The sequence below is a fragment of the Oncorhynchus masou genome, chromosome 1 (assembly GCF_036934945.1).
Source record: "Oncorhynchus masou masou isolate Uvic2021 chromosome 1, UVic_Omas_1.1, whole genome shotgun sequence".
In the NCBI taxonomy this organism is placed as follows: Eukaryota; Metazoa; Chordata; class Actinopteri; order Salmoniformes; family Salmonidae; genus Oncorhynchus; species Oncorhynchus masou.
In genome coordinates this window covers 77,248,230-77,320,318 of record NC_088212.1, presented here as the reverse complement: position 1 = coordinate 77,320,318, position 72,089 = coordinate 77,248,230, and the positions used below count along the sequence as shown (strand labels likewise).

At 44.3% G+C, this 72,089-nt stretch overlaps 1 long non-coding RNA gene across 2 annotated transcripts; it reads right to left on the bottom strand.

The window, feature by feature from the left end:
* Nucleotides 1-39,196: 39,196 nt before the first annotated feature.
* On the bottom strand, nucleotides 39,197-45,450 carry LOC135551046 (uncharacterized). 2 transcript variants are annotated; one of them, XR_010457174.1, is made up of 5 exons: nucleotides 45,335-45,450; nucleotides 44,542-44,685; nucleotides 44,015-44,054; nucleotides 42,023-42,211; nucleotides 39,197-40,546 (listed from the first exon to the last, which is right to left on the bottom strand). It is a non-coding gene; the product is annotated as an uncharacterized LOC135551046 (long non-coding RNA). The 2 variants fall into 2 exon arrangements; XR_010457173.1 differs by lacking the exon at nucleotides 39,197-40,546 and having other exon boundaries at nucleotides 40,553-42,211.
* Nucleotides 45,451-72,089: the final 26,639 nt, after the last annotated feature.

The window sequence follows — 72,089 nt, the reverse complement described above, 5'->3', positions numbered from 1 at the left end:
CTTCTCTATTTTATTTTTTATACATTTGCAAATGTCTAAAAACCTGTTTTCACTTTGACATTATTGGGTATTGTGTGTAGATTGATGAGGAATCAATTTTATTTTATACATTTTTGAATAAGGCGGTAACGTAACAAAATGTGGAAAAAGTCAAGAGGCCTGAATACTTTCCTAATGAACTGTATACTGTACCTACAGCTGACCTATTTCAAATCAAATTAATCTTTATTTGCCAAATGCGCCGAATACAACAAGTGCAGACTACCGTGAAATGCTTACTTACAAGCCCGTAACCAACAGTACAGTTTAGCAAAGGGTCTGAATACTTATGTAAATAAGGTATTTCAGTTTTTTTTTTTTTTACATTTGCAACATTTTCTAAAAAACTGTTTTTGCTTTGTCATTATGGGTTATTCTGTGTAGATTATTGAATCTTTATTTATTTTTAATCCATTTCAGAATACGGCTTTAACGAAACAAAATGTGGAAAAAGTCACAGGGTCTGAAAACTTTCCGAAGGTGCTGTATAACTGTGTAATATCCTGCCTACTGTTCTGTAGGTCACAGTAGCCACAGTGAGACTCCCGTTCACTCCTTCACACTGTGCCACTGCTGGCTGAAATTAAAAGCAAATATTAATAATCACACTGACCGGCGTTGCAGAGGAATGCTGAATATGGGAGGCCCGGGGAGATGTCGGTTATACATTCCACATTTAATGACACATATTCCTGACTTAGTGGATGTTTTTTCACTTTTCTTCAATGACAGATATTGTTGACACACATGAGTCAATATTGATTGATCTTTTGTTTTTATTTTTTATGGTATTGGCTTACTTCTACCTTGATGGATGTGTTTATATTGTTTAAGGAAAGTGAGCCAATGTCAATGGAAAATGATACAGTCTGATTTGACACTGACAGGCACACAATATAAGAATGCACCAACCATTCACTCACTCCAAAGTGCTGTGTTTAAAGAGCCATTCCATTCATGCAGAATGTAGGGCTACTTTGTGAGGAAGACACACTGGTCAAAAATAGTTGGACACACTGGTCAAAGCTCCATTTTCTCAACAACAATATTTTCATCAAACTGATGTGATTTTTTTTCTACAAAGACAGATGATTCAGGTCAAATGATATTGTGCAGTAGCTCAAAGCTATAATCCAACCCTGGAATCCAACCATGTTAGTATTGAAGTGTCTTTATGAGAGCCTGAGTTGAGGAGGATCCTGTGTAATTTCAGCCCGATGGATGGCCTTCACTTCAGTGCATTCACATTAGGAGAGCAATTACAGAGTGTGGAGATGAAAGTGTCTTAGTAAATATGAAGAAGCCGGAGTGGTGTGGCATTAATAGAGTTAACCCAGGAGCAGTGTGGGAGCACAGAAGACACAGCCATATTAACCAATCTGTCCCTGTCCACAGCAGCACCACTGTTAACCCTATCAGGAGGTCACTACTAACCACACTCACCCCTTGATGGTGTGTGCGTGCGTGTGTGTATGCGTGTGTGTGTGCGTGTGTGTGCGTGTGTGTGCGTGTGTGTGTGTGTGTGTGTGTGTGTGGTGTGAGAGAGAGAAAGAGAGAATTGTATAAGACTATAGAGCATATAAACTCTTTCACCAATGATCCCTGTGTTGTTTAGCACTGTTTGATGACAAGATCAAATCTCGTGGTGTTTCCAATCTTAATACGTATTTATCATAATTTCACTTATTCATAACAATGCCATCATATTTACATGTTTCAAAGTGTTGTGATTGACCTGGATGATCCTTGGGCCTGAGTGTATGTTACTGTTGTTAGCTTGGCCCTTCTCTTGTGAATCTGCCATCACAGCACCACTCATTAAAGACAAAACTAAACCCTGTATATTCCACTTGGCAAACTTCCTATTTTTTCTGTTTGGTGGTGGTGTGATAGGGGAAGGTGGTGGTTGTAGGGCCTTATGGTCTTTAATGGGATTCTTCATTTTTTGCATGGTTGTTCAGCACACCTCTTGACAGCAGCCTTTGAAATATGATACTATTGGCTTTGTGGAGATTTGTTGAGCTTTGCCATCCAGATTTAAAAGCATATTGGTGTTTATGCACAGCGAGCTATAATGATCCATCATACCATGTGGATGGGGGGTGTTCTCTGCTACACATAAATAAGTTGGCAATTAGACCATCTGCTTCGATTCTTCCCCTTCGTCTCCCTGGAGACCCCCATCTGCCTTTACATTATCAATTACAGTTCAGCCCAACCGTGCCCCCTTCTCTTTCTTTTTCTCTCTTTCACTCGTTCTCTCTTTCTCTTTCTCTCCTGTTCTTTCTCTCAAGTCGCTCCCTCTTTCTCTCTCTCTTCCTCCATATCTCTCTTCTTTCTTTCTTTCTTTCTTTCTTTCTTTCTTTCTTTCTCTCGCTCTCGCTCTCGCTCTCGCTCTCGCTCTCTCTCTGTGTGTGTGACTGGCAACATCACAACTCCAGCAACACCCTGCAACCTCCAGGAAACACTACACCCCCCTCAAAAACACAACACCCATCCCCTCCGCCTTTCACTAAATGTGGGACATGCTCATCTGAAAGCAGATGTCCTGTTTCCTTCTCTACTCCTCCCTTCTCAATTCTGTCTCTCTTTACAAAGCCCTGCAGTCACTGTCCTGTTATTGGGTGAAAATGATCTATTCTATACTGCACATTGTAGTATCCCTCGATTGTGTAGGGCTTACTATAATGTTTTGTAGTATACTGTAGAATGCTATATTACACGTTGTAGTATCCCTCGATCGTGTAGGGCTTACTATAATGTTTTGTAGTATACTGTAGAATGCTATATTACACGTTGTAGTATGCCTCGACCGTGTAGGGCTTACTATAATGTTTTGTAGTATACAGTAGAATGCTATATTACACATTGTAGTATCCCTCGACCGTGTAGGGCTTACTATAATGTTTTGATTTGAACGTGCTGTCCTTGGGGATCTCATGCCGGGGATTTCCTCTGAGGTTCTCCCTCAATTGTGTAGCGCTTCTTTCTGGCCCATTGCATTTCTCAGAACTGTTGACCAACTCAATAGGTGGCCTGTCATGAACCTGTGTCTTATGTTCTGGTTGAGGTGTTCCCTTCATTGAACAGGAACTGGCATAGTCTGGTAGTCATTTTAGCTAACCCTAGTCAGCAGGTGTTACTACAATATATTACAGTTATGTCCACAAAACACTACAATAAATACTGCAGTATACTACAGTCATCATGTCCACAAAACACTACAATAAATACTGCAGTATACTACAGTCATCATGTCCACAAAACACTACAATAAATACTGCAGTATACTACAGTCATCATGTCCGCAAAACACCGCAATAAATATTCCAGTATACTACAGTCATCCTGTCCACAAAACACTACAATAAATACAGCAGTATACTACAGTCATCATGTTCACAAAACACTACAATAAATACTGCAGTATACTACAGTCATCACATCCACAAAACACTACAATAAATACTGCAGGATACTCATGTGGGTTCTGACACCTCCCATACCCTGATAAGCAGTATGCCCCAGAAGCATCACAGTCAGGATGTGAGGAGGATGAGGAGGAGACACTTGGGTGGGTGACTGAGACCGAGAGGATCAAACCTTTGTTCTGCTGTTTCCAGGAAAGCAGAAGCAGTAGCGGTTCTCACAGTGTGACAGGTATGTGTGAGAAGACGGGCCCTCTGTCAAGACAACGGAGAGGTTCATTAATATGGAGACAGGTTCTCTTTTGATGAGTTCATAATCAGTTCAGCAGCAGCCTGGAAGTAGCGCACTTTACAAGACTGTTGAAAGATCTTTGACATCTGAGGAGAGCCAGCCAAGCCAATAATCCCACTTTCAGAATGCAGGCCTTTCCTACTAGATCAATCCCAGACCGAAACATCAAATAGAAATGGCTGCTTTCTCTCTTTGTTAACCCTCAACCCTCCTTTCCCCCTCCAAGAGAATGGAGAAGTTCAGTAATATGAGGACAGGTCCCTTCCTCCCAAAAATCACTTACTAGATGGTATTAGACAAGCTAGCAAAAGCGTCATTACCACTGGGACTGAGGGGGGGGGAAGGAGGGAAGGGTGGGACAGATTCCTGTGAAATGTGGCATATTTTCCCCCAATTGAAGGCTCCAGTTAAGAGCAGAGCATTATTGATAAGACTGGTGCTCCTGGTCCAGCGTTGTGCCTAAGGGCCCAGAGGGAAGCAATCCACAGAAGTGGGGCTTTCATGTTCATCTGTGTACCAGAACAAAGTGAGGATTAAGTCGCCCGCTTTCATCCACCGAGCGGGAGAGAGGGAGGGATGGAGGGAGGGAGTGTTTTAAAGCACCTCTGCGAAGGCCCTGCCATGGCGCACCACATCGCACTGATATAACCGCCATCTCTGAAGATGCCACAGCACTGTCACCCCAGGAGCCCTTCTCTGGAGCTCTGCCCTGCCTGACAGTAACCATAGTGGCACTAGCGCTTAGCGCTTACCCTAAGAGAGTGTGGAAACGTTCCCACCACAGGCACTGCTATGGTAAGACGGCACACTGCATTGATCATGTTTAATCATGTCATTCATTTTGATTTACTGCACATTCATTTATAGGACCAGCTATCCATCTCAGGATTTTTCTAAATCGGAGCAGGAATTGAGAATCACCATTGTCCATGTTTTCAACAACTGCAGTAGTTTCTTTTTGGGTGGGTGATCATTGAAGCTGTTCTCTATCCAATTTTCTCTTTACTCAGACCATATTTCTATTCTGACCACTGACTTGCACAGTCAGTTTGCATTGACGTCTGTCATTTCCGGAGGCAAGAATCAGTCCTGAGTCAAATCGCAGATATGTAGGAAATCATGTTTCATCTGTCTCTAAGGTTTATAAGTAGATTACCTTTTGTAATTCGTTTTGTTACACCAGTCAATAAGCGTCCGATGCAAATGTGGTTCATTTGTATTTGAATTGATGTCCTGTCCCCATTAACTTATGCCTCTAATGCATTCTGGTACATTAGTAAATAGACCTGCTGGATTAATCATTAGTTCATTGGGATCATTTGCTTTCCTTGTGCTTAATCGAATCTCTGACATTGGTAATAAGGACAAACTTCACCTGCCTCCCTTCCCCCCTGGACACTCAAAAACAAGTAAGAGTAATTCAGAGACTTGTGGTGCTCTTCCCTCGATGCTCTGTTCAGCGAGCACCTCTTCCATATTGTCCATATCAAGGAGTCCTGTCTGACAACCACCCAAACAAATATGAGACTTTCCTTGTTGATCTTTGGTTCTCTGTGTGGTTTTGAAAGTAGATCATTTGACATTCTGTTTGTTACCTTCCTTCAATCCACACTTCACTCCCCCTTGTCTTCCTCTCTCACGATGAGAGTGATAATTAACGGCTTTTATGTCTCGAGAATAAAACCCCTAAAAAGGCTCCTTGCGCATTATTTATTTAGGTGTAATTAATTGAAGTGGACCTGGATAGAATTCAACAAGGCGAGAGGCTAAGGTTTCCATTCCTCCTTTAAGAGAAGCTCTCCCATCCTTGTAAACTAAAGGCTAGTCTGTGTGACCCTCTGTCCTCTATCGGTTAAAGACAACTAGTTCTGAATGGAGGAGCATTGCGTAATAATGGAGAGCAGTAGATAACATGTCCTGTATTTATACACAGTTATGCTGGTCTATTCTCTCCTGGTCATTAGGCCATGGGGTTTGTGTTGGGTTGCATAATGAGTGTATTCTGTGGCTTTACTGAGAAATGTCAGAGCTGTGAAATTGAAATGGATAGCTGTAATGGAAGACTGACAGCTCATCATCGGCTGGTGGTTACTGCACGTGGCTCTGCAACAGAGATATATGTCATCACCCCTGATTCAGTGGTTCAAGAGATGATACATGGGTCATTGTCCCTGGTAGATGTCTAGTTTATGTTTGGAATATAATGAGGACAGCAAGAAAGTGGAGGGCCTTGCTTTTAGATGTTGGTGGGGTCATTACAGTCTGGGATTTTGAATACCTCGAAGACAAAACAATCAAAGCTAATGCCTTTTAAACTCTGCTGTAATGCTAGGCATAGCTATTTATTTTTCATGTGAGATATGGCTATTTTATGCATTGCATTCATGCCTAGTAGATGTTTTGGGTTTGGAGAGAATGAGCCATGAATAAGCAGTAGCCAGGGCTGGGTGTCTTTGTGTGTGTGTGTGTGTGAGGGACATGACTGGGAATACTAATACTTCCCACGCACCTACTGAATGTACATGGCCCCTGCACTCTAAAGACCCTGTCAGTATCTCCCCTCCCTCTTCTAGTGTACTTTAGTATAGGCTATTTAGGCAACACAACCACCACTACCGTTACCAGCAGCTCACGGTCTCACTCAAACCAAAGACCAACACTGCCGTAGAGAGGTGTAACACGTTTACCACTTTAACATGTGTATTTGTAGCTACCTCTAAGGCAGCAATGGCCTGTAACAACCTTGTGGTTGACTTGTATACATGTATACATTCAATAGGTGACGCATACTCATCCAGGATTGGTGCTTTACCAGGGAAGCAGACACCTGGAAAGCTTTTGATATCTGGACACTACACCTCACTGTCTTTAACATTTGAAATATACACACTACATTACATACAAATAAGGATGGCTCTGAAGAACATGGCTGACGTTTTACATTCTCCCAACCAATTGTGAAATTTTGTTATTTTTGGGGGGTTTTGTGTAACTTATTTTTTAACTTATTGTGTAAATATTGTTGCTGGTACCACCTCTTATGACCGAAAATAACTTCTGGACATCAGAAAAGCTTTTTTCTTTAGCGAGTCCGACGAGAAGGATATCCTGCTTTCACTGGAACAGGCCCAGATCCACGCCTTTTGCGTGAAGAAAAGACGCCGGAAAAGGAGACGCAGATCGGGGATCCTTCTTAGAAACCGGAGGCGAGCGAGTAAGCTCCCAATGCCTTCCATTCTCGTTGCTAACGTGCAATTGATAGAAAATCTAATTGATGACCTACTATTAAGATTATCCTACCAACGGGACATTAAAAACTGTAACATCTTATGTTTCAGCGAGATGTGGCTGAACGAAGAAACGGACAATATAGAGCTGGCGGGTTTTTTCCATGCACCGGCAGAACAGAGACGCTACCTCTGGTAAGACGAGGGATGGGGGTGTGTGTCTTTTTGTTTTTTTGTCAATAACAGCTGGTGTGCAATGTCTAATATTAAGGAAGTCTCAAGGTATTGCTCGCCTGATGTAGAGTACCTTATGATAAGCTGTCGACCACACTATCTACCAAGAGAGTTCTCATCTGTATTATTCGTAGCCATCTATTTACCACCACAAAGTGAAGCTGGCACTAAGACCGCTCTCAACCAACTCTATAAGGCCATAAGCAAAGAAGAAAATGCTCACCCAGAAGCGGCGCTCCTAGTGGCCGGGGACTTTAATGTAGGCAAACTTAAATCAGTTTTACCACATTTTTACCAGCATGTCACATGTGCAACCAGGCGGAAAAAAGTCCTAGACCACCTTTACTCCACACACGGAGATACATACAAAGCTCTCCCCCGCCCTCCATTTGGCAAATATGACAATTCTATCCTCCTGATTCCTGCTTACAAGTAAAAACTAAAGCAGGAAGTACCAGTGAATCGCTCAATACGGAAGTGGTCAGATGACGCAGATGGTACACTACAGGACTGTACAGGGATTCATTCAATGGGAATACACCACCTCAGTCATCGGCTTCATCAATAAGTGCATCGATGACGTCGTCCCCACAGTGACTGTACGTACATATCCCAACCAGAAGCCATGGAGGCTAGAGCTGCCGCTTTCAAGGAGCAGGAGACTAATCCGGACCCTTATTTGAAATCCTGCTATGCCCTCAGATGAACCATCAAATAAGTAAAGTGTCAATACAGGATTAAGATTGAATCCTACTTCACAAGCTCTGACGCTCATCGGATGTGGCAGGGCTTGAAAACTATTACGGACTACAAAGGGAAACCCAGACGTGAGCTGCCCAGTGACGCGCGCCTGCCAGACGAACTAAATTCCTTTTATGCTCGCTTCGAGGCAAGCAACACTGAAGATTGCATGAGAGCACCAGCTGTTCTGGATGACTGTGTGATAACGCTCTTGGTAGCCGGTGTGAACAAAACCTTTAAACAGGTCAACATTCACAAAGCCGCTGGGCCAGACGGATTACCAGTACGTGTACTCAAAGCATGCGTGGACCAACTATCAAGTGTCTTCACTGACATTTTCAACCTCTCCCTGACCGAGTCTGTAATACCTACATGTTTCAAGCAGACCACCATTGTCCCTGTGCCCAAGGAACCGAAGGTAACCTGCCTAAATGATTACCGCCCTGTGGCACTCACGTCGATAGCCATGAAGAGCTTTGCAAGGCTGGTCATGGCTCACATCAACAGCATCCTGACGGATACCCTAGACGCACTCCGTTTCGCATACCACCCCAACAGATCCACAGATGACGCAATCTCAATCGCACTCCACACCGCCCTTTCTCACCTGGACAAAAGGAACACCTATGTGAGAATGCTATTATTCGACTACAGCTCAGCGTTCACACTATAGTGCTCACGAAGCTCATCACTAAGCTAAGGACTCTGGGACTAAACACCTCTCTCTTGGATTTCCTGACGGGCTGCCCTCAGGTGGTAAGAGTAGGCAACAACATGTCTGCCATGCTGATCCTTAACACTGGGGCCCCTCAAGGATGTGTACTTAGTCCCCTCCTGTATTCCCTGTTCACCCACAACTGCGTGGCAAAACACGACTCCAACACCATCGACAAAGACTTTCCCCCTCAGGAGATTGAAAAGATTTTACATGGGCCCCCAGGGCCTCTAAAGGTTCTACAGCAGCACCATCGAGATGATCCTGACCAGTTGCATCACCGCCTGGTATGGCAACTGCTCGGCATCTGACTGTAAGGCGCTGCAGAGGGTAGTTCAGTGCTGCTACTCGCTGTTTAGTTATTACTTATGCATAGTCACTTCGCCCCCACCTACATGTACAGATTGACTTAACTAGCCTGTACCCCTGCACACTGACTCAGTACCGGTGCCACCTGTATATAGCCTTGTTATTGTTATTGTGTTACTTTTTATTTGTATATATTTTCTTCTTCTTGAACTGCACTGTTGGTTAAGGGCTTGTAAGTAAGCATTTCACGGTAGTCTACACTTGTTGTATTCGGCGCATGTGGCAAATAAAGATTAATTTGATTTGAAATAGGTCAGCTGTAGGTACAGTATACAGTTCATTAGGAAAGTATTCAGGCCTCTTGACCTTTTCCACATTTTGTTACGTTACCGCCTTATTCAAAAATGTATAAAATAAAATTGATTCCTCATCAATCTGCACACAATACCCAATAATGTCAAAGTGAAAACAGGTTTTTAGACATTTTTGCAAATGTATAAAAAATAAAATATAGAAAGACCTTATTTACATAAGCATTAAGACCTTTTGCTATGAGACTCGTAATTGAGCTCAGGTGCATCCTGTTTCCATTGATAATCCTTGAAATGTTTCTACAACTTGATTGGAGGCCACTTGTGCTAAATTCAATTGATTGGACATGATTTGGAAAGGTACACACCTGTCTATATAAGGTCCCACAGTTGACAGTGCATGTCAAAATAAAAACCAAGCCATGAGGTCGAAGGAATTGTCTGTAGAGCTCCGAGACAGGATTGTGTCAAGGCACAGATCTGGGGAAGGGTATGAAAAAATGTCTGCAGCATTGAAGGTCCCCAAGAACACAGTGGCCTCCATCATTCTTAAATGGAAGAAGTATGGAACCACGAAGACTCTTCCTAGAGCTGGGCGCCCGGCCAAACTGAGAAATCGAGGGAGAAGGGCCTTGTTCAGGGAGGTTTATTTTTTTATTTTTTTTATTTCACCTTTATTTAACCAGGTAGGCTAGTTGAGAACAAGTTCTCATTTGCAACTGCGACCTGGCCAAGATAAAGCTTAGCAGTGTGAACAGACAACACAGAGTTACACATGGAGTAAACAATTAAAAGTCAATAACACAGTACAAAAAAAGGGAGTCTATATACATTGTGTGCAAAAGGCATGAGGAGGTAGGTGAATAATTACAATTTTGCAGATTAGCACTGGAGTGATAAATGATCAGATGGTCATGTACAGGTAGAGATACTGGTGTGCAAAAGAGCAGAAAAGTAAATAAATAAAAACAGTGTGGGGATGAGGTAGGTGAAAATGGGTGGGCTATTTACCAATAGACTATGTACAGCTGCAGCGATCGGTAAGCTGCTCAGATAGCACATGTTTGAAGTTGGTGAGGGAGATAAAAGTCTCCAACTTCAGGGATTTTTGCAATTCGTTCCAGTCACAGGCAGCAGAGTACTGGAACGAAAGGCGGCCAAATGAGGTGTCGGCTTTAGGGATGATCAGTGAGATACACCTGCTGGAGCACGTGCTACGGATGGGTGTTGCCATCGTGACCAGTGAACTGAGATAAGGCGGAGCTTTACCTAGCATGGACTTGTAGATAACCTGGAGCCAGTGGGTCTGGCGACGAATATGTAGCGAGAGCCAGCCGACTAGAGCATACAAGTCGCAGTGGTGGGTGGTATAAGATGCTTTAGTGACAAAACGGATGGCACTGTGATAAACTGCATCCAGTTTGCTGAGTGTTGGAGGCAATTTTGTAGATGACATCGCCGAAGTCGAGGATCGGTAGGATAGTCAGTTTTACTAGGGTAAGTTTGGCGGCGTGAGTGAAGGAGGCTTTGTTGCGGAATAGAAAGCCGACTCTTGATTTGATTTTTGATTGGAGATGTTTGATATGAGTCTGGAAGGAGAGTTTACAGTCTAGCCAGACACCTAGGTACTTATAGGTGTCCACAAATTCAAGGTCGGAACCATCCAGGGTGGTGATGCTCGTCGGGCATGCGGGTGCAGGCAGCGATCGGTTGAAAAGCATGCATTTGGTTTTACTAGCGTTTAAGAGCAGTTAGAGGCCACGGAAGGAGTGTTGTATGGCATTGAAGCTCCTTTGGAGGTTAGATAGCACAGTGTCCAAGGACGGGCCGGAAGTATATAGAATGGTGTCGTCTGCGTAGAGGTGGATCAGGGAATCGCCCGCAGCAAGAGCAACATCATTGATATATACAGAGAAAAGAGTCGGCCCGAGAATTGAACCCTGTGGCACCCCCATAGAGACTGCCAGAGGACCGGACAGCATGCCCTCCGATTTGACACACTGAACTCTGTCTGCAAAGTAATTGGTGAACCAGGCAAGGCAGTCATCCGAAAAACCGAGGCTACTGAGTCTGCCGATAAGAATATGGTGATTGACAGAGTCGAAAGCCTTGGCAAGGTTGATGAAGACAGCTGCACAGTACTGTCTTTTATCGATGGCGGTTATGATATTGTTTAGTACCTTGAGTGTGGCTGAGGTGCACCCGTGACCAGCTCGGAAACCAGATTGCACAGCGGAGAAGGTACGGTGGGATTCGAGATGGCCAGTGACCTGTTTGTTGACTTGGTTTTCGAAGACCTTAGATAGGCAGGGCAGGATGGATATAGGTCTGTAACAGTTTGGGTCCAGGGTGTCTCCCCCTTTGAAGAGGGGGATGACTGCGGCAGCTTTCCAATCCTTGGGGATCTCAGACGATATGAAAGAGAGGTTGAACAGGCTGGTAATAGGGGTTGCGACAATGGAGGCGGATAGTTTCAGAAATAGAGGGTCCAGATTGTAAAACCCAGCTGATTTGTACGGGTCCAGGTTTTGCAGCTCTTTCAGAACATCTGCTATCTGGATTTGGGTAAAGGAGAACCTGGAAGGGCTTGGGCGAGAAGCTGCGGTGGGGGCGGAGCTGTTGGCTGAGGTTGGAGTAGCCAGGCGGAAGGCATGGCCAGCCGTTGAGAAATGCTTGTTGAAGTTTTTGATAATCATGGATTTATCGGTGGTGACCGTGTTACCTAGCCTCAGTGCAGTGGGCAGCTGGGAGGAGATGCTCTTGTTCTCCATGGACTTCACAGTGTCCCAGAACTTTTTGGAGTTGGAGCTACAGGATGCAAACTTCTGCCTGAAGAAGCTGGCCTTAGCTTTCCTGACTGACTGCGTGTATTGGTTCCTGACTTCCCTGAACAGTTGCATATCGTGGGGACTATTCGATGCTATTGCAGTCCGCCACAGGATGTTTTTGTGCTGGTCGAGGGCAGTCAGGTCTGGAGTGAACCAAGGGCTGTATCTGTTCTTGGTTCTGCATTTTTTGAACGGAGCATGCTTATCTAAAATGGTGAGGAAGTTACTTTTAAAGAATGACCAGGCATCCTCAACTGACGGGATGAGGTCAATGTCCTTCCAGGATACCCGGGCCAGGTCGATTAGGAAGGCCTGCTCACAGAAGTGTTTTAGGGAGCGTTTGACAGTGATGAGGGGTGGTCGTTTGACTGCGGCTCCGTAGCGGATACAGGCAATGAGGCAGTGATCGCTGAGATCCTGGTTGAAGACAGAGGAGGTGTATCTGGAGGGCCAGTTGGTCAGGATGACGTCTATGAGGGTGCCCTTGTTTACAGAGTTTGGGTTGTACCTGGTGGGTTCCTTGATGATTTGTGTGAGATTGAGGGCATCTAGCTTAGATTGTAGGACTGCCGGGGTGTTAAGCATATCCCAGTTTAGGTCACCTAAAAGAACCAACTCTGAAGCTAGATGGGGGGCGATCAATTCACAAATGGTGTCCAGGGCACAGCTGGGAGCTGAGGGGGGTCGGTAGCAGGCGGCAACAGTGAGAGACTTATTTCTGGAGAGAGTAATTTTCAAAATTTGTAGTTCGAACTGTTTGGGTATGGACCTGGAAAGTATGACATTACTTTACATTTACATTTACATTTAAGTCATTTAGCAGACGCTCTTATCCAGAGCGACTTACAAATTGGTGAATTCACCTTCTGACATCAGTGGAACAGCCACTTTACAATAGTGCATCTAAATCATTTAAGGGGGGGTGAGAAGGATTGCTTTATCCTATCCTAGGTATTCCTTGAAGAGGTGGGGTTTCAGGTGTCTCCGGAAGGTGGTGATTGACTCCGCTGTCCTGGCGTCGTGAGGGAGTTTGTTCCACCATTGGGGGGCCAGAGCAGCGAACAGTTTTGACTGGGCTGAGCGGGAACTGTACTTCCTCAGTGGTAGGGAGGCGAGCAGGCCAGAGGTGGATGAACGCAGTGCCCTTGTTTGGGTGTAGGGCCTGATCAGAGCCTGGAGGTACTGCGGTGCCGTTCCCCTCACAGCTCCGTAGGCAAGCACCATGGTCTTGTAGCGGATGCGAGCTTCAACTGGAAGCCAGTGGAGAGAGCGGAGGAGCGGGGTGACGTGAGAGAACTTGGGAAGGTTGAACACCAGACGGGCTGCGGCGTTCTGGATGAGTTGTAGGGGTTTAATGGCACAGGCAGGGAGCCCAGCCAACAGCGAGTTGCAGTAATCCAGACGGGAGATGACAAGTGCCTGGATTAGGACCTGCGCCGCTTCCTGTGTGAGGCAGGGGCGTACTCTGCGGATGTTGTAGAGCATGAACCTACAGGAACGGGCCACCGCCTTGATGTTAGTTGAGAACGACAGGGTGTTGTCCAGGATCACGCCAAGGTTCTTAGCGCTCTGGGAGGAGGAAACAATGGAGTTGTCAACCGTGATGGCGAGATCATGGAACGGGCAGTCCTTCCCCGGGAGGAAGAGCAGCTCCGTCTTGCCGAGGTTCAGCTTGAGGTGGTGATCCGTCATCCACACTGATATGTCTGCCAGACATGCAGAGATGCGATTCGCCACCTGGTCATCAGAAGGGGGAAAGGAGAAGATTAATTGTGTGTCGTCTGCATAGCAATGATAGGAGAGACCATGTGAGGTTATGACAGAGCCAAGTGACTTGGTGTATAGCGAGAATAGGAGAGGGCCTAGAACAGAGCCCTGGGGGACACCAGTGGTGAGAGCGTGTGGCGAGGAGACAGATTCTCGCCACGCCACCTGGTAGGAGCGACCTGTCAGGTAGGACGCAATCCAAGCGTGGGCCGCACGGGAGATGCCCAACTCGGAGAGGGTGGAGAGGAGGATCTGATGGTTCACAGTGTCGAAGGCAGCCGATAGGTCTAGAAGGATGAGAGCAGAGGAGAGAGAGTTAGCTTTAGCAGTGCGGAGCGCCTCCGTGATACAGAGAAGAGCAGTCTCAGTTGAATGACTAGTCTTGAAACCTGACTGATTTGGATCAAGAAGGTCATTCTGAGAGAGATAGCGGGAGAGCTGGCCAAGGACGGCACGTTCAAGAGTTTTGGAGAGAAAAGAAAGAAGGGATACTGGTCTGTAGTTGTTGACATCGGAGGGATCGAGTGTAGGTTTTTTCAGAAGGGGTGCAACTCTTGCTCTCTTGAAGACGGAAGGGACGTAGCCAGCGGTCAGGGATGAGTTGATGAGCGAGGTGAGGTAAGGGAGAAGGTCTCCGGAAATGGTCTGGAGAAGAGAGGAGGGGATAGGGTCAAGCGGGCAGGTTGTTGGGCGGCCGGCCGTCACAAGAAGCGAGATTTCATCTGGAGAGAGAGGGGAGAAAGAGGTCAGAGCACAGGGTAGGGCAGTGTGAGCAGAACCAGCGGTGTCGTTTGACTTAGCAAACGAGGATCGGATGTCGTCGACCTTCTTTTCAAAATGGTTGACGAAGTCATCTGCAGAGAGGGAGGAGGGGGGAGGAGGATTCAGAAGGGAGGAGAAGGTGGCAAAGAGCTTCCTAGGGTTAGAGGCAGATGCTTGGAATTTAGAGTGGAAGAAAGTGGCTTTAGCAGCAGAGACAGAGGAGGAAAATGTAGAGAGGAGGGAGTGAAAGGATGCCAGGTCCGCAGGGAGGCGAGTTTTCCTCCATTTCCGCTCGGCTGCCCGGAGCACTGTTCTGTGAGCTCGCAATGAGTCGTCGAGCCACGGAGCGGGAGGGGAGGACCGAGCCGGCCTGGAGGATAGGGGACAATAGAGAGTCAAAGGATGCAGAAAGGGAAGAGAGGAGGGTTGAGTAGGCAGAATCAGGAGATAGGTTGGAGAAGGTATGAGCAGAGGGAAGAGATGATAGGATGGAAGAGGAGAGAGTAGCGGGGGAGAGAGAGCGAAGGTTGGGACGGCGCGATACCATCCGAGTAGGGGCAGTGTGGGAAGCGTTGGATGAGAGCGAGAGGGAAAAGGATACAAGGTAGTGGTCGGAGACTTGGAGGGGAGTTGCAATGAGGTTAGTGGAAGAACAGCATCTAGTAAAGATGAGGTCGAGCGTATTGCCTGCCTTGTGAGTAGGGGGGGAAGGTGAGAGGGTGAGGTCAAAAGAGGAGAGGAGTGGAAAGAAGGAGGCAGAGAGGAATGAGTCAAAGGTAGACGTGGGGAGGTTAAAGTCGCCCAGGACTGTGAGAGGTGAGCCGTCCTCAGGAAAGGAGCTTATCAAGGCATCAAACTCATTGATGAACTCTCCGAGGGAACCTGGAGGGCGATAAATGATAAGGATGTTAAGCTTGAAAGGGCTGGTAACTGTGACAGCATGGAATTCAAAGGAGGCGATAGACAGATGGGTAAGGGGAGAAAGGGAGAATGACCACTTGGGAGAGATGAGGATCCCGGTGCCACCACCCCGCTGACCAGAAGCTCTCGGGGTGTGCGAGAACACGTGGGCGGACGAAGAGAGAGCAGTAGGAGTAGCAGTGTTGTCTGTGGTGATCCATGTTTCCGTCAGTGCCAAGAAGTCGAGGGACTGGAGGGAGGCATAGGCTGAGATGAACTCTGCCTTGTTGGCCGCAGATCGGCAGTTCCAGAGGCTACCGGAGACATGGAACTCCACGTGGGTCGTGCGCGCTGGGACCACCAGATTAGGGTGGCCGCGGCCACGCGGTGTGGAGCGTTTGTATGGTCTGTGCAGAGAGGAGAGAACAGGGATAGATAGACACATAGTTGACAGGCTACAGAAGAGGCTACGCTAATGCAAAGGAGATTGGAATGACAAGTAGACTACACTTATCGAATGTTCAGAACGTTAAGCTTACGTAGCAAGAATCTTATTGACTAAAATGATTGAAATGATACAGTACTGCTGGAGTAGGCTAGCTGGCAGTGGCTACGTTGTTGACACTACACTAATCAAGTCGTTCCGTCGAGTGTAATAGTTTCTACAGTGCTGCTATTCGGGGGCTAGCTGGCTAGCTAGCAGTGTTGATTACGTAACGTTACGTTAAAAGAACGACAATAGCTGGCTAGCTAACCTAGAAAATCGCTCCAGACTACACAATTGTCTTAGATACAAAGGCGGCTATGTAGCTAGCTAGCTACGATCAAACAAATCAAACCGTTGTACTGTAATGAAGTGAAATGAAAATGTGATACTACCTGTGGAGCGAGGCGGAATGTTGACCGGGTTGTTGAAGTTCAATTCGGAAGACGTTGGCTAGCTGTTGGCTAGCTAGCAGTGACTCCTACGTTAAGGACGACAAATAGCTGGCTAGCTAACCTCGGTAAATTAAGATAATCACTCTAAGTCTACACACTCTAAACTACACAATTACCTTGGATACGAAGACAGCAAAGACAACTATGTAGCTAGCTAACACTACACTAATCGAGTCGTTGAGTGTAATAGTTTCTACAGTGCTAGTGGACGTTAGCTAGCTGCTGTGCTAGTGGACGTTAGCTAGCTGCTGGGCAGAAAGCAGTGTAGACTACGTTAGGACGACGAAATACGATAATTACGCAATTATCTTTGATACAAAGACGGCTATGTAGCTAGCTAAGAAGAAATTGCTAAGATTAGACAAATCAAATCGTTGTACTATAATGAAATGTAATGAAAAGTTATACTACCTGCGGACCGAAGTGTAGATGCGACCGCTCGCTCCAACCCTCCAACCCCAACCCGGAGATAGCCTTTGCAGGCTATCTCTGCAGTAGACTGCAACTCCTCCCCCTTTGGCAGTTCTATCTTGACGGAAGATGTTATAGTTGGGTATGGAAATCTCAGAATTTTTGGTGGCCTTCCTGAGCCAGGACTCAGACACGGCAAGGACATCAGGGTTAGCAGAGTGTGCTAAAGCAGTGAGTAAAACAAACTTAGGGAGGAGGCTTCTGATGTTGACATGCATGAAACCAAGGCTTTTTCGATCACAGAAGTCAACAAATGAGGGTGCCTGGGGACATGCAGGGCCTGGGTTTACCTCCACATAACCCGCGGAACAGAGAAGGAGTAGTATGAGGGTGCGGCTAAAGGCTATCAAAACTGGTCGCCTAGAGCATTGGGGACAGAGAATAAGAGGAGCAGGTTTCTGGGCATGGTAGAATATATTCAGGGCATAATGCGCAGACAGGGGTATGGTGGGGTGCGGGTACAGCGGAGGTAAGCCCAGGCCCTGGGTGATGATGAGAGAGGTTGTATCTCTGGACATGCTAGTTGTAATGGGTGAGGTCACCGCATGTGTGGGAGGTGGGACAAAGGAGGTATCAGGGGTATGAAGAGTGGAACTAGGCGCTCCATTGTGAACTAAAACAATGATAACTAACCTGAACAACAGTATACAAGGCATATTGACATTTGAGAGAGACATACAGCGAGGCATACAGCAATCACAGGTGTTGAATTGGGAAAGCTAGCTAAAACAGTAGGTAAGACAACACCAGCTAATCAGCTAGCACAACAACAGCAGGTAAAATGGCATTGACTAGGCAACGGGGCCGACAGATAAAACATAAACAAGCAGAATGAGGTACCGTGATTAATGGACAGTCCAGCATGCATCAGCTATGTAGCCAAGTGATCAGTGTCCAGGGGGCAGGGAAGCTGGATTAGTGAGTGTTATCCAGGTTAAAAAAAACTAACAACAGGTGACCAAGAACCCAATGGTCCCTCTGACAGAGCTCCACAGTACCTCTGTGAAGATGGGAGAACCTTCCAGAAAGACAACCATCTCTACAGCACTCCACCAATCCAGGCTCTATGATAGAGTGGCCAGACAGAAGCCACTCCCCAGTAAAAGGCACATGACAGCCCGCTTGGAGTTTGCCAAAAGGCACCTATAGATTCTCAGATTCTCAGATTCTCAGATTCTCAGACAATTCTGTTGTCGGATGAAACCCAGATTGAACTATTTGGCCTGATTGCCAAGCGTCACATCTGGAGGAAATCTGGCACCATCCCTACGGTGAAGCATTGTGGTGGCAGTATCATGCTGTGGTGGTGTTTTTCAGAGGCAGGGACTGGGAGATTAGGAGTCAGCATCAAGGGAAAGATGAACAGAGCAAAGTACAGAGAGACCCTTGATAAAAACCTGCTCCAGAGCACTCCGCTCCAGTCTGAGCACACAACCAAGACAATGCAGGAGTGGCTTCGGAACAAGTCTTTGAATGTTCTTGAGTGGTCCAGCCAGAGCCCGGAATTGAACCTGGTCGAACATCTCTGGAGAGACCTGAAAATAGCTGTGCAGCGACGCTCCCCATCCAACCTGACAGAGCTTGAGAGGATCTGCAGATCCGAATGGGAGAAACTCCCCAAATACAGGTGTGCCAAGCTTGTAGCGTCATACCCAAGAAGACTCAAGGCTGTAATCGCTGCCAAAGGTGCTTCAACAAAGTACTGAGTAAAGGGTGTGAATACTTATGAAAATGTGATATTTCAAAGGGTTTGAATACTTTCCCAATGCACCGTACATTCATCTAAAACCCTGGTGCATCTGAAATGTACTCTATTCCCTGTGTAGTGCACTTCTTTTGACCCATAGTCCTCTAGTCAAAAGTAGTTCACTATATCTAAGGATAGGGTGCCACTTGGGTAAGAGCCCTGTGGCTGTCTCCCTGGCCTGCTAGCTGTTCTGTTGTGTTCCGCTGGGCAGATGACTCAGTCATCAGCCAGGCCGTGAAATGTAGTGGTTTTACTAGTAGGCAGCCATTATGTCCTGTGTGGTATATTTTAAACAGCACTACTCAAACAATGGCTCCCATTGTACATGTACTGTAGCCCTAACCCGTAACCCACCCTCTCTGTGAGCTCCTTTTGTTTTCAAAGCAGCCAACCGTCACCGTTAAATCCATCTATCTCCTTAATGGATATTTTTTTGGATAACTTAGTTCGGAACCAACACTGGCAATGGTGTGTGTGCGTGTGTGTGTGTGTGTGTGTGTGTGTGTCTGCACAAGTGTGTGTCTGCACAAGTGTGTGTCTGCACAAGTGTGTGTCTGCACAAGTGTGTGTGTGCGCTAGTATCTGTGCGAATGTGTGTATACACGTGTGGATATAGCAGGAGGAGCCAGGCAGGACACACGGGCCCTTATAAAGCAAGATTAATAACCCACCGCAAATGATGTCATAGTTAAGTGTTTTCCTTTGTATTTACACATCCGCCTGGGCTGTCAGACCGCTGCCTGGTCGTCTCTCTGCTGAGAAATGAAAATGGCGCATCCTGACACTAATGCATCACTAGAAATATTTGAGATGAATAAAGAAGTCCTGGCATGCTATTCCCTTCCTCTCCTGTCCTGCCTGCAACAGAGAGGCATCACAAACACTCCATTTGACATTGACATAAAGGCAAACGCGTCTCTAGTCTCTCGTCTCTTCTCTAGTCTCTCGTCTCTGCTGAATGCAAATAATGTTACTTTCAATCTTTTTTTCCTATTCGTCCTTTGATGGAATAGCAGGGAGGGGAAGGAGGAAGGGTGGAAGTCTCCTTAGTCAATGCAAACTAATGAGACATATTAATGACATTAGACCTTAATTCAATGTCTGCATAATTCATAATAATTGATTGCTGCTGCTTTAAAGGAGTACCTTTTTCAGGAGAAAAATGATCCCATTAGTACAGGTTTAATACAAATCTAAGCTGTCAAAACACCCAGCTCTGACTCCATCCCCACTATGTTAATTGTCATAAGCATTTCAGATTGATTAGTCTTACATTTGGAAGTGAGCTTTCGTTCATAATTTCCCTTGTCTTAAGTAGACATGTCACAGAGAGGATTTTTTCAAGGCAGCAGAATTGGAATACCTTCCCTTGAAATAACTTTTTATACGCCACATAGCTGAGGGGGGATTCTAAACATAATACATTTTCAAGATCAATAGTTAATTTTGAATAAACCCAGATTTGTATATATATATATATATATATATATTTATTTATTTATTTTACATATTGGGGACATATGGAAGGATATGACTGTTGTGTAACAACATAGTAACTAATGTGCTGTGGAAATCAGCTTTACTTATGTTCTTCCATTTTGTATGACTTTTCTAGATGACTAAAATCTATTTTATCCTCGGTAATCAGAAGTGTTGACGTAAAAACACACATCACAAATGTTGAATAAAGAGTTATACAGGTAACTGCCAAAATAAAGGAAACACCAACATAAAGTTTTCAATAGGGCGTTGGGCCACCACAAGCCAGAACGGCTTCAATGTGCATTGGCATAGATTCCACTTAGTGTGTGTAGTTCTATTGGAGGGACGAGACACCATTCTTCCACGAGAAATTCCATAATTTGGTGTTTTGTTGATTGGGGTCGAAGACGCTGTCTCAGGTGCCACTCCAGAATCTCCCATAAATTTTAAATTGGGTTGAGATCTGGTGACTGACACACACACACACACACACACCTTTTAAACCCCCATGCTCCTTTGAGACCCCTCTTTCAAAGTCACTAAGATCTCTTCTTCTAGTCATAGTAGCCAAAACAATGAGCACCTGGGCATTTTGGGATATTTTTTTTTAAATTATCTCAGGAACCACACCTGTGTGGAAGCACCTGCTTTCAATATACTTTGTATCCTTCATTTACTTAAGTGTTTATTTTTGTCAGTTGCCTGTATGTTCTCCTCATCAGTCTGTATGGTTGTGAAATGACTGGTCGGTCATGACCTTTGGCCCATCATTTTATGTGTAGAAATCATGGTCGTTAGAAATGGAGTCTATTGAGGCCATATAAGTAAGTTCAATGGAGTGTATTATATGTAAAACGCCATATGGTCCGGGCAGATCCTCAAGGATAAAATCAGTAATTTGATTCATTTCGAACATGTATTATACTCTTCCTACCGCCTCTGCTTCGGCCTCTCCATGTTATAGACATACTGTATGTTTATGTAACCTAGTATCCTTATACCTTTCAACTGTGATTAGTCCTGTATCATCTTTACAATCCTCATTACATTAGAAGTATTGTTTTCACAAGTAAATATTTCAGTCATGTAATCCATTTGAAAAGCAATGATGTGTGTACAGTATATGGCTAGCTTCACGGGTTCTTAAGAGCTCTGCATAGCAGCACTGCATGGTATCCTAACCAAGCAGGGGATTTTGATAAATAACAATTGAATTTTGTTCCAGCTGTGACATGTTGATTGATCAAAAACCTCATGGCTAAGGCCTCCCTTCTCTCCCATCTTATTTATCCTTTGTCAAATGGTTTCAAAATCAATACCAGCCTTGTACACAACCATTTCTGCTGCAGGCACTCAGAGGAAGAAATAGGAAGGAAAACACACCTGCTCTCTGGGTGATTGTTACTCATTTTTCCTGTCAAAGCTGTTTGAACACAGAATAATTATTCGGTGGTATGGTTGCAGGGCACGGCAGATTATTCTACAATCCATTTAGATAACTTGGGAGAGGGGTCGGAAAATGAATCGCCCCAAACCAGACAAGTTGATCTGGCAAGGTGATACATCTGAGACCTGGGAGAATAACTCAGTTTAAAGATGCTACATGGACCGCCACATAGACTGGATTGCAGTATTGAAGCCAAGGGACCAAGCCTCTCCTTACTGTGCGGATAGGTCAAGGCCTATGTCTTCAGCGAGTTATGAGAGGCCACGCTCTTTAGGCCTGGTGCTGACAATGGCTGCAAAAACCCATCTTTTAAAATGATTTAATTGTTTACCCAAGCTTAATATCATATTTTGCTACATTAGTTGTCATTGTTTTTAATGTTTTGCGTTGTCTTTATTGTGCAAAATGGTATCAACTTTCTCTTATAAGTTAGAAATCCAATATTTACTTTGTAATCAACCCTGCCCCCTTCCAGTGATCATGGTGGTGACATCATAGTAATGAACACCAGAGCCTTATATTGAGAGGTCCTACATTATGGTGACATGTAGTAATTTGTTTTGCAGAGAAGATGTGCTTCTGCATGTCATTGTGTACAGCTTCATCCCACTCCCAGTGTCATGGTGCCGTCTGCCACAGCTGTCTGTCTGTGAGGGGAGCTTTCTCTCGTCTATTCAGCCTGGACCCTCAGGGCAACCCAGCCCTCTGCCTCTGGGGACAACATAATGATGTGGTGAAATATAGGCCAGGATCAGAGACAACATGACAAATTGAATGGAAAGATGTGTCTTGTGCGTCTGAAATGTAGGCAAAGACTGTAGTTGATGATGGTCCTAGTTGGTTTATGGCTGTTGTTGAGTGTTTGGTGATTTGGTCTTGTAATTGCTCTCTATATAGCATTCAAATACATTGTAATCTATGCATTGGTCCATTCATAGTCATTGGTACGTTGATATAAATACTTTATCAAACTTGTTGTATTTCCTTAATTCTACAGATATGGATGTCTTCTCTCAGGTCCTACTGCTATAATCGTCCCACAGTTCTCATTTTATGTCCTTTACCAGTTGTTTAGTTGACTGTCAACGCTGTAAGGCTCCTGCGCAAAAAGGGGGGAACACACTTCTGAATAAGTGTCCCAATGCCAGGCTCGATAAATAACTTCTACAGTGTTTATAAAAAGAAACAGGCTTTTATGAGCCATTCGTGAGGTACTTGAAACGAGCTCGGAGAATGACTAGTCTAAAATGTTAATGAGTTTATTGAAATTAAAGTTTAAACCACTTGGAGATATTACTGTTAACCTGTCTGGCGGTTGGCTCCACAGCTGTAACCCAAGCACACAGTCTACATCCCAAATGGCACCCTGTCTACTACAGAGTGCACAGCTCGTGACCTTCCTGTGGGCCGTGGTCACAATTAATGCACTGAATAGGGAAAGGGGTGCCATTTGGGATGCATCCACATTGTAAGTTAGCTTGTCAGCTTCCATAGCCTGTGACGGAGGGCTAAAGAGTGTTTATCAGACTGGATGGCTGTGCCCCCAAGACAACCCTTTGCTGAAACACTATACACATCATAACACTGTCTGTCTAGCACATGATTTGTTGCAAGGTCAGCGGTTAATGGATACTCACTCATTTTTCTATAGATTTTCAGGGGTTGTTAAGGGACATTTGGATGGGTGCATATCATCAACATTTCTCTCAATATTTGGAGAAAGTTTATTATTGACTGTACAGTATGCAATATGATTTATACATGTGTAGTAGTGCATTGTGTCAGTCAGTACCTGGAATACTGTATTAACTGGAGAGCAGGGATAAAGCAGATGGTACAATCATAGCTTCCAGTCTTGAGGAGTGCCCTTTGGGCTGACATCTCTGCTGGCTGCTGGCTGCAGTGTGGTCATTAAAGAATGAGGGATGGAGGGATGAGAGATGGAGGGGTGAGGAATGGAGGGAGGAGGAGGAGGGAGGATTTGATCCCTGTTGCTTGGACAGCTGGGGGACATTACATTTTACGCTGAAATGACCATCCTCTTCAGCCATTAGTGAGGGACGCTCCAGGAAGCACCTCCCTGGCCTCAGCCTGTATGTACACTTCACAATTAGCCTGAATTGGATGGAAGTCAGTCAGAGCCAATGAAAAACATTCTCGTTGTTCTGTTCTCCCCTCAGTCAGCACAGCTCAGCTTAGCTTGGTTAATTATTATTGTTTTGGAAATCCACTCCAGTACGGATGTCATAGCAGAAGAGTTTGTTTGAGGGAAGTAGCAGTGTTGTTGTGGGTGTTTGTACAGCTGCCTTGGCTGATTGGCATGGAGGCGGATGAGGGTGGGAGTAGGCAGAGGCAAGTGAGGGGGTAGCAGGAAGTGTCAAGCGTTCCTGTGCCGACTGGCGGCCACACCCAAAGACACCCAGAAGTTTGCACCAGAATGTCAAATCTGCAGCTTACTGTGAAAAAAGGGGTTGTAAATGTTTATTTGAATACTGTACACCATAACGAATATATTTGGCAGCTTAACAAGTCAGACAGCAAAAAACAACATAGTAATATGACACTAAATTCTTACTTAGTTTTGCAGTGAAGCACAATGAACTTAAGTCAAATGTTTTGATTTGTATTTGCCGTAAATCAAAGTCAACAACATTAAATAATTGAGAGGGAAATGTTAATTACCTACTTGAATATCGTGATTATATTGGGTGACTATATTGGCTGTAGACATCTTCATTATTTCCTTAGAGAGGATAGCTAAGAGCACTTTGTCAAACTAGGTGATGCACACCTCTTACTGGGTGACATCACAATCAATCATGTGAATTTTGGATCTCTCAATCTGCAGCTCCTCAGCTCTCCATCATACTTCCCCTAGCTCTGTCAGACAGCCACTGTAACACGCCGCAGAGCCATAATGGACTTCCTCCATTAATGAAAAAATAACATATCACACAATACAAATGAGTGGTGAGAGAAAAGTGAGAGGAGTTCAGAAATGCTGAGAGATAATTAGACTGTCCGGTGGCGGTGTTGCGTATGCTAGATTGATGGATGCTCTATAATTACCTTGGTGTTATTATTTCAGGGCCAGACAAAAAGAGAACCTGGTTCCTCTTGCTTTGAGCGCCGCAAATTCATTAATCTCATTAATGTGTGGAATTAATATCATTTTATCAGACATTCCAGAGCTGCTGGTTGTGTGTGTGGCTGGACACATCAATCTAATATAAGACACAGCCTGAGCTCGCTGATCTGCCTCCCAGTCAGGGGAAAGTGTGTGTGTGTGTGTGCGTGCATGTGTGCAGGTGTGTATGTGAGTATTTGCATGTGTATTTTTTGTGCTCTATTTTGTATTATTAGGACACCTATGTTATTTTGCGTCTCCTCTCCTAGAGCAGAATTGACTGGTGTTTCAGTGCCTTGGCTGGATCACCTGTAATATACCGTTATGCACAGTGCGATGAGTGGGAAATTAGTGCCTAATTCACCTGTCTGCTATTTCACCTGTCTACCACTTAGGATAATTGAACCCTGGCAATTGGAAGATTTTGAAACGGTATTCTGCCATACTAATATAGAAAGTAATTTGCCAGGCTGTTTAGCCTCTAACCCTCTGACTCTCCAGCTATTAGGTGCCTTATGGTAATAAGTTGTAATTTGCCCAATTCCAAACACATTATTATGAAAAATATGTCTAAAAGCTTTTGTGAAATCTTTAACTATAAATAGCATTCCCACTATCAGATGTTAAATGTGGCCTTGCTGGTGGTGCTCTCATGTTGAATTGATATAGATTCTTACCAACATTTTGTGAAGAACAATATTACATTTTAAGAATATTGCAGAATGCAGTATACACATCTCACCACAGAGACACTACTACACTACCCTTCCCAGTCTCCATGCAGGTTCAGATTTGTCTTGTCTGTTCAGTGTGTTTGTGGAGACAGCAGTGTTCCCGTAATAAGAGGAGGACACTACTGTATTATCTAGAGTGGATGTGGGGACGTCTCTCCAACAGCAAGCCACCAGCAGAGTAGAGCAGGTGCTGCACCATGATCTGACTGGATGTGGGAGGAGCATGTTTCCTGAACACAGACCAGACCACCAACCTAGAGGGCAGCAGGGGAGATGAAGAGATAGACATATGGTAACATTGGATATTGCTTGTGGGTTGCAGATTTGTTTACTCTTTTACCCATTTCAAAATATCCTGTCCTAAACACTGTTGATTTGGGCGTTTTACCATTACACATGTAGCTTGGATAATAGTAGTCCACCATTAGAAAGGTAAACTATATAGCCCAGTTTTATAAACACTTTATAAACACACATTTCTCAAGTCACTCATATAACCCATTCCTAGAATGCATTATATTGTCGAAAGAAATACAGGACGATCAAACTAGTCTGCCATCATCCACTGCTATCCTCCGTTGTCTTCCCTGAGACCTGCCATCCCCTGCTCTCTCCCTATCATAGTCTTATAATGGAAATGTAATGGATTCCGTAGCCCCTGACGACATCATATCCAATGGCCCTGGCTCACTGCAGGTGGTTCAATTTGTCCATGGCCAGAGGAAATGGGATCTTTACACCCAATTTGAGGTGAAGTGACTCAGGGTTTACATGTAGGATATCCCGTGACCCTGGCGTAATGATCTCCAGGCTGCAGGTGGTCCGACTCTCGTGTGGCAGTGATGGGGCCCATAAACAGATGTAATCACATTCTTCCATGCAGTCTCGCCCCAAACCATAACCCTCCTCTCAGACAGGGACCATCTGCCTACAACACTGACTGACTACACACACACATTATGCAAATGGACTCCGCTCTGACTGACTCTTAATGAAGCACTCCTGTATGTGTGAGTGTCCCTTTTTTACCCGGAGAGGAAAGGTCTGTGAGGGCCATGTTACATCACTGTAAAGGTCTGTGAGGGCCATGTTACATCACTGTAAAGGTCTGTGAGGGCCATGTTACATCACTGTAAAGGTCTGTGAGGGCCATGTTACATCACTGTAAAGGTATGTGAGGGCCATGTTACATCACTGTGAAGATCTGTAAGGGCCATGTTACATCACTGTAAAGGTCTGTGAGGGCCATGTTACATCACTGTAAAGGTTTGAGAGGGCCATGTTACATCACTGTAAGGTCTGAGGGACATGTTGTGTCAGTTCAAAGGTCTGTGATGGCCATGTTACGTCACTGTAATGGTCTGTGAGGGCCATGTTACATCACTGTAATGGTCTGTGAGGGCCATGTTACCTCACTGTAATGGTCTGTGAGGGCCATGTTACATCACTGTAAAGGTCTGTGAGGGCCATGTTACCTCACTGTAATGGTCTGTGAGGGCCATGTTACATCACTGTAAAGGTCTGAGGGACATGTTGTGTCAGTTCAAAGGTCTGTGATGGCCATGTTACGTCACTGTAATGGTCTGTGAGGGCCATGTTACATCACTGTAATGGTCTGTGAGGGCCATGGTACATCATTGTAATGGTCTGTGATGGCCATGTTACGTCACTGTAATGGTCTGTGAGGGCCATGTTACGTCACTGTAATGGACTATAAGGTCCATGTTACGTCTCTGTAAAGGTCTGTGAGGGCCATGTTACCTCACTGTAATGGTCTGTGAGGGCCATGCTACGTTTCTGTAAAGGTCTGTGAGGGCCATGTTACGTCACTGTAAATGTCTGTGAGGGCCATGTTACGTCACTGTAAATGCGTACTGTAGAATGTGTTTCATTAAGGCAAAGCACATGATAAAACAAACAGTGTGTTTCCCAGCTCTTGGAACCGGCCTCCCCTTGTCCAGAGGCGCTTGACCCTGAAGGGCTACCAGACTTGATTGGGAGGCGCCTTCCCATCCACAAACACACACATGTACACACAAACACATCCACACACACGTAGACACACACACACACACACACACACACACATACTGACGTGCGCACAGAAACACACTAATGTGCACGCACACACACACACACGATGCAATCACACTGTCATGTGTGTGCCATGTGAAGAGAGTTTAGAAGGCTTGTCGGGGGCATGTGGTAACTCTGACCCACGACTACAGAAGGGAAGCATGGCATGCAGTGTAAGCCATCACAGAAAACAGCTGTTCACGCATCCTTTCTCCTTTTAATGGCACTTCCGCTGCATCCCATAGGCTGTCTGGGCTTGGAATACAACAGCTACTCCTTACCAAGTACAAACGCGGTTTGTGTTTAATTGTTGTCAGATTTTCCCTTCCCCCTCCCATTGAAAGCTTTCCAAGCCCTAATAACGGAGTGGTTTGGAGAGCAGAGGCAGAACTCCATGAACACACTTGGATTCCTCAATGCCGATTCCAATGTTCTGCATATTGCCCAAATGCCTAGGCCTCGGGGAAGAAAATGTGAATAAATCATAAGGGAAAGAACTGGTTAATAAACAAGGATATATGGTTGGTTGGAATATCTACTTTTCCTTTACAGATGTGTGCCTTTGGCCTAATTGTTCTAAATCAGGGATGGGCAACTTTGATGGGGGTGGGGGCCACAAAAAAATCTGAACTTGCGGTTCTGCGTACACACATCCATACCCCAACCTTGCAAGCAAATCATTTTAGCAGCCCCCCTCTTGACAGGGGAGAGAAAAGTTTTTAGAATAAATTTCCTGCAAATCCACACATTTTCGCATTGGGCATAAAGAACATGTTGCGATTTTAAAGCAAAACTAACTCTATGGGGCAGATAGAAGATTTTGCCATTTTATAATCCATTTCATGCAATTTTGATAATTTTGTCACTGGAGAGAGAGAAAATGTAGCACTTACAGCATATTTCCTGCAATTCTACACATTTTGCCATAGGGTGGAGAGAAATGTGTGCAGTTTTTAATATGATATCTGAGTGAGAATGACTAACAAAATCAATGGGGGCCTCCGGTCGGTGATTCGAACATGATTACTACACGTTTAGATGGCCACTGGACTAATTTACCAATTTAAAAATACGTTAGCTCACATGGGCTAATTGAGGGACTGTCAGTTACTGAGGGACTGTCAGTTTTCAGCTAATTGAGGGACTGTCAGTTTTCAAGAGAAAAACTGAAGACGCACAACCAAATTTCTAAATTGCACCTTCTACTATTTTTAAATTGCACTTCTACTATTCTAACTCTGAACAGTAATTCGAGAACAGTTTCCCCCGTGGGCCTTCAAAAGAGGGGTCGTGGCCTGCCAGTTGCCCATCCCTGTTCTTAATTAAATTAAGGAAAGAATGTGGAAATGTGTGCCATTGGAGTTGCTACAGATACAGTACTTATTACTGTATAGTACGGTATGGCATATTAATTTAATTAAAGGGACACTTCAGAGTTTTGGCAATGAAGCCCTTTATTTACTTCCCCAGGGTCAGATGAACTCATGGATACCATTTGTATGTTTCTACGTCTAATTTGAAGGAAGTTGCTAACTAACGTTAGTACAGTTGCTAACTAGCTTTAGGACAATGAGCAGTTAACACAGCTAAGATGCTAGCAGTTTCCAGCAATCACTGGAAGTGTTTGGTAACAGCTAGCACGCTAGTAGTTACCAAAGCTAGCATACTAGCAGTTACCATAGACTTCCAGTCATTGCGTTAATGCTAGTCAGCATTGGCTCGCTAAACTACCTCTAAGTTCCTTCATACTGTACAGTGAGACATAAAAATGGGATCTATGAGTTCTTCTGATTGGGGAAGTAGATAAAGGGCTTCATAGCAAAAAGTATCCCTTTAACAAATGCAGTAGCTGAAAGCCTGTGTCCTGATATGTTGGTACAGTAGGTAGTTGTAGATGAGGCTCTGTTGTTTTATTTAAATGTAATTTTAATTGAACCTTTATTGTTCAGTTCCTCCATTGCATAGCAGCAGGGTGGCTCAGAAGATTAGGCTAACAGGGGTCACATACACAAAGACTATTACGTCTCATTACCTGTGAACATAGTTTACCTCTCTCTCTCTCTTTCAGGGTGTTGAGAGTGAGTCGTGGTTCTGGACACTGAAAGCCGCAGTCCGCTCCAGTCCGCTCCAAGTTGTAATTATTTTGCCTCTATGGCCTATTTATTGTCTACCTCCCTACTCTTCTACATTTGCACAGACTGTACATAGATTTTTCTATTTTTCTTTTCTTTGGTGTTATTGACAGTACGTTTGTTTATGTGTGTTGTTGTGTTGTTGTTTTTGTCACACTGCTTGCTTTATCTTGGCCAGGTCAGTTGTAAATGAGAACTTGTTCTCAACTAGCCTAAAGGTGAAATAAAATAAAATAAAAAAGTCTGGACAGCATAGAGTCTTGTCCCTGCAGAGGGATTGGGAGGAGGAAAGCTGAGTATGTTAGTGTTGTTGTTGATGTAGATGTAGTATAGGGCTGTCCAGGCATGCCTGAGACAGATTATCTTTGGGGGTGGACGGACTGAAGGGGGGGGGCGGACTGGGGGGTGGACGGGGGGGTGGACGGAATGACCAGCCGGTAGTATGAATCCATGAAACCTGCCATCCAGGCCTTAATTTGAGACCATTAATCATGCCAGGCTGTCCTGCACTGAACAGACATGTGTTTTACCTCTGCAGGCCTGCTTGGCTGCTGTGGAGGTGTGTGTGGACTGTGGAGGTGTGTGTGGACTGTGGATGTGTGTGTGTGTGTGCATCTGTCTGTGTGAGTGAAGCCTCTTAGGCCTGCTGGGCTTAGCCCGGTGCTGCTCACACATTCAGAGTTAGTTTAATGATGAATTAGCTCTAATTATGACTCTTTAATCAAATCAACATTACTTTATCTTATTCATTTTATTTCTGTAAAATCATGTTGTATTATAGAAGTTTGATTACAGTGAGATAAATGTTTCTAGAACGTATACTGTTAAGTGCTGTGTGTTTTTCCTTCCTTCATTCTTTGTCCCATTCCCCCATCACTGTAATATCCGTAGTACAGACAGTCTGAGGTTTAACTTGGTAGTATGAATTAGAGGCAGGAGTGTATTTGAAAGTCTGATATCGTGACCCTTGTCCAACAGCTATGGATTCCACTAACACAAAATCTATAGTGGTTGATTTGTTGAACCTTTATGATCTGAACCCAAACCTCATAATGTTCATATTCTGTACAACCTTGTGCTGATGAGGGAGAGGATGGGATAAAGAGCATGGCTGTGGGGTCAAAGGTAGAGAGAGAGGAAGAGAGCGAGAACAGGGATGGGTGGGTTGAAAACCATTAGAGTAATCAATCCTACTGTATCTGGAAGGTTGCCCACACATGCAATAAAGCCATAAATGGCAATAGGAATTAAGCAATGTTTTATGTAACTTAAGAACTCCTAACTACACCATATTTTATTATATTAGAGCTGTCAAACTATATGTTTTCCATTGAGTTAATTGTATGATTTGCTATGATTAATCTCTATGAATTGCATATTCAGAATTTGCACATCTTGAGCTGTAATTTAATATTTTTTTATACAAAAAGCATTACAGGAACATTGGTGTCTTGATTTTGTCCAAATGAATGGTTAGCAAAAGCAGGTAAATTGATAAAGCACACTTTCTTTAACCTAAATCTCAACTTGTTTTGACATCACATTGTTGGTTTTAGCTGTCGCGATTATGTATTTTCCACAAAGGCAAGGTATATATATATATGTACAAGTGCAAGTATCTGAATGTCCTTGAGTGGCCCAGCCAGAGCCCGGACTTGAATCCGATCAAACATCTCTGGAGAGACCTGAAAATAACTGTGCAGTGACACTCCCCATCCAACCTGACAGAGCTTGAGAGGATCTGCAGAAGAGAATGGGAGAAATTCCCCAAGTACAGGTGTGCCAAGATTGTCGAGTCATAGCTAAAAAGACTTGAGGCTGTAATCGCTGCCAAAGGTGCTTCAACAAAGAAAGAGTAGAGGGTCTGAATACTTATATAAATGTGATAAGTTCAGTTTTTATTTATTTAAAATAATTGCCATAATGTCTAAAAAACAGTTTTTGTTTTGTTATTATGGGATATTGTGTGTAGATTGATGAAGAATAAAATCAATGTATTCATTTTAGAATAAGGCTGTAACTGTCACGCCTTGGTCATTGTATTTTGTGTTTTCGTTATGTATTTGGTCAGGCCAGGGTGTGACATGGGTTTATATATTGTGTTTTCGTTATGTATTTGGTCAGGCCAGGGTGTGACATGGGTTTATATATTGTGTTTTCGTTATGTATTTGGTCAGGCCAGGGTGTGACATGGGTTTATATATTGTGTTTTCATATTGGGGTTTGTAGTATTTGGGATTGCGGCTGAGTAGGGGTGTTGTATAGGCTTGGCTGCCTGAGGCGGTTCTCAATCAGAGTCAGGTGATTCTCGTTGTCTCTGATTGGGAACCGTATTTAGGTAGCCAGGGTTTCACTGTGTATTTCGTGGGTGATTGTTCCTGTCTCTGTGTAGTTTCACCAGATAGGCTGTACTTAGGTTTCACGTTCCATTTTGTTGTTTTTGTATTTGTATTTGTCTCAGTATTATTATTGTAAACGTCATTTGTTTCATTAAAAAACATGAGTAACCAACACGCTGCATTTCGGTCCGACTCTCTTGCGACAAACGAAGAACGCCGTTACAGTAACAGCAAAATATGGAAAAAGTCAATGGGTCAGAATACTTTCCGAATGCACTGTATATATATACATATTATTATTATTATATTCTATATTGCACTATATATCCTATCTTTTAATTTTTTATTCTTCCACTATATGATGTACATTATGTTAGCGTTGTTTTCCACCCCTGTATAGCTTGTTATATCTTCTCAGTTTAAACTCATTTTCAAAAAGTCACCCAATTTCCCTCAATTTCCCATTTTCTTTGGCTTTATTTGGTTTTGAGTTGACATTGCCTCAGTGGAATGTAGAAATATTATGGTTATGAATAAGTGGTCTCTTTGGTTCAGGTGTATAGTGCCCTGCCTTGTTCCTCTCCAGTTGGTCAGCCAAGGGTCACTTAACACAGCAGCAGTACTGATACCTTCCTGCTGTTTGCATTCAATTACCATCATGAACCAGCTAAATTAAAAATCTCTTAAGGTGTATAACTACCTTGTTAGTTCTCCCTGCATCCCTGACATTTTTCCATCCGACCTGCGAGGCAGGCAGTTGCCGTGGTGTGCAGACTAAATATTACTCCAACAAAAAAAAGTTGTATCACCACATTGGCAGAATTCTTAAATGAAATGAAATGATAATTAGGCGTGTTCTAAAATAGAGTGCCATTACAGCTGGAGGTGTCAGAAAAGCCATGAAGAGGCATTAATCACAGCTAGTCCTTACACACGCACGCACACACACACACACACACACACACACACACACACACACACACACACACACACACACACACACACACACACACACACACACACACACACACACACACACACACACACACACACAGATCCTCTCTTTAACACCTTGCACCAGGGACAGAACCATGGCAGACCTCTAGGGAAACTCTAATATGTTTTTCATACACATTTTGATTTCATCCCAGTGCGCAGCCTGAATGAAAACGACATCTGACTCACAGAAAACCATTGAGTTCTGCTGGACGTTGCCCATCTGTCTAGAGTAATTGAGCAGATCTTCAGGAGGGGGGCTGAAAAGTTATCCATGCAACAGTTGAGCCATTGTGAATCCCCATTTACTGCACAGGTACTCCAGGAGAGTCTTCCTGTCATGTGGCTAAGGGGCTATATTGTTAAGTTGGAGTGCTCCAATATGCTGCTCCACTTCATGGGCTGTCCATTGTGATTAGATGAGGACATCCTCCCTTATTTTTGATTAATGTAGACCATTGTTTTGTGTTTGTATAGATTGACTAGGAAGATAAAATAAAATACAAAATAAAATACAAATTGTAACGGGATCATAATTCTGTGCTGAATTAATTTCTTTGCTCAGACAAAGGATGTTTTGATTGGAAGGTCAAATCCAGGGTCACTTTTCCCTGAGATAAAAGGAGGAAATGACACAGTAAATGGCTGTTGTCATGGTGGTCTGCTGTTCACAAACTTACAGCTGCTTCTGCTCAGGTCAATGCAGGGGACGAGGGGTCGCTGGGGTGGAACAGACAGAGAAAGAGGGGGATGATGGGGAGGAAAGACAACTGATAAAGGGGTAACTCAAGACTAGGAGTTGTATGTCATTACATTTCAGGTGTCAAACGACCTCAGCTCGAATGATTTTGAATCAAGATTAGAGTGTTGGTTAACACAGACACTTTTAGGGTTTTGTCCTGCCCATGCAAAATGGATAAAAGATCTTCTGTGCTGTCATGTGATGTAAGATCCCCGATGATATATTAACTGTGTAGCCTGCCGTTTATATTTTATGGAGTACTGTTATATCACAGAAACCGCAGCAGCAGAAAATATAAGAGTAAAAATCCCCTTGGAAACCATGAAGAGTGAGCCTGGCCTGCGGGAAGTATTTTCCCTGGCCTTTTCTGTGATGTGTTGAGTGCCGTCCTAATCAAAAATCAATGCGCCCCACTTGAGGAGACCCACATGCCCCGTGTAGCAGGTTATGTAATCTGATCATATCAATCATAACTGTGTTAGAGGCAATCCATCTGACTTTCACAGGGCCGGGGTCAGAGTGGGGGGGGCTATGTCTCCCCCGCCATCAATTACCACTTATTATGGGGGGCTTACTCTGCCGGAGAGCTGTGTAGCCCTCCACCATAAATAATATTAACAGGGCCAGCCCATGAATCAATAGCAGTACAGTTCTATTGCCCCAGCCCTAATGGAGGCTTCCATAGCTCTGCAGCCACGATCAATGGCTCTGGCTCCTCTAGTGCACAGTGTGGGGAGCATGGGGGGTAAATCTAGCTCTGTTGTTAACGCCCTGGGGTCTCGAGGAGGCCTCTCACAGCCCCTCTGTCTGTCTCTGTGTCACTGTCTCTGTCACTCTCTCTCTCATTCTGTCTCCTCTCCACCTCTGTCTCTGCAATATCTTCTCAAGTGTAACGCACCCCCCTATGAGGCTTTCACATGCTACAGTAGGTCTCCAAGGCCCCAGATCACACTCTGTCTGTCTGACACTTTCACTGTCTCTCTGTCTGTCTCTCTGTCTGTCTCTCTGTCTGTCTGTCTGTCTGTCTGTCTGTCTGTCTGTCTGTCTGCCTGTCTGCCTGTCTGTCTGGCTGTCTGTCTTTTCTGTCTGTCTGCGAGGCAGGCAGTTGCCGTGGTGTGCAGACTAAATATTACTCCAACAAAAAAAAGTTGTATCACCAAAGTTGTGTCTCTCTGCCTCTATCTGTCTCTCTGTCTGTCTGTCTCTCTGCCTCTGTCTGTCTGTCTGTCTGTCTGTCTGTCTGTCTGTCTGTCTGTCTGTCTGTCTGTCTGTCTGTCTGTCTGTCTGTCTGTCTGTCTGTCTATCTGTCTGTCTGTCTGTCTGTCTGTCTGTCTGTCTGTCTGTCTGTCTGTCTGTCTTTCTCTGCAGTCTCATCTATTTAACCACCCCATTTGAGGTTGTTACATGTTAGCTGTGTTGGTGTCTCACTCTCTCAGGCTCACAATCTGTCTCTGGGTCTGTCTCCATCACTGCTCCTCTGTCTGTCTCTTCTCCGTTGTAATACACCCCCTTTTGAGGCTCTCTCTGGCCTCAGCTTAGTAACAGGGTTGAGCTTACTCAGAGGAACTGTCGGAAATGTGTGTCAGAAAGAGTGATTATGTAGAAATAATGAGTCCCTTAATTATTATTTTTCCATCCTTCTCTCCCTCCCTCCCTCCTTCCCTCCAACTTTCCCTGACTTCCTGCTAGCTGGAATGGATGTAGTGTGAGGAGGATGAACAGGTTGTAGAGGAGAGAGAGGGGGGGGGGTCAGGCTGGTGTGAAGGGAAGGTGCAGCTGTCTGCCGTCTTCTCTCCATCTCACTGTGTCATAAACAGCTGTCAGAGACAGATAGAATGAGGTGTTTCCAAACAGCTCTTCTCAAATATGAAGTTTATCTGCCATGCATGGCGGTTTGGGAGTGTTGCGGCAGGGGTAGAGGGGGTGACGGGACGAGAGTGGGATAGGGTGGGGTGGTGAGGGGTTGAGAGAGGGTTGGGTGTGGCATAATTATGGAAGGAGATCATTTACGAACAAGAGTGCAAACAAAGATTAATTAGCCTCATCATCTGACTGTGACCTTAGCTCTCTAGAATCATTGCTGCATGACCTATTCTGCCATGAGCCAATCATTCACCAGGGTCTACTGAATGCTCCCTTCTTTGCCCTGCCCGGCAACCGGGGAGAGAGTAAGTTAAGTGGCCAACCCAACCAACCAGCCCGCAGGGCGAAGTTAGCCTAGATGGGTGGCCACAGCAGATGTGTCATTGTAAGATATGGAAAGCTACTCTGAGCTCTCGAGACAAAACAAAACAAAGGTCTTATCATGTGTCGTTGATCCAAATGCTTATTTTTATGTAATGTGATATTCATACATGTAGTACGTGGATCTGGTATCTACCAAATATTTAATTTTGTCTAATTTTAAAATACGTTCTCAGTTGAAGTTAGGAGGACCTTTTTGAACATCTGAGGAAACTATATCACAAGCTAATCATGGACTATGTGTGTGCCTCATCTTGTTTGGTGTGCAAGCCCTGTCCCTATGCCCAGTCGAACCTCAGTCAGCAGTGACTTCAAATAACTAGCCCTGTGCTGACCTGTAGACTTCAAAGCCTGATCAAGCCTCCCCAGACAAGGAATCTGTAGTAGAGGCAATTTGTTAAACAGGAGAGAGGTTTAGAGTGATTTGGGAGGCAGGGAGAGCATGTCGTTTCTCAGTAGTACTGGGCTGGCTAACCCACAGATCAGACCCTCAGCAGGACACAGGTGATCATTGTGGTAACCACTGTCAGACATCCCCTGTCTTATCCACACCGGGTGGATTTTGAAGTTGCCAATACTAAGCTGCTCAGATCAGAAAATAGCCATTGTTCTTTTCCCTGAGAAGAAGACAAGTTCATTATAGCCATTAATCAAAGCAGATGGGTCCAGTGTGCATTAGCTACATGTCATGTTACCCTAAATAATGATATCGGGTATGGATTTGTAAAAAGATGCAGAGAAAGGACCATTCTCTCTTCTTCTCCTGTCTTCTTTGAGTAAACGACGGTTGAACAAGGAGGAAAATGCATCTATAATTAATGAAAAGTCCCATAAGTGGTGTGTTTGGCAGACAGAGTCATAAGCAAAATAACAAAGAAGCCCTTTGAGAGGATGAGAGAGGTTTGCTGTGGCAGCATTTGTAGAAATCTGTGGTAGGAGGTACGACAAGAAGATACACTCCTCGTTCACAGTATAGAAGGTAGTCTCATCTTCATGCCTCCTCTGTGGAATACAAGCTTCAATCAACTCTCATTGACTCTCATGTCACAGGCTAGCTAGACGTGTCTGAAAATGATCAGACAGAGAGGCAGACTACAGTTTCCAAATGTCTGCTTTTGTTCTTAGAAAATAAAAAGTATTTTAAAAACCTGGTAATTTGAGTTTGTTTATTTTTTTTTTAAATGCTGTTACTGCAAAGTTACAATTTCTCATGAACGCTTGTATTTCAATCATAATCAAAATCCAGAGACATTCCCATGTAATGTTTCGTTTTCATGCTAAATGACATTTTCCCCATTTCAAATCAAACTTCAATCCAAAGTGAAAATGTTTTCTTGAGTTTATGTATGTGGTAATTTTCAGTAATTAAAAGTGCATACTTTTTTGTTTTCAAGATGTGCCATTTTAATCAATGTCCTATGAGGCAATCCAATCCACTCCCTTGATGAGTACGTACAGTTAGGATAAGTACAGTATTTACGTCCGCAATCGTCACAGCTGGCTGAAACCTGTCAAGTTAAGATGTATGAGTGGATATTTAAAACTGACATGATTTCATGGTAAAGATGGAAACTGTTATTGTTGTTTGATTATTGAACCTTTTGAGGCGACTACATAATGCTTTACTCTGGATTTAGGGTTCAATTTAAGCCTACTTATTTATGTAAGCAGGAAAATTATGTTTTGAAAACTGTCTCTCTTTTAAAACACTGTAAACAAAGGCTATCAATCATAAACCTTGACAGCTATAATGGATACCAGAGATTGTTAGCGCTAGGCTAACACAGGCCGATGCTTTGACTGTCAAACAACAAAATAATTGGGAAGGGTTAAGGGGAAGTCATTTTCAATTGTATAAACTCTTTCATTGCTTTAAAAAAAATCTGTTTAAAACAACTTGTTTCCCAATTATCATACAAAGCTCTGGAAATATACTTTTTTAAAGGTTTTGAGGTTTGAAGTGAGGACTGGGATAAAGAACAATCTGTTGTGTGTGTCTGAAGAATATTAGTAGGGGTTGTGAACAGTAGTTTGTATACAGTTCATGTACCAGGATATATCTTTCATATATCCATCCTGCCATAGTCTACTATGCTTTCTAAGATCCCTGGTGGAATCAGCAGTTGTGTTAGTGTGCCTGTGTGGTCTCAGTGCCTCTTCCCTAGTCCACGTGTAGAGTATTACTGAAGGCGCCTCAGCCCTGTAGCATGGTCCTGGTAACAGTGGAGAAAGTCTACTAGTGAGTACTTCAAGCTGTGTGTGAAGAGACTATACCAACCCTCCCTCTGTGTCCTAAGGCCTTAATCATTCATTTAAATACAGAATAGACAACAGAGTTAATGTGTTCTTTCTATCATTGAATTGTGTTCAGAAGATTCTCTCTTATTCTCTTTCTTCTCTCTCTCTCTCTCTCTCTCTCCCCTCTCTCTCTCTCTCTCTCTCTCTCTCTCTCCCCTCTCTCTCATAACCCCTCAGGGATAATGCCTCAAGCACTTTGATTGGCTGTTGTTCTATATTGATCGAGTTCCGGATAATGTTTCATGCCAGTGGTGGTGGTTCCAACAGAAACACACTGAATATCTCATAGGATGCAGCAGTCAATCACAATATGCCTCCGCTCTGATCTCTCTACATTTCACTGTTTTGATCATTGTCCCTGACAAAGATGATGTTTTTCCCATAATAGAGATTTGTTATACAGACAGGTGGTGAGAAACAAAATAGTCAGACGAGGGAGGCTGTGATCTGTCTATGGGAGCCTGTCTGACCTGTAAACCGGCCTGAATCTCTCCGTCTGTCAGTGTTTGGGGCTAATTTCCCTGATGTCATGAGTCTGGCTAACCCTGAGAGGCAGATCACAGCTTTTTATGGGAAACCATATCAATACTGCCCACGCTCCAGACACAGGGTTATGACTGATCTGCTGGGGAAATGTATTAAAGCTGCCACCCTAACAAATACCCTGGAGATGGGTGGGTGGGAAGGTGGAGAAAGAGATGGAGGGATGAGAGGAGGGTATGTGCTTCTCTCCCTCCTTCCACATTATCGAATGGAGCAGAATAGATTTTATGGAGCCAGGAGGCCTGCTGTTATTGACCTGTGGCTGACATCTACTTTTTAGTTTCATAACATAATCAGCACTTGACACATGATTATAATAACTCAATTCAATTTAATGCATTCTCCTGCAAACAAATAGATTTTTTTTTACAGCTCCCAGAACCAATTACATTAATACCGGTGCATAATTAGTTTACACATTAGTAAATTACTGACAGATTAAAAGTGAAATAGTGCAGTTCATACTCAGCTGCATAACTGCCAGAGAGGAAATTAATATGGATTCAAATGCTCCTTAGAGACTCAAGCAGTAAAAGGAAAAAAAATAAATAAAAAGCAACAATCTATAAAGCAAAGCTTGCAGAAGGAAATGCTCTCTGCAGGCCTGGTGTTAGTTTCCAGTTGGGATATTGAGGGCCAGGTAATTAATATGGTCCCTAATTAGATCTGCATATGAAAATCGATGACTCCCGCCTCATGGGGAGGGTAACAGCCAGGGACTCGGGGCCTGTAGGCATGCAGAGACCAGAGCAGCTTAATCTCAAAGCCTTCCATTCAGCCTGCCTTCCGAGCCTTCAGCCCTGGACATGGCACGCAGCAGAGGTTTGTTTTAATGCTGCATACCTCTGATATTATATGTGTCTGTCTACAGTACAGTGTGGGTGGTAGTGGCCATGGTAGTGCCAGTATTTTCACTGCCCTACACCTTTACCTCACCCATAGTGTGCATGGATTTGTGACCCTATGTGCAGATATGGAGACATGGCAGAGAGCAGGTACGCATCATGTACCCAAGGAAACATCCCTCGTCGGTTCTGTGAGGCAGATCCCTGCATGGCGTCTCTGCTTCTCCTCTACTGAAGAGTTGTGAACAGATCAAACAGACTCCTTTCAGTGCAGAGCTGCTTGATGACATTTTATCACTAACTCTTCAGCAGAAGAACTGCTTGATGGCACGCTATCGCTAACTTTTCAGCAGGGAAGCTGCTTGATGGCATGATAACATTTCAGCAGAGAAACGGCTTGATGGTACGCTATTAGCTATTGCTAACTTTTCAGCAGAAATGTATTGCTCTGACCTTTGATGTCCCCCAATTGATCCAATGTCCTGAGTGGCCGTTTCCCCAGAAACAAACATGTATAATTGGTATTGGGTTCCAATGGTTCTCTCTCAATGTCTTGGGATGCTTTGCAGCAATATAAATCAATTCACACTTATAGAAACAATATGGGCGCATTAGTGCTGACTGCTGGTCATTTGAAAAGGGTCTGGGAGGGAAACTTCAATAGACTATGATTAGGCACAACCAATCTATCTTGATCTATCTATCCTGAGTCTTCTAATATCAAGCAGAAGCTAAGGAAGATGAGGAAATGTCAATCATACTCGATTTTTACTTCCCAAGGTGTTTCAACTCCAGAGTCTTCAATTTGAGGGACGGGTGTTTTCTTTTTCACTAAACAAAAGAACAATGACATCAATATAATCAGGGGAAAGAAAGATGCATTTAAATAGGTGCTGTAGTCTATGAGGAAAACAAATACTTGACTACTGATGTTGTATTTACCACCTTGACATTCTACTGTATGCAATCTGCCCTCAGAAGTCTCTCACACCTTATTAATGGGCATAAATGCTTTAAGTATATTTAGCAAAGGTGAGACAATGAACATATGGCTGAGAAAATGTTGTGCTTTCTCATTACATAGACACAGGAGATTTCTGAGGCATGCATTCATGTGTTTTGACACTGAAGACGTTTTAGGTGCAAGTGCTTTAGGCTCTTCAGTATGGTGTCATTTGTTGTCTGCTTCAGTTAGCTATGATAGCGAGCTACCTTTTCACAGTTGTCATGTTTGGGAGAGTAAAAGTCGTACATCAGCAGCAGTAGTCTGAATTAACACATGCAATATCTCTTACATCTTTCCCAATTACAACGTCGTAAAAAGCGCCATTTGTATTGAGTCAGTAATCCTTGTATCGTTTGATCTGTGCTTAAATATCTTTTCAAATCTCAAAGGTGACCTAATCTTGCTCCTTTTTGGACATGACTGAGAGAAAATGAAAGCAGACTAAGACAATTCCCCCATGATGAATATAGATATTTACATAATTCCCCCAGTTCCTCTCAACATTGATTTGTTTCATTTTCCCAACATTTCTCTCCAGCCCGCTGGTCTAGTTAGTGGTCTTCATACCAGCCTTTGATGTTGTCTGCTCGGAGCCACAGTAAAGCATGGAGAACTATCCTTTAGCTAATTATCCTCAAGGTCTAATAACTGTGGGTTGAGGGTCTACAGAGGAGAGCTGCCTACAGAGGAATCTCCTAATCATTCTCTCTAAATATCTTTAGTACACTGAGAGACTCTGGTTGCCTACTGGAGTTTTAACCAACCTCTACTGTAACTATGGGGAGCACGAGGCAGTGGTGTGGCTTTACAGTTGTGGATTCAGTAGTAAATCAGTGTATTCTATATATTGGATGCTGCTGCTTTAAAGCCTTGTGGATCAATCTCAGGAGTTACAGGCACAGCTGGAACCCAGTCTGATTATGCCTCTAACAGAGCACCCAGGTTTATGTGCCATATTTTTCCATAACTAATTAGCTCGAAAATCAACATGTGTAGACTGCTAGCACTTTCAGTGAACTCCTCACACATTAGAGCTGTGATGCTACTGAAACTATAATATGAATGAATGGGAGAGAAGCCATTTGAGTAATTTACCTGGTTCACAATTTATGTTCTCCTATTTCGGAAATTACAACAATGGACATATTAACAGCATATTTAATGCAGTTATGCGTACGACACGGCACTTAATCTTAATTGCCTCTTCTGCTAATTGATGTAGAACAGTAAAAGGGGAACAGCTGAATTACACACATTAATTTGTCATCCTCCACTCTGACCCTCTCTCCAAGGAAACACACCTAATGGTTTTTGGGCTGAGGAGCCTGGGTGAGGCTTGGAGGAGGCTCGGGGGAGCCTCGGAGGGGGCTGAGAGCTGGGGGGAGGTTGGGAGGCTAGGGAGGAGGCTTGGGTACCTGTCCACTCAACCACGGGCCGGCCCTGCTGCTGTTTACTCAGCTGCAGGCTTTCTCTCTCTCTCTCTGTCCAGTCTGAGGGCACAGGAACAGGTCGCTAAATATTTCATTTCCCAAGTAAAACACGCTTCCCCTCTTCAGTTATAAAAAGAAACAGATCACAGTGATGAATGTGCAATCAGCCTGATGAACTCATTATTAGACGTCCAACTGGATCCTCCGAAGGGAAATGAGGGCAAGACAGAAAAGGTTGTTTATGTCCCAGATATACTTGCTGCCAGCTGGGTGTGTGGAGCTGTGGAACTCTATGGAACTCTGTGAGGCTGTGCTGTGAAGCCTCGAAATGTGAATATGTGTCGTGTGAGGTCAGGGATTTTTCCCAGATGCACCTGGGAAGAGGGATGTTTAGCATTTGTGATGGGATGTTATACAAGTTGGGACTGTGGTATAGTAACTGATTCATTCTCTCCCACCCTTTGTTTACCTCCCGCTGCTCTCTCTTTTCTTCCCTCTCTGTTTGACTCTCTCTCTCTCTCTCTTCCTTCCCCTCTTTGCTGACCCTTGGATTGCCAGCAGATGGAGCTGCAGTCTCTTACCAATCCTCCTACAAGAGGATGAACAAGACAACACATGCTGCATCCGCTCACGCACACACCACACTCTTTATTTTTAAAAAGGAGTCCGGTTTAGTTCCTGAGTTGAAGCAAATGTTTGTTGAAATAAGTGGAGATTTCCTGGTTTTCTTTAGCAGTAAAAAAGGAGAAAAAAAGTTTATTTATTGGTTGAGCTCGGGGTGTTCTGTGATTACCTTACTTTCCCTCTGCTGTGATCTTTCTTTTTTTTGTTGCTTTGCTTTCAGATAATGTTTTCCGTTCCAGTTACCTGTTCCAGTTACAGAGAGGGTGCCTGCTGGTGGGCTGTGTGTGGCTCTGTGTAGGGACTTACTCTGATGGAACGTAACGCAGCTGGTAGGATGTTCTGCATGGGCTAAAGATCAGAGCTCTGTAGAGAGGCTGCGCTGAGTGGCATTATGAATGTAAGTAAGAGCAGCACTGACTGACTTACATATTTATAAGCACACAGAGGAGAGGTGTCTGGGCTGAGGAGAGAGGAGAGCATGCTGGTTGTTCATATTAACGGCTAATGATTAAGCTGAACATCAGGCCATCAGCCACTGGGCCTTGTTGTCAGATGGAACATAGATGCTATTTAGCTAGGATTTGTCATGTGAAATATTTAATATAGTATTATAATAATAATATTGTAAATTATATTTTGTGTTCATTTATGTTCATTGTTGTTTGATATCCTTAAATTGTTTGATATCCTTACTTGTACGACTTTTATGTTTGTTTTAAATTGTTGTGACACAGTTTAAATTTTCATGTCGAGTAATTTGTCTGTACCCTGTAAGGGTAAGGTCGGTCTGTTCAGAGCAGAGCAGAGAGGGCATAGCGTGTAAGCCATTGAGAACAGGAATGTGAGAGAGCATTATTGCTCACACTTGATGTGAATAGAAAGGGGTTGAAGAAATGACAGCGTTACAGTGGGTGGTAGGGCCTCAGTACAGCCTGGGAGGAAATGGAATGAGAAAGTGCAGTCAGGCAGACCACTCATTCAGCATGACAAATGGGAAAGGCCAAGGGGATACCTGATACCACACTGTGGGCTAGCAGCATGCACCTGCCTGGCCAGGCTCCATGTGCATGCCACTGGAAGTCATGTTAACGCTAATAATAGTCATAGTAAAAATGCTGCTATAAATGGTGATAATAGGAAATAATTGTAATAATAATAATACCAATAATATCAACAATAACAAATATCCTTTTGAAGTTATAAATAATTTAATTCAAAAGTATTTTAAAATGTACTTACATTGAAATTGATAGATTCATATTCATTGTGAAAGCGTGTTCTGAAAAGAAAAGGAAGTGATTCAACTTATGTAACTGTTACTGTATCATCATCAGTTAAGCTTCATTAAGTACCTTTACATATTCTTTATATTTTGAGCTAAATATAAGTGTAAAATATGTATATTTTATTGTAAATGTTATTGTAAATGTATAATTATGAAATAAACAATCATCCATCAATAATATTCTTAGTTTACAACTCAAGACGTTAATACGTTCAGAAAATACAAGCCATTTCAGTATAATTATTGTAAAAAAATATGGAAATAACAAATTCACAATAACACAGCAAAAAAAAAATCTATTTGTTTTATCAAGAAAACTATGATAAACACATTCTCTAAGTCATGGAAAGGCAGACTTTCCTCTCTCCAGCAGAATTACAGTATCCATGTCAGAGTGCTGCTGATGAGTGTGATTACATGTTAGACTGTGGAAACAAAACATCCCAGTATTTGTATGAACAGTACACCTCCCGTGACATACTTTGATTGGCTTTCCTCAGTAACTACTGCAGATCCAGGTTCCATCTGAAGACTACTCTGATCTACTTTCCTGTCTGTCTGTGCAGAACAAGATTGTTGTCACCAACTTTCCGCTTTGGCTTGCTGCATTGTACTCTATTCCTACCTGGTTAAATAAAGGTGAAATAAAAATAGATCAAAACTTCATTCATCAGTTAACAGTACTTGATTTATCAGTTAATAGAATTATAAACATAGGATTATGCATATTAAAATAAAGCACATTTGGATTGATTAGGTGGTGAAATAAATCCTCATGATTTATGCTAATGCCATTTAGTGTTCAGATTCCACCATTGCAGGGTGGGGCTCTGAAGAGCAGTCATGTGCCTCAGTATGTCTCTACTGTACTGATACACCTACTATCATATGAATTATGATGTCAAAGAAAAATTAAAAGCAATAATTCCTGCTTTGTCTTTTATTTTCGTCCAGCTTCAGCTTTCCTCAGCTTTGCTTAAACAGAAAGGCATTAATGAGCACACACAGAGTTAATGAATCTGTTTCTACAGACAGACAGGATGTCACAAGCCACATGTCATGAGGTTTACATCTAAATGAACTCAGATACCAAATTCCACTGGCATATTAAATCTATGAGAGCTGTCTAGAATTGGAAGGGACAGGGAGTGCAATAATCCAATTGTAGGACAGGACACAGCGAGAGACATAGTGGAGAGGACGAGAGGTGGTCTGTATGTCTCTCTGTCTACACAGCTTGTTCAGATTGGCTCGGTAGAATGTGTTTCACCCACCCTGATATGGTCACTCTGGATGGGGTAGTCAGTGAGGAGGACTCCCCTCCTCCGCTCTCACAGCCAGGCAGATAAACTGTGGTCACTCAGTCAGTCAGGGGCGTCAGGGTGCATGCAGCGTGTCGTAAAAATACTCAATCTGGTCTCCCATTTCTGTGTTTATATTGGGCAGGGGAATGACCACAGACTGACAGTAGAAGGCCCTGCTCTCTCTGTCCAAAGGACAAAAATAATGGTCTGTTTTCTCTAGACAAATACATGACCTCATTCTCCCAATTTCATGTCAATATGTTTTTTTGGGGGTGCTCATTCCGTAGAAAAGAATAGAGAATAACATAGAATATGAACAGCATGTTAACTTTATAGAGGTGTTTATAGTTTTTTTTACTCGTATTGTGAGTATTTATTATAGTTTGTTGTAGATAAACAGAATAATGCATGTTTATGTAATGCGTGGATGTGGATAAGACTGAATACTGTAGGTGTGAAAATAATGCAAAAAGTATGACATTCACAGAAAGATAAATGACATTGACAATACACATTACATTCATATATACTGTATGTATTCAATATTTTGTATTTCACTATAAATATAGAATCATTATTTAAGGGGTTGATCTGAACATCCTCATATTTGACGATCACCAACCTTGGAATCAAAGGATTCCGATATGACAAGAGTGGATGTCGGTTTGTTTTCGTGTTAGTCAGTGTGTTAGTGTGTGTAGACGCCCACACTTGTTAGAATAAGTGTGCTAACTCCTGCCTGTGTGTTTGTGTGGGCGTCTACATTATATCCTACCTAGTCATGAGGCTGTAATGAGTTAGTTCCTCCTCACCCCAGGGTGCTGCTGTGGGATAGGACACTGCCCCATGGTTTCTAGTTGGCTTTGTCATGTGAATTGTGTTGAGTGGTGTTGCATGGTCCTGTGGAGCTCTGTTGATCCAGTATTTACACAACGGTGACCAGGGTAGTGTTGTGCAGGTCAGAGTAGATGGATTGGGGGAACTACTGTGTTCCACCTTCCTGCTACAGCAGAGCACAGGTAGAGCACCTGTGTAGTAGTGAACACCACTTCCAAAGAGAATCACACCTAAGGAGTCCATAGGCACACTGCTACGTTTTGTCTGTCACAAAGTAGTTGGAAAATGCAGATGAACACCAGCCGTCTCTGGCAGTTGTGTTTCATTTTAGCCGTTCCCAATTAGCTTCATGTATTTTTGAAATATTATTTTATTGTACTGAAGTCAGTTGAAGTCAGTTGAAGTCTGCCTAGTTTTGTGCTGACGTTTATAAAGCAAATTGGACAAACCACAGAGAATTATGAGATGTGCAGAAAAAGCAATAGTTTGCATAGGATACATTTTCTTTATTTCTAACCTTCTATCCCAATTTACTGAACTTTTACATATCAGTTGCATGATATATTGTAGCCATATCATTGGATGAAAGTCAAACAGAAATAGACAGCTATTGTACTATTTTAAAAGTCCTGAATGTCGTATTTGTTGAACTATAGCAAATAACATCTAAAAAGAAAATATATGTTTGACATATTTATTGTAGTAAATAAATCTGGTTTCTAACATTTCAGTCGGAATTCCACTTAAAAACGAGGGTCTCTCTACCTTGCAACTTTATTTGTAAAATAATATTGTGTGGTGACCTTTCATTGCTTTAGTCTGTTTCACATGTTCAGACTTGTTTGCATATGGCTGCTTCTCATAGTCGGGTCAATATCCCTGGCCTGTTTCCCACTGGATTTACATGCATTCTCTCACTGTGGTCATATTGTGTTTCAGATCCTCTGAGTTGCTTTACTTTTTATTCGAAAGAAACACAAGCATCTAAGCTAATCGCATATTAGTCAGAATCATTTTCTCTCTGAAAAAGAAAAGTGCCATTTCTAAACAAATCTGTGATTTCATTGGATTGCATAGTAAAGTATCACAATAAAACAAAAAACAATATGAGTAAAAATAAAAGCATATGATTTGTCAAATACAATCAAATCAAAATGTAACTTCTTTGGGTTTTATTTATTTATTTGATTTTCATTTAACCTTTATTTTACTAGGCAAGTCAGTTAAGAACAAATTGTTATTTCCAATGAAGGCCTAGGAACAGTGGGTTAACTGCCTGTTCAGGGGATTCCCTTTGGCTCTGTAATAACTTTATAGTGGGGTAATCAACGACTGGCTGACCAAATCATTACAATTTATCACTTGGGTTCAATGTGGATAAAACTATTTCACAACCTATATTTTCAGAAAAACATATATTTGTGGGGTAATCCAGCAGAGAGCAGAGAGTCGTCATCCTATGCGTATATACAGGTGAGGTTGGAAGTTTACATACACTTAGGTTGGAATCACTAAAACTCGTTTTTCAACCACACCACAAATTTCCTATTAATACCGAACAATAGTTTTGGCAGGTCGGTTAGGACATCTACAGTGTGCATGACACAAGTAATTTTTCCAACAATTGTTTACAGACAGATTATTTTACTTATAATTCACTGTATCACAATTCCAGCTAATTGACATCATTTGAGTCAATTGGAGGTGTACCTGTGGATGTATTTCAAGGCCTACCTTCAAATGCAGTGCCTCTTTGCTTGACATCATTAGAAAATAAAAATAAATCAGACAATCAGCCAAAAAATTGTAGACCTCCACAAGTCTGGTTCATCCTGGTATGCAAGTATGAACACCATGGGACCATGCAGCCGCCATATTGCTCAGGAAGGAGACGCATTCTGTCTTCTAGAGATGAGCGCACTTTGGTGCAAAAAGTGCAAATCAATCCCAGAACAACAGCAAAGGACCTTGTGAAGATGCTGGAGGAAACAGGTACAAAAGTATCTATATCCACAGTAAAGCAAGTCCTATATTGACATAATCTGAAAGGCCGCTCAGCAAGAAAGAAGCCACTGCTCCAAAACCGCCATTAAAAATGCAGACTACGGTTTGCAACTGCACATGGGGACTAAGATCGTGTCTTTTGGAGAAATGTCCTCTGGTCTGATGAAACAAAAATAGAACTGTTTGGCCATAATGACCATCGTTAAGTTTGGAGGAGAAAGGGGGAGGCTTGCAAGCCGATGAACACCATCCCAACCGTGAAGCACGGGGGTGGCAGCGTCATGTTGTGGGGGTGCTTTGCTGCAGGAGGGACTGGTGCACTTCATAAAATAGATGGTATCATGAGGATGGAAAATGATGTGGATATATTGAAGAAACATCTCAGGACATCAGTCAGGAAGTTAAAGCTTGGTCTTCCAAATGGGTCTTCCAAATGGACAATGACCCCAAGCATACTTCCTAAGTTGTGGACATCCACTTCAAGGTATTGGAGTGGCCATCACAAAGCCCTGACCTCAATCCTTTAGAACATGTGTGTAGCAGAACTGAAAAAGCGTGTGCATGCAAGGAGGCCTACAAACCTGACTCAGTTACACCAGCTCTGTCAGGAGGAATGGGCCAAAATTCACCCAACTTATTGTGGGAAGCTTGTGGAAGGCTACCCAAAACGTTTGACCCAAATTAAACAATTTAAAGGCAATGCTACCAAATACTAATTAAGTGTATGTAAACTTCTGAACCACTGGGAATGTGATGAAAGAATAAAAGCTGAAATAAATAATTATCTCTACTATTATTCTGACATTTCACATTCTTAAAATAAAGTGGCCATCCTAACTAACCTAAGACAGGGAATTTTTACCAGGATTAAATGTCAGGAATTGTGAAAACTGAGTTTAAATGTATTTGGCTAAGGTGTCTGTAAACTTCCGACTTCAACTGTATATATATATGTATATATAAAGTTGCGTACATGTTCAGTACCAGTATCAGTACCAGTTTGGACACACCTACTCATACAAGGGTTTTTCTTTATTTTTACTATTTTTTACATTGTAAAATAATAGTGAACACATCAAAACTATGAAATAACACATCATGGAATCATGTAGTAACCAAAAAAGTGTTAAACAAATATTTGAGATTTGAGATTCTTGAAAGTAGCCACCCCTTGCCTTGCTGACAGCTTTGCACACTCTTGGCATTCTCTCAACCAGCTTCACCTGGAATGCTTTTCCAATGGTCTTGAAGGAGTTCCCACATATGCTGAGCACTTGTTGGCTGTTTTCCTTCACTCTGTGGTCTAACTCATCCCAAATCATCTCAATTGGGTTGAGGTAAGGTGATTGTGGAGGCCAGGTCATCATTCTACAATGTAGAAAATAGGAAAAATAAAGAAAAACCCTGGAATGAGTAGGTGTGTCCAAAATTTTGACTGGTACTGTATTTTATTAAAGGGATAGGTAACTCAAATGACAAAGTTATCGGTTTCCTTACCATGCAAGCAGTCTATGGGCACGTTATGACAGCAATTCAGGTTTGGTTTAGTTTCCCTGGCACTGTTTTCACATGCTAACATGTGACTAATTCAACATTTTCTTAAATTATGTACAATTGATTGTGAAGCTTATTAAAGTCACAAATAGAGGTTTTGAAAATGATGCACGAAAAATGCTAATATTGGTCCCATGACTTGAATGGGATTTGTGCCACAAATGCTAAAAGATTAGCATGTGGAAGTGGTGCCGGGGAAACTAAACCAAAGCATGGATTGCTGTCATACCTTGTTCATAGACTGCTTACAGGGCAAGGATACCAATATGTCATTTTGTAATTTGTGTGAATTATCCCTTTAACTTTAACATTTTGTTTTTGCTCGACTCATTTAGTGTTTCTTTTCTATGAGAACTTTCAAATATCCCTCGCAGATCCAAACTAGAGATATATTTTTTTATTGATGATAAGCAAGTGATTGTATTTGGCTCATCCCGTGGTTGGCATGTGTTCAGTGGTACATTGCATTACTTGTACTGTCTAGCAGAGTCATATGAGGCCATCCCATGTATGACGAGGTCAGGGACATCTGTTGTTCTGATGCTCAACAGAGCAAACAATATGTTTTGAATTAAGATCATGTGTGTTGATTAAGCCTTATCTTTCTTATTTACAAAATCTATATTGATTTAAATATGCTTTGTAGATTAAAGTGGATGAGTTAATCTGTTGGTCTCCCCCATGTTGTCTCTGAGCTGCGAGGGGGAGAGGAGTTATAATAATCCAGAGATATAATCCTATGATTCTTTCAAGCTTTTTTGTGTTGTTAAATGCCAGGCATTTGTTTTGATTTAATATCATCCTAATCTGCATTAGCTGCCAGTTGATCGCTGTAAGGTTCTTTCTGCTTTTTGTAAAAATGTTGTTACTGACATAGCATTGTTCTGTTCACTGTTCTCTACCTATATAATACTCCAAAAACCCAATTCATGTTAAGTTCAAAAGAATACAAGATAAAAATCGCTAACAATTTTAGAGCACTGAGGGATCAGCACTTTTTTTTAAACCAAATTATCTCAGAATCATATTTTTTTTGCAAATAGAACATTATAGTCCCAAGCTCTTGAATTGCTAACATAAACTTAAATGTTAGTGTCGTAAACCATGAAGTGCTCAGTAATTATTAGGGAACTAATCTGTGTTGCAATACTGTAGATTTATCGTGTGCATGTCAAATCTGGATGTTTTACATGAAAGGTTTGTTATTATCCTGTTTGGTTATTATGCTGTTTGATGTGATGCACGAATGTTGAGAATTGTGGATGCTGACTGAAACATGCCACTTGCATTATATTCAAAATTCTTCTGAACACTCAGTGTTTCTTCTTCTTCTTTCTGTCATCCTTTGATGATGCTGCTGATAATTAATCATAATTTTTTATTTCATAAATGATTTGATTGACAAGAATGAGTCTTGTCATTAATGTGTATTAAAAGTCTATGAGGTACATGCATAGCTAAGTCTTATTCTTATCTCTTATCCAGGAGGATAATCAGGAAGAGCATACAACCTAAGCCATGAACTATGTGTGTTGCAGAGGGCAGCACCTGCGTGGGGAACCTTTTAGGATGTATTGTTCAGTAAAAGGTTTAGCCAAACTATCTGTACAGATTCCAACAGGTCATTCTGGGAATCTTTTTTAATAGGTATTTACTGTCATAGCTAGTTTAAAATAATTGAACTGTCATATAAAGCTTATCCTCATTATTTTCCAGTGCTATTTTTACTCTGTTGTTTATTGTAAGTAGATTCAGTTCCTGGAAGATCTCTTTACTGCCTCTGACATGCCCTGTCCAATATTATTAGGTGCTATGAGTTCAGCCTGTGCTAAATCTGTTAATGCATAAGACCATAAGAGCCTCTTATGTTCCAGGCAGGTCGGGGTGAAGACACATCAGATTAATATTTGATCATGCAGAAGGGCCCTTAATCAGATCTGCTTATTCCCTCAGCTGAGTGCTCCCCAGCAATTATCATAATTGTTGCTGCTAAACATGCTTGTCTTTACGGCTGCCTGCCTGGTTGACTGGATGCCGGCTGGTTGGGTGTGAGTGAGACTAACTACGTGGTCCTTGAGAAGGGGATTCCAGCACCAAACCCAATTAATGCTCAAAACGGACGGCTGGGCTGGGCTGCAGAGGGGAGGGGAGGGCCTATGGAGGGCCGAGGCTGGGCTGGCCTCGCCTGTTCCTGCCCACTATTAGCGCTGTGCTCCAGAGTGTCTCTCCAGTCTCTCTACTATACCTCCTCCACTGTACCTCCTTGAGCTACCTGGAGCTCTAGAGGACACACTCCTGTCTCAGTAATACCCTTCTCAGCTACCACAAGAGCCTCGGCTGATAAGAGTGAAATCAAAGCTGCACATCACAAGGAAAATGACTATTAGGGACTAAAAATATCTCTATTAAAATGCACAGCTTATAGATGTTCTCCAGGCCGCCTGACTGACTTACTACCTGACTGCCTGACTGACTGCCTGACTGCACAGTTCATCCTGCCTCAACTCCCATTCTCTGCTTCCTCACCGCTGCCTCTCTCTCTCTCTCTTGGTCACCTTCCGCGTCTGTCTCTTCGTCAATCTCTTCATCTGGATCTCTTTCTCTGTCCTGTACTTGTTTTTAATGTTTCTGTAAGCCTTATGTTTCCCTTGCAGTGATATGGAAAGAAAGACAGGATTTGGCATTAACACATCAAATTCTGTTTTTTTTTAAATTATTGTTATGAAATTATTACTTGTGCTTGAATTAATAAATATTTTAATATGTAATAATAATAAATAATTATTTTATATCTTATATTTACTTAACAATGTTTAATGTGTGTTAAAGGTATACAGGAAATGATAATTTAGCATACTGTATACCTTCTAACTGAAACGGACATAGTCAGGATGCTACCCAGCTGTACCCCCACTGTGAATAGTGTGGGAGACATCCCCTCATGCCACCCAGCTGTACCCCCACTGTGAATAGTGTGGGAGACATCCCCTCATGCCACCCAGCTGTACCCCCACTGTGAATAGTGTGGGAGACATCCCCTCATGACACCCAGCTGTACCCCCACTGTGAATAGTGTGGGAGACATCCCCTCATGCCACCCAGCTGTACCCCCACTGTGAATAGTGTGGGAGACATCCCCTCATGCCACCCAGCTGTACCCCCACTGTGAATAGTGTGGGAGACATCCTCTCATGCCACCCAGCCATACCCCCACTGTGAATAGTGTGGGAGACATCCCCTCATGCCACCCAGCTGTACCCCCACTGTGAATAGTGTGGGAGACATCCCCTCATGCCAACCAGCTGTACCCCCACTGTGAATAGTGTGGGAGACATCCCCTCATGCCACCCAGCTGTACCCCCACTGTGAATAGTGTGGGAGACATCCCCTCATGCTACCCAGCTATACCCCCACTGTGAATAGTGTGGGAGACATCCCCCCATGCCACCCAGCTGTACCCCCACTGTGAATAGTGTGGGAGACATCCCCTCATGCCACCCAGCTGTACCCCCACTGTGAATAGTGTGGGAGACATCCCCTCATGCTACCCAGCTGTACCCCCACTGTGAATAGTGTGGGAGACATCACCTCATGCCACCCAGCTGTACCCCCACTGTGAATAGTGTGGGAGACATCCCCTCATGCCACCCAGCTGTACCCCCACTGTGAATAGTGTGGGAGACATCCTCTCATGCCACCCAGCTGTACCCCCACTGTGAATAGTGTGGGAGACATCCCCTCATGCCACCCAGCTGTACCCCCACTGTGAATAGTGTGGGAGACATCACCTCATGCCACCCAGCTGTACCCCCACTGTGAATAGTGTGGGAGACAGCCCCTCATGCCACCCAGCTGTACCCCCACTGTGAATAGTGTGGGAGACATCCTCTCATGCCACCCAGCTGTACCCCCACTGTGAATAGTGTGGGAGACATCCCTTCATGCCACCCAGCTGTACCCCCACTGTGAATAGTGTGGGAGACATCCTCTCATGCCACCCAGCTGTACCCCCACTGTGAAAAGTGTGGGAGACATCCCCTCATGCCACCCAGCTGTACCCCCACTGTGAATAGTGTGGGAGACATCCCCTCATGCCACCCAGCTGTACCCCCACTGTGAATAGTGTGGGAGACATCCCCTCATGTCAGCCAGCTGTACCCCCACTGTGAATAGTGTGGGAGACATCCCCTCATGCCACCCAGCTGTACCCCCACTGTGAATAGTGTGGGAGACATCCCCTCATGCCACCCAGCTGTACCCCCACTGTGAATAGTGTGGGAGACATCCCCTCATGCCACCAAGCTGTACCCCCACTGTGAATAGTGTGGGAGACATCCTCTCATGCCACCCAGCTGTACCCCCACTGTGAATAGTGTGGGAGACATCCCCTCATGTCACCCAGCTGTACCCCCACTGTGAATAGTGTGGGAGACATCCCCTCATGCCACCCAGCTGTACCCCCACTGTGAATAGTGTGGGAGACGTCCCCTCATGCCACCCAGCTGTACCCCCACTGTGAATAGTGTGGGAGACATCCCCTCATGCCACCCAGCTGTACCCCCACTGTGAATAGTGTGGGAGACATCCCCTCATGTCACCCAGCTATACCCCCACTGTGAATAGTGTGGGAGACATCCCCTCATGCCACCCAGCTGTACCCCCACTGTGAATAGTGTGGGAGACATCCCCTCATGCCACCCAGCTGTACCCCCACTGTGAATAGTGTGGGAGACATCCCCTTATGCCACCCAGCTGTACCCCCACTGTGAATAGTGTGGGAGACATCCCCTCACGCCACCCAGCTGTACCCCCACTGTGAATAGTGTGGGAGACATCCCCTCATGCCACCCAGCTGTACCCCCACTGTGAATAGTGTGGGAGAAATCCCCTCATGCCACCCAGCTGTACCCCCACCGTGAATAGTGTGGGAGACATCCCCTCATGCCACCCAGCTGTACCCCCACTGTGAATAGTGTGGGAGACATCCCCTCATGCCACCCAGCTGTACCCCCACTGTGAATAGTGTGGGAGACATCCCCTCATGCCACCCAGCTGTACCCCCACTGTGAATAGTGTGGGAGACATCCTCTCATGACACCCAGCTGTACCCCCACTGTGAATAGTGTGGGAGACATCCCCTCATGTCACCCAGCTGTACCCCCACTGTGAATAGTGTGGGAGACATCCCCTCATGCCACCCAGCTGTACCCCCACTGTGAATAGTGTGGGAGACATCACCTCATGCCACCCAGCTGTACCCCCACTGTGAATAGTGTGGGAGACATCCCCTCATGCCACCCAGCTGTACCCCCACTGTGAATAGTGTGGGAGACATCCCCTCATGTCAGCCAGCTGTACCCCCACTGTGAATAGTGTGGGAGACATCCCCTCATGCCACCCAGCTGTACCCCCACTGTAAATAGTGTGGGAGACATCCCCTCATGCCACCAAGCTGTACCCCCACTGTGAATAGTGTGGGAGACATCCTCTCATGCCACCCAGCTGTACCCCCACTGTGAATAGTGTGGGAGACATCCCCTCATGTCACCCAGCTGTACCCCCACTGTGAATAGTGTGGGAGACATCCCCTCATGCCACCCAGCTGTACCCCCACTGTGAATAGTGTGGGAGACATCCCCTCATGCCACCCAGCTGTACCCCCACTGTGAATAGTGTGGGAGACATCCCCTCATGCCACCCAGCTGTACCCCCACTGTGAATAGTGTGGGAGACATCCCCTCATGTCACCCAGCTATACCCCCACTGTGAATAGTGTGGGAGACATCCCCTCATGCCACCCAGCTGTACCCCCACTGTGAATAGTGTGGGAGACATCCCCTCATGCCACCCAGCTGTACCCCCACTGTGAATAGTGTGGGAGACATCCCCTTATGCCACCCAGCTGTACCCCCACTGTGAATAGTGTGGGAGACATCCCCTCACGCCACCCAGCTGTACCCCCACTGTGAATAGTGTGGGAGACATCCCCTCATGTCAGCCAGCTGTACCCCCACTGTGAATAGTGTGGGAGACATCCCCTCATGCCACCCAGCTGTACCCCCACTGTGAATAGTGTGGGAGACATCCCCTCATGCCACCCAGCTGTACCCCCACTGTGAATAGTGTGGGAGACATCCCCTCATGCCACCAAGCTGTACCCCCACTGTGAATAGTGTGGGAGACATCCTCTCATGCCACCCAGCTGTACCCCCACTGTGAATAGTGTGGGAGACATCCCCTCATGTCACCCAGCTGTACCCCCACTGTGAATAGTGTGGGAGACATCCCCTCATGCCACCCAGCTGTACCCCCACTGTGAATAGTGTGGGAGACGTCCCCTCATGCCACCCAGCTGTACCCCCACTGTGAATAGTGTGGGAGACATCCCCTCATGCCACCCAGCTGTACCCCCACTGTGAATAGTGTGGGAGACATCCCCTCATGTCACCCAGCTATACCCCCACTGTGAATAGTGTGGGAGACATCCCCTCATGCCACCCAGCTGTACCCCCACTGTGAATAGTGTGGGAGACATCCCCTCATGCCACCCAGCTGTACCCCCACTGTGAATAGTGTGGGAGACATCCCCTTATGCCACCCAGCTGTACCCCCACTGTGAATAGTGTGGGAGACATCCCCTCACGCCACCCAGCTGTACCCCCACTGTGAATAGTGTGGGAGACATCCCCTCATGCCACCCAGCTGTACCCCCACTGTGAATAGTGTGGAAGAAATCCCCTCATGCCACCCAGCTGTACCCCCACCGTGAATAGTGTGGGAGACATCCCCTCATGCCACCCAGCTGTACCCCCACTGTGAATAGTGTGGGAGACATCCCCTCATGCCACCCAGCTGTACCCCCACTGTGAATAGTGTGGGAGACATCCCCTCATGCCACCCAGCTGTACCCCCACTGTGAATAGTGTGGGAGACATCCTCTCATGACACCCAGCTGTACCCCCACTGTGAATAGTGTGGGAGACATCCCCTCATGTCACCCAGCTGTACCCCCACTGTGAATAGTGTGGGAGACATCCCCTCATGCCACCCAGCTGTACCCCCACTGTGAATAGTGTGGGAGACATCACCTCATGCCACCCAGCTGTACCCCCACTGTGAATAGTGTGGGAGACATCCCCTCATGCCACCCAGCTGTACCCCCACTGTGAATAGTGTGGGAGACATCCCCTCATGTCAGCCAGCTGTACCCCCACTGTGAATAGTGTGGGAGACATCCCCTCATGCCACCCAGCTGTACCCCCACTGTAAATAGTGTGGGAGACATCCCCTCATGCCACCAAGCTGTACCCCCACTGTGAATAGTGTGGGAGACATCCTCTCATGCCACCCAGCTGTACCCCCACTGTGAATAGTGTGGGAGACATCCCCTCATGTCACCCAGCTGTACCCCCACTGTGAATAGTGTGGGAGACATCCCCTCATGCCACCCAGCTGTACCCCCACTGTGAATAGTGTGGGAGACATCCCCTCATGTCACCCAGCTGTACCCCCACTGTGAATAGTGTGGGAGACATCCCCTCATGCCACCCAGCTGTACCCCCACTGTGAATAGTGTGGGAGACATCCCCTCATGTCACCCAGCTATACCCCCACTGTGAATAGTGTGGGAGACATCCCCTCATGCCACCCAGCTGTACCCCCACTGTGAATAGTGTGGGAGACATCCCCTCATGCCACCCAGCTGTACCCCCACTGTGAATAGTGTGGGAGACATCCCCTTATGCCACCCAGCTGTACCCCCACTGTGAATAGTGTGGGAGACATCCCCTCACGCCACCCAGCTGTACCCCCACTGTGAATAGTGTGGGAGACATCCCCTCATGCCACCCAGCTGTACCCCCACTGTGAATAGTGTGGGAGAAATCCCCTCATGCCACCCAGCTGTACCCCCACCGTGAATAGTGTGGGAGACATCCCCTCATGCCACCCAGCTGTACCCCCACTGTGAATAGTGTGGGAGACATCCCCTCATGCCACCCAGCTGTACCCCCACTGTGAATAGTGTGGGAGACATCCCCTCATGCCACCCAGCTGTACCCCCACTGTGAATAGTGTGGGAGACATCCTCTCATGACACCCAGCTGTACCCCCACTGTGAATAGTGTGGGAGACATCCCCTCATGTCACCCAGCTGTACCCCCACTGTGAATAGTGTGGGAGACATCCCCTCATGCCACCCAGCTGTACCCCCACTGTGAATAGTGTGGGAGACATCACCTCATGCCACCCAGCTGTACCCCCACTGTGAATAGTGTGGGAGACATCCCCTCATGCCACCCAGCTGTACCCCCACTGTGAATAGTGTGGAAGACATCCCCTCATGTCACCCAGCTATACCCCCACTGTGAATAGTGTGGGAGACATCCCCTCATGCCACCCAGCTGTACCCCCACTGTGAATAGTGTGGGAGACATCCCCTCATGCCACCCAGCTGTACCCCCACTGTGAAAAGTGTGGGAGACATCCCCTTATGCCACCCAGCTGTACCCCCACTGTGAATAGTGTGGGAGACATCCCCTCACGCCACCCAGCTGTACCCCCACTGTGAATAGTGTGGGAGACATCCCCTCATGCCACCCAGCTATACCCCCACTGTGAATAGTGTGGGAGAAATCCCCTCATGCCACCCAGCTGTACCCCCACTGTGAATAGTGTGGGAGACATCCCCTCATGCCACCCAGCTGTACCCCCACTGTGAATAGTGTGGGAGACAGCCCCTCATGCCACCCAGCTGTACCCCCACTGTGAATAGTGTGGGAGACATCCCCTCATGCCACCCAGCTGTACCCCCACTGTGAATAGTGTGGCAGACATCCTCTCATGCCACCCAGCTGTACCCCCACTGTGAATAGTGTGGGAGACATCCCCTCATGCCACCCAGCTGTACCACCACTGTGAATAGTGTGGGAGACATCCCCTCATGCTACCCAGCTGTACCCCCACTGTGAATAGTGTGGGAGACATCCCCTCATGTCACCCAGCTATACCCCCACTGTGAATAGTGTGGGAGACATCCCCTCATGCCACCCAGCTGTACCCCCACTGTGAATAGTGTGGGAGACATCCCCTCATGCCACCAGCTGTACCCCCACTGTGAATAGTGTGGGAGACATCCCCTCATGCCACCCAGCTGTACCCCCACTTTGAATAGTGTGGGAGACATCCCCTCATGCCACCCAGCTGTACCCCCACTGTGAATCGTGTGGGATACATCCCCTCATGCCACCCAGCTGTACCCCCACTGTGAATCGTGTGGGATACATCCCCTCATGCCACCCAGCTATACCCCCACTGTGAATCGTGTGGGAGACATCCCCTCATGCCACCCAGCTGTACCCCCACTGTGAATCGTGTGGGATACATCCCCTCATGCCACCCAGCTATACCCCACTGTGAATAGTGTGGGAGACATCCCCTCATGACACCCAGCTGTACCCCCACTGTGAATCGTGTGGGATACATCCCCTCATGCCACCCAGCTATACCCCACTGTGAATAGTGTGGGCAACATCCCCTCATGCCACCCAGCTGTACCCCCACTGTGAATAGTTTGGGCAACATCCCCTCATGTCAGTCAGCTGGAGAGGAAGGGACACGGCACACACAAGCCTTCTGCTTTGTTATAGGATCAGTAGGATAGATGTGATTTCAGCCCATCGGTATGTGGAACTCTTAGCACTCACGGTTCCCGAAAGTCATACTCAGGCAGAAGTGTGCCTGTCCATGTGATTACACACTGTAGCCAGTCCTGTTAAACAGGGGAGGGCTCACAGACTCACAGGCTCACATACACACAGGACACACACACACACACACACACACACACACACACGCACACACACAGAGGCTCACACACATACAGGACACACACACACACACACAGGACACGGGCTCACACACATACAGGACACACACACACACAGGACACGGGCTCACACACATACAGGACACACACACACACACACACACACACACACACACACACACACACACACACACACACACACACACACGACATTCCCCACATTTTTAGTCCCCAAAATGTGCTGATTATTTGTAGATGTTGTTTTCTATACAGTAACAGTGCATCTGAAGGTACTTGTGTAGGTAGAATGGTTAATTGACACATCATTGCAGTTTTACTGCAGTTCATTGCATTTTTAAGTCGGTGTAACAGAGTTTGAAATGTGAAAACGAACCACTACATTCTGACTTTCCTATAGTCCTCCCCATCGTTTTTAAACTATCTCCGATTAATAAAGTGTCAGCTAAGCAGTTTGTCATAAACATGTCCTCAGAATAAATGAGTCTTTTGGACTGAGTGTTGTCTGTATGAAAGCCATCTATCGTTCTGAAGGCATGCCACTGTGTGGAGGAAACACTGGAGAGAGATTGCATCCCATTAATCTGGGCTGACTGGCTGGAAATTGCATCTTTGTAATGAGTATTAGGTGTGCATCTACATGAATTAAAGCTGAATGAGTGGCTGATTGATCACATACTCCCAAATGATGCTCCTCCCGTGATCATTATTGTTTAAAAGTGACTATATCATATCAGGATGATTAAAAACCAGGCTCTGGAGGGAGAGGGAGAAAAAAGAAACATGAATCAGGAAATTTGACTCAGTATTTGCTAGAAGCTGCAATGTATTCCCAGTTCCAGTTGTTCTTGTTCTACAATGAAGAGTTGAACAGAGGCAGGAGTGATGGCTGTTTATCTACCAATGTTAAACATCTGCTTTGTAGAGATACAGTACAGTAGGCTATGTCATCCTTTGGTATTCAGGTCAAAGTCCATCTCACTACCTGTGTGGTCTGTCCCCTGTTTTCCTACTTGATCTTCATGTATATTTTCCTGTTTCCCAATAAACTGCCCTGCCCTTTGAGACCTCAGACTGGACACTGCTAAACCCTCTGAGCCATGCCCAGTCTGGATGGTGTTCCATTCTAAACATGGACGCCATCCGTCTTGCCAGCGCATAATCTGAAAGCAGTACTCATTTAACAAGTCCATACCAGATTCAGACACCACACATTCAGTGAACAGACCGCTGGAAGGATCAGTTTTTTGAGGAATCTGGCAACATGAAAGGGTCTGTAAGGGTAAACATAGTGCACAGGGTATGTTTGAAGTCTCGCCAAAAGGTTCAGGTGTTTTTATAGACACTGAGGCATTTATGCGGTCTAAACTATATGTCTGGAGTCGCCTACACAATGCTGCTACACACAACCCCATGCCAGATATTACTTACTTCATAAAGTAGAGTGAAACGGCAGGCAGCTGAATTGGTTCAGTTTGAGTCACTTACATAAAATGTTGATTGTTCAGAACTCCCCAGTTGTGTACAGTACTGTATGCCTAGGGCACTGTGTCATCACATCGAAACAGCTGGCCAGAACACATTATCTGTTCCAAGTTACAAACATTCATTCAACGTGCAATTACTACATCCTGAAACTTTGAAAGTAGCTTTTTATCAGTGATTGCTGCAATTGTTACAAAATGGGCACTGTAATTTTCCAGAGTTGGATTTGGCACATGTGGGGTGTAGAACACCTTATTTAGTAAAGATCCGACTGAAGAGAGAGTCGTCACCTTGTTTCTCGACATATTTACTGTACCTGGACACGATAATGTTCCACTATAATGTCTTTGTGGTAATTATTCTGCCAAGCACCCTGTTGGGGTAATTATACTAAAACCCTAATGAGCCGCTGCATCAAGATGTAAACCCTTAAAGCCTCAGCATCCTCCTCTTTCCTCACCTCACCTTTGTTTCAGAGATGTACTTATCTGGCCATTTCAATTTCATACCCTGCAGTGTACTGAGGTGTACAATAATAATACATTGAGTTGCCTGAGGTTAGTAGAGTTAAACTTAACTAAAGCAAGTTGTGTTCTTAAAAGATATTAGATTTAATGATGCAAAAACAAGTACTTGCAGCCAGAAATTAATTTGTAAATGCATTGTTCAAGAAATGAGATATCAATATTATATTTTTTTCATTTTATTTTTGCTCTGCCCCTACATAGCTGTGTATGGTTTGCAGGAATGTACATATGGAGAGTGATGTTTGAATGTTTTACTCCAAATGTTTACAGAAAGGTCCTAAAAAATGGGCATTGTAAGTGCAGTGGTAATTTTGCTTTGTGCATGGAAGGTCATCAGACAGACCACTCACCATATTACAACAACAGAGAAGAGAAGTCTTTCCCTTGATTCAGAGGTACGTCTTCTTATTCAGCATACTGTGTGTTTTCCAGGGACAAAGCTAGTCCAGCGCTAATAGTTTCACTGTGTCTGCCCTTTTATGACTGACATAGCAATAGGCAGATTGTACAGATATTTATGCCATCTGCAGCTCAGAGAGATAATTAAAGTATATAAATTAATCAAGTGCAATTAATTAGAGGCTTTATGTTCACAGCAGTACATCTCTGCATGTATAATTTATATTTATTGATCTGTTTGGTTTCATTAGCCTATGTGATAACACTGGAAATGCATTAGAGGGGAAAATGCACAATTAGCATGCTGCAAGGTCTGCTCGTAATTGATAGATCAGCGCTCGTTCCCCGCAGATATAAAGCTGTGTAAACTGTCATAAGCAGTTACAATCGATGACTGATATTTTGAGCCATATCTCCACGTTGATAAATGTTGTTTTTGAAAGCAGCCCCCACGCTTAATGGGAGGCTGATAGGCATGCAGAATTTACTGTTTAATCAGGCTAAAGAATTTATTGCGGTTCCTCCGTAGCCTGGGAGTGTGTGTTGTTGGTTGGTTGAAATGTATGATTGGTCTCTATAAGTGCTATGCTGATGTTATTTGCTCCAGTCAGCAACCAATATGGCTGAAGCATTAAGAGCTTTGTGCTTCCCAGCTGATTTTTCATTGACTCTGCTGCCATCGTTCATCACCGGCCTGTTTCTCTCCACTCTCCACTACGACTATCTGACTGAGGAGAGAGGAACCAGGCTAGGTAGTCAATATTCATCCCCACTGTTTTCACTGCATTCACAGTTTCCTTCTGCAGTACAACCACTATGTATACTATCTTCAAAAATACATGTTTTATTCAGTAACAGTGCGCGGAAGCAACTAGAAGGACCCAGAGGGGTCAGAATACATGTATTACTGTGAGGTATTCATTGAATTACAGAGATGACATGTAGATTGACCCACAGAGGACAGATCCACATTCAGAATGACAGTATCTAGTTCTGTTGACCCAATGCTTGTGTTTCACTGACCCCGCCAACCTACTCTATGTCCAGAAGGTGCTACCTTGACAACCTGAAGGAGGATAAATGACAGTGCTGCTCTACACTACTCATTTTCATAAATGAGGTTAAAAAGGTTCCATCTCCACCTCTTGAATTGATTATGTGTTTATTGATAAAGAATTACCCCAATGTGGTCCTCCAAAAAATGATCATGCTTTATTAACTGCACTTCCTCTCCACATACTGCAGCTTACTTCTGTTCTGCCTGCTCAGGCCTCAGCCACGACAGCCTCACAATATTCTCATAAACCATTTCATCATAAAGATGGAATCATCTTCAAAGAGTAGCTCCTATTTGGTGTAATTACATATTTGTAGTGTGTTGTTTGGTGTAGTGACATATTTGAAGGCACTGCCATGGCGTGTTGAGTCAGTGATCATTCATGTGGCTTGAAAACAGAATTACAGTAAATAGGTAGTGTGTTTATGGGCACCACATGTAGTCCACTGAGACCAGCTTCTGTTTATTCCCTGGGTTTAGTGTGAAAGAGTATCATTTCCTCTCTCATGGAGAGATGAGCCTCTTCTATACCTTAGATACCCAACCTTGCCATTGTCACCCTGCTTTATTGTATGACAGGAACTGGAGCAGGTTAGGAAAGGATATGCAGTTTGGAAGTGAGCCCTTTTATGTATTCGACAGTTTGCTATTGTGGTTTCTTTGCCTAGTTACCCACACTCCTTGATCTGGCAAACACTGTGCCACACCCACAAACGTTAGTTTAATGAGTCTGGATCTGAGTACCTCCCCGACCCTTCACCGAATGTGAACACGTACGGGGATGTCTGATTGGTCCAGAAACCGATGGGTTGAGGCAGAGCTAGAACACACGTGGGTAAAGCAGCGATTTGAAAATTCGTCATTGGCTTTGATACTCAGATTGGTTAGAGATAATCCAACTGCTGATTACTTTGTTTTGTACAATGCCCCTTGTACGGCCTCGTCACCACAAACCATCAATCAATCAAATTTATTTATAAAGCCCTTCTTATATCAGCTGATGTCTCAAAGTGCTGTACAGAAACCCAGCCTAAAACCCCAAACAGCAAGCAATGCAGGTGTAGAAGCACGGTGGCTAGGAAAAACTCTCTAGAAAGGCCAGAACCTAGTAACGAGTTCAATGGCGGCAGTCTCAGACTAAAGTATGTAGCGAACGACAGAGCAGCTGAAGAATTTAGTTTGCGTCGTCGGGCTAGGGGTTTCTATGCCCTGTTTTGCAGCTGGAAGCCAGACTTCTACATACATTTTTGCACTGTGTCTCAGGCAATTTCCTCTCCCTCTGTCACTGTTAATGGTCACAGAAACACCACCCCCTGTTTCAGGTTGCAGGGCTGTGCTGTAGGAGAGGCAAGGGATCTGTGCCTTATAGTGAGCCACTCAGATTCTCAGTCTTTTGTACACCTGCTAGTTTCCTGTTCTTTTGTCCTATATTTATGGCTAGTAGTCTATCCATGGTTTAAATGATTAGGGCTATTGAAATTTTGCTGTACCGATGCATATATAAAAATGTTTATGATTTGTTTCCTATAGTGATTTCATTTTGTTTTTCACCTAGATGAGAGAGATTGTTACGTTTTCAAATGTTAAGCTAGTGGCAAAAATTTCAACATTTAGTATTTAAGGTGAGCGAGTGTCTGTTCTTGAATAATGCAGAAACAGATATGTTTGGCCATAAGTAACAGAAACCCTCTAACCTTCCCTCCTCCCCTCTCAAACCCATCTCTGAATCCAACCCTGAGATGGTAACAGAAACCCTCTAACCTTCCCTCGTCCCCTCTCAGACCCATCTCTGAATCCAACCCTGAGATAGTAACAGAAACCCTCTAACCTTCCCTCCTCCCCTCTCAGACCCATCTCTGAATCCAACCCTGAGATAGTAACAGAAACCCTCTAGCCTTCCCTCCTCCCCTCTCAGACCCATCTCTGAATCCAACCCTGAGATAGTAACAGAAACCCTCTAGCCTTCCCTCCTCCCCTCTCAGACCCATCTCTGAATCCAACCCTGCGATAGTAACAGCTGGAAATGTTTGTGGCTGGGCTCTTCTCTTCTGTGGCTGGGCTCTTTCCCCCGCCGTTCCTCTGACTGTGGTGTGGAAGGAGTGTGGGCTGGGCTGGGCTGAGAGCAGAGTAGGCCCATATTGACACTGCTGGTGGACCACTGTATCCCTTTAAAACCACTATGGGGGCTATCTGATTTCCCTGCAATGGATCCCCAGAGAGAGAGGCAGCTTCCATTTTTCTTAACTTGTGTATAAGTAAACTGGCTGGTATAAGACCTGGCTGGGAGGTCAAATCAATATCTGCTATTTATTACATAGAAATGTGACACTCCTTCTTAAATGCTCCTGTCCCCAGTGATTTAGCCCAGGGCCTGCATTCTGTCTGCCCAGTGTCAGTGTGTATGCATGCCACGGAGACGATCGAGCCGGGTGCTTTACGACCGCTGCGGCCAAATTGTCTTTTTCTCTGTGACTCGCCTCGTGTAAACAAAGATGGGTTAATATGTTCTTTGATGACAGTTTTATGTAAAGGCTTTTAGGCAAGGAGTGTGTATCATATTTACTGTAAGTACACTTCAAGTACAAAGACAAGTTAATGCAGCATGAATTAGTAAGGATTGTAGTCATGAACAGGTCATCTTTTTCAATAAAGTGCATAGAAATAAATATGATTGTTATCTTGCTAGTCCTAGATACAAATCCACTTGTTTGTATTCTGCTGCATAGGCCAGTGTAGAGCACTGGGACAATGATACTGATTAGCCCTTTAAGAAGTGATACAATTTGTATTTCTGTGGGAAGCAGCAGAGGTCTGTTTATTGCGTGACAATGTGATATTGTGCTCCTCATGCTGTCTTAATTGGAAACAGTCTCTCCCCACAAAAGGTGCACAAGGCCCTTGATTTTTGTAAGGCAATCTCACCCCTCCTCCCTCCTTCCCTTCCTCATTCCCTCCTTCTCTTCTTCTCTCTTGTGGAGGAGTAGTGAAAACCCCTAAAGCATTTCCTTAATCCTCCAGAAGACCATGCTGTCCCACTAAATATGGTACCTGTGGACAAACAATAGATTTTTCTATAATAATAATGTTGAAGTGTTCATTATGAGTGTCTAATGGAGCTAGTGGACTCGGCCTGACTAGACATACAGGGAAGCTCTCCTTTTGATCAGCAGCATGGGGTTAATCCATGGGAAGAAATAATGGAGCTATCGGAGAGGGAGAGGGAGTATCGAACTGTGTTGAATTTACAGCCGAGAGGGCTCAGTAAAAGGATGATTTTTAGAGCCTCTCGCTGCGTATTGAAGGAAAGACTGTCTGACAAGTCATCAATGAGCCCTGGCGCTGTACTAAACTAATGAAAGCCGCATTTGATCTTCTCCGAAGAGGTTCAATACCACTCCTGCTATTATTTAAGTCCTCAGCTTCACCCAAACCTGTTTTCAGATCCACAGAAATCGTTAGATAGCGGCGACAGAGTGAACTGTGTTTGTAAGTATCTGATGAGAGAAGGAAGTATTTTAACAGGTTATAATGTATCCCTGATGTAGGCATCTACTGGATACTTCCTGGTCTCTGGATATTCCTCTCTTTTCTTTTTATACCTTGGCCATTTGGGTAAAAATATTGCCCATGTCCTCATTATTATCTACATTTTCTAGTTTGTAATTTCCTTGACAAAAACGGACCACCTAATATCTGCCTAATGGACCAACCGGGTAATGTAAAATGCATATGAAAACACTATTGAGTCACATTTTATTCAACCACTCAGCAGAGTGCTGCATAGTCTGTGTTGGTGTGTTCTAAGTTTGAAGAAGTTTCTCATATACCATTTATAAAACAGAAATATTTTCTTAGCTGTGGTGAATCTAACGTGCCGTCATTTTACTCATAACTGATGGAACCGCAGTTATATCTCAAACCCTCTACAGTAGGGTGTCTGTCAATCTTAAGTATACCATCATAAGGCTATTTTTATGCTGTGGCCTTGTCTATATTTCACCTTTTGTGCTTTGAGAGGAGCCCACCTGAAAGTCAGCAGAGAAATTCTGCCCACAAAAATGATATAATCTTATCTTTTGTTTATAGATTTTCCAGAAATATTGAAATCTGCCAGTGCTGTATTATTTTCTCATTGAAGCAAAATGAAAATAAAGCCCAGCTGTTGAATTTATATTTGAGCTCCAACATTAAGAGGCCATCCCGACCGCACTGGAGAGACGGGCAGGATAAACGATTTGGTCTGAGTCTTTGCCAGGGAACGAGGCAATGCGTCATCTGCTAACTTCAATGCTGTGCTCTGCACTGCAAGCAAAACAACCCCCTGCACTTGAACTGGAGTGTTTCAAGGTTATGTTAACTGAAACATGCTGAAGTAATAATATAAACACAGTGATAACCGGCAGTTTGGAAGATTTCAATAATAAATCAGAGACCATAGAAGGCCTCACTGAAATGTGTGATGACATAGGATTGGGCAAAACAATTACTCTCTGCCTATAAACACAAGTGCTGCACATGGAATTCCTCATTTATGAAGACCCCCTCTCCACCACTGTAAATAGATCATCGTAACCTAATTTGTAATGTCTCCATAACTTAAACCACATACTCATGTGTCTCTTATGTCTCCCTCAAGTCTGTGTATAACTGTTCATCTACTAAGCAGAATCGTCAGCGTGGCTATATTCTGTGTGGACAGTCCCCGTGTCTTCCAGTCATGTCAGTTTAGAGAGGCATGTCTAGGGCTATTGCCTATTGCCAAAAGCCTAGTCCAGGAGCTGAGTTGTAGCAGGAAAAGAGGGAGGGAGGGCCAGAGAGAGAGGGAGATATGGGTGGGGGAGCTGTGATGAGAGAAGGATGTATGGAGGGAGAGAGGGAGAACGAGAGAGAAGGAGGTGGGGAGGGAGGGAGGGATGTATGGAAGGAGAGAGGAAGAAGGAGGTAGGGAGGGAGGGAGGGAGAGAAGGAGGGAGAGAGGGCAGCCAAGGCAGTGCAACGGTTAGGTCTGCTAATCCTCACATATATATTCTCCTAATTAATCCTGATTACAACTTTTTAATCGCCCTGCTCGGCCTGCCCTGAAATAAAGTGACACTTGCTAATGAATTAAACCTGCAATTTACAATTGCTCCACTATTCCCTCCACTGGTTCCCACAGCCCTGTCCCATGTGTCCAACATTAATAGTAGCAGCCCCCCTAGTCAGTCAGTTAGACAGTTAGTTTAGTTCAGTGGTGTATGATGTGGTCTCACTTCACTCCGTGCTAGTTAACTGCTCAGCGTTTGGATGACACCTGCACCCTTTTATGGGGACTGGGACATGATGGTGGTAGGGGTGTGAAGGGAGGGAAGTAGTCAGTCCCCCTTCCTGCAGTTAGATGAATGAACTATAAAGGTGGAAATGAAGGTGTCAAATGTGAAATAGTAATATGCTGTTTGCTAGATATTGTGAAACCCTGATGAAGACAGCTTGTCTAAGTGATTTCATGTAATGTATCAGAACTACAGTGTCTGCTTTTCTTCTTTTCCCAGACTTCCCAAGTCTTTGCTCTTGAGGAGGAAACATTTAGTAGTCAGAGTATGTGCACAACAGAAGTATATCTTTAAGCCCCTGACATTGAAAATGAAAAGGATTTATAACGGTTTGTGTGACTCCTTGCCTTATTACCTTTCAGAATGTGATCAGATCAGACCCACTGGGAAAGCCGTGTCAAGTCCAATCAAATCTGTTTAAGTCCAAAGAAGGTATAACCAGATAGGCTAGATACACTGACCTGGCCCTTTACTTCCGGGTCAGTGGCGGCCGCTGCAGCAGCCAGCAACAAGGCCAGTCAGGCCACAGCAGTAATGGTTAACAAATGAACTCGTTCCCCCTGTGGTTCGGCCCTCTGCCACCCTCATTTAAGTCAGTCCATCCCTGTGAGATGGGATCCTGTGAAGCAGTGATTGTTTCCACGATTAGGTGGAGTGGAGAGAACCAGAGCCGTGGAGCCATGGATCTATCTCCATCCCTCCTATGGAATCCACCCTCACACACCCTCCCACAGCCCCTGCCTGAAAACAATAGCCAGCTGTCGCCCGCCTGCTGATGTACCTTTGATCAGCCAAATGAAGGCTGCTGGCATTTCTTATGGAGTGGAGATTGCTTATCGATTTATATCAAAATATTCATGTTAATCCCGGGGCAGCACAGACTATTTTCAGGCCGGGTTAGCAATCAGAGCTGCCTGTCCTGTCTGAGACAATCTGCTGAGCTGGGATGTCTAATCAGCCTGGGGTCCTGCAGTCAAATGCACTTTGCTGTTTAGATTTGGACCCCTGACATTGATGGAGGAGTCCAGAGAAAGGTGTTGACAAACCAAATTGTTTGTTCCAGCACTATTTTGCCAGAGATCAAGTCCAGAGTAATGTGCAGTGAATTTGTTCATTACGTGACCAAGCCGGGCCCAGCCAAGCAGAGGAGAGGAGAGGAGAGGTGTGGGGTTGATTTCACCACTATCACTGCTCTTGGAGAAGAGGGTTTAACAGTATTTGTGTGTGTTGATGGGGGGGGGGGGGGGTTGCAAGTCAAGGAGGTTGAAGGAGCTTGGAGAGCAGAGCAGTCAGTTGGCTTTGTGTTAGGGCACCGTTTGGTTTCTGCCCTGAGAAACTGTCATGGGAGGCTCAGGCAGATTGGATTATTTCAAGCAGCAGCCAGGACAAGACGTCTATGCTCTCTAAACTAGTCATTACTCAGTCTAGTCTGTTCACACAAGCTGAGATTGTACACTCTCCCAGTCTTTGTTTGGAGTTTCTTGGTCTTGTTAAAAGGTAGGCAGTAGGCAGACAATGGACCCACTGAGTATCCCAGGTGAGATTCTGCTTTTCCAGACACCTTCACAGACAACATTCTAACGAATAACCTTGCTTCAAGTGGTCAAGAATCTTGTCTTGACAATTATGTTATTAGTGTACATGATCTACATTACTACAGCACATGCATACAGTTTACTGGACAGAGACAGTTACACATTTGAATTAAAACTCCATATGCCTGGTATCAATTTTAATTTCTTAATCTGATTATGTCAATATTAATATTAGTATTACAGCAGCATTAAGCATTTATTTAGGCCAGACGTGTTTGCATGTGTGAATCAAAGAGACACAAATAAAATACCATAAGGTTTTCATACCATCAGACCATCAGGGCCCTCCTTCCCTTGCCTGGCACGACTGTTCCTAGATTACAGTAGATTCTTTTTCCTTACTTCCTGCAGAAAAGCTCCTCCCCCATTCATCCCTGTGACTAAGGCTCCTTCTAAATCTTTCTCAATATGGTAATGCTGTCATGCAGTTATTGCCAGAGGAAATCTGTGAAGAAAAAGCATTGCCAGAGCGGAGAGATTATCCCTGTAGAGGGTAAAGGGCTAATGTCCTGGCCATATGGCCCAGACTGACTGAGACTAGCTCTAACTGTCATGTCCTGTAGCGAGTCTAGTGTTCTGTTGCTTTAAGGTCAATCATACATCAGGTATTAGTGTCAGGTGGGGATTAATGCTTCAATGTTCCTTCACCTCAGACACAACATGGGCGGCAGGGTAGCCTAGTGTTTAGAGCGTTGGACTAGTAAACGAAAGGTTGCAAGTTCGAATCCCTGAGCTGACAAGGTACAAATCTGTCATTCTGCCCCTGAACAGGCAGTTAACCCACTGTTCCTAGGCCGTCATTGAAAATAAGAATTTGTTCTTAACTGACTTGCCTAGTAAAATTAAGGTAAAAAAAAATGGCTGTACAGTTACAGTACCTGGGCTGGGGATTTGGCACACTGCCTTCCACCCGCCCTCCACTGCACCAGGGCATTCCTTCCTGGTCTGGAGCTAGACCTGGACCAATCACTGCAGAGCTCAGAGTAGAACATGCAGCTATAATGTGTCTCTGGCCTGGCTGTTTACTGTTTACCAGGCTGACACCGTGGTTAAGTCTTCCTGTTTGTTGTTTGTGTTGTTGTTAATGCTGTTGTTGCTGTCTGGCAGGGTTATTACCTTGGTTGACTGACCCATACATTCTCTCTCTGGTTGATTTAGACTTGACTTTCAGCAGCAAAACACAGGACTTATAGTACACTGCTGTCTGATGTATTATCCTATGTCTGTAATCAACATTTACTCTAGTTTCACCTCTGATATGAAGCGCCTTGTTTTACATGTATTGGTAATTCATAGATATGTACTTGTATACTCCAGTAATTTATAGATATGAATATGCCAAAGCAGCAATAGTTGTATGTAGAGAATAACAGCTAGGCATAACCACATTTCATCCTATTATTGTTGGAGTTTAGCATTTTATTATCCCTCAGATTGATAATGCTTCCTTCTGCCACACTATGGGCAATGTACTGTACTCAGAGCCATATATTTAGAGAATTGGACCAACCTTTACAATGTTGTATATTGTTCTAATTCTAGACATTAAGTTACAAAGCATTGTTGATATATTCCCCATGTAATGTTCATGGGGAGGGAACATGGCTGCTATAGAATGTTGAGGTGTCATGTAAAGGCATCATAATGCAGAAACTGCATTGTCCCGACTCTGTAAATACTCTCTGAATGTACTGTATCTGTATGGTAATGCACTTAGACCATGGTGTGGAGGAATGTGTAGTCATTCATCAATGTTTAAATGAGAAGTTGCTTGCAGAGTTTGAGTAAATTGAGTTTTTGTTCTCAGTCCAAGGTCTATGCCAGATATCTCCTTTTGATCCATTACAAAATAAACCCTAGCTTTCTTTTCACACATTCAAATACACAATCTGACATAGTATTAAACAAAGTGGCAATCTCCCATTGGGTGTATATCAAATGCACTGCATAGTTGAACCTACTGCTGTGTTGAGGATGAGACAATATGTTGAGGTGAAGTTCGTAAGGTGCATATGTACAGTACAATACAACACTAACTAGGATGTAAGGTGCAGGTGTCATCTAGTCTCTCGCTCTCTCTGTCACCCTGTGACATAAACAGCATTTGTCTG